Here is a 70,804-nt window from a genome sequence, read left to right as displayed (position 1 = left end):
AGGGTTTCGCTCCCTCGGTCTTGAGCACAGCGTGTCCACCACCTCTATGGCCAACACACCAATCAAGCCTGCCATGTTAAATAAGGAAACAGTGATCTGTGCTAATTGTCTTAGCTCTCAGCCAGCTGGCAGCTGTGAGTTATGGATAGGCAAAGGCAGAGTGACTGGTGTTCAGGGCCACGTTTGGCCTCAGTCCCTGCAGGACCAAAATTTTACTTCGAGCTTACAAGGACAAACTGCCCTTGAGTCAGGGCCAGGACTACCACTGGCTACTCCTTACCCTGCAGGTCTAGGACAGGCAGAAGGACAGGACCAACAGGCTTGCCTGATGTCCAAGGGCCTGAATGGAGGCTGTGGCGTGCCGTCCTCGCTGGTGCTGGGCAGGAGGCTTCCACTGGGCTCGGCTCCTGTCTTAAGGACCTCCCTAAGTAGAGCTGGGCTGGGTGGGGCTGGGCCTGAGTGCAGGGCTAGGGTTGCAGGCCATGGCAATTACCACCACTGAGTTCTCATGCTGAAAAGGTGCCCTGGCAGCAGCCATTCTGTGTTTGCAAATGTCAGCAGCACTGCCAGGTCAACAGACCTAAATGTTATCACCCTCATAGGCACCTGCCTTTCAGCCCTAGTTCTTGCCAGGGCTGTGGGTAACTGTGCTCGAGGGGGGAGCCCCAGACAGCTCCCAGAGGGCACTTCTTGCTGCCTCTTAAGGCCCTGCCCATTGTGGGCCAAGAGTAAGGCACCCCAGCTCAGTGCTACAGCTTGAGAGCTAAAGACCACAGGCAGAAAAGCCACCTCTATTTCACTACCTTTCCTAGGCCCACCGGGGCTCAGGAAAGTACAGGGGCTGGAAGGTAGAGAAGAGAGCAGTGCTGGGGCTATCAGTCGGCCATGAGGATCAGGGGAGGGAGCTGGGGTGGCTGACCCCAGGGGACCCCTCTCCCCTCTTACCCTGAGCCAGCGGGGTGACAGCTGGCACTGAAGGAGCTGCCATGATGCACAGGCAAGAGGATGCCCTGCTGTCCCTGAGTTTGGGGTCCTCCCCTCCTTCCGCTGAAGACCAAGCTGCTTGCCCTGCCCTGCCTGCAGGGGGCTCCGCATCCCCCTCGGGCCCTGCTCTGTGCCCCCCACACCTGGCTTCTGCCTGGAAGCAAAGGCAAAGGTACTTGAGGATGGGGCCCACCAGGCCTAAAAGAAAAGTGAATTATCAGAGTTCTTGGGGGAGGGTGTTCGATGGTCACCTGGGATACGGGAGGCCCATGGCCCAGGTCAGCTTTACACCACTTGAGGCCCTGACACGGATGGGGTCAGAGGCTTCAGCGTCTGGATTCCTTCCCCTCTGGCTTGGGGTTATGTGTGGAGAGCAAAAGCTCCACCCTGGAGCTCCCTGACCTGTTCTAGGGACCAGGTGCTGTCCTGTCCACTGTCACTTATTCTCTAGATTTCACAGTAACAAAGTGCCCCAGTGGCAATGACCCAGCAGCCCCACTTTTGGGTATTTATCCAAAAGACCACAAACAAAATCACAGTAATGCCATCAGCACAACAATGTTCATCGCAGCACAATTTGTCATAGCTAGAATCTGGAACCAACCCAGATGCCCCTCAGTAGACGAATGGATCAGGAAAATGTGGTACATATACACAATGGAATTTTATGCCTCTATCAGAAAGAATGACATTGCCCCATTTGTAAGGAAATGGAAGGACTTGGAAAAAATTATACTAAGTGAAGTGAGCCAGACCCAAAGAAACATGGACTCTATGGTCTCCCTTATTGGGAATAATTAGTACAGGTTTAGGCAAGCCATAGCAGAGCATCACAAGGCCCAATAGCTATACCCTTATGAACACATAAGATGATGCTAAGTGAAATGAACTCCATGTTATGGAAACGATTGTTATATCACAGTTGTAACTACTTTCAACGTCCCATCTGTATCTGTAGCTTCTATTATTGATGATGTTCTTGTATCACCTTCCAGTGGTTGTACCTATACTATCTCTGTAATCTTATCTGAGTATTTTGGAAACCGTGTATACTGGTATTAGAAGTAGGAAATTGAAAGAGAATACCAAAATCGAGAGACACAGGGTAAAAAAAGACAAACAACTACAAAAGCAATACTTGCAAAACTGTTTGGTGAAAGTGAACTGAACACCTCAGGGGGGGAAAGGGAAAGGGGGAGGAGGGAGGGGGGTATGAGGGACAGGGTAACAAACAGTACAAGAAATGTATCCAATGCCTAATGTATGAAACTGTAACCTCTCTGTATATCAGTTTGATAATAAAAATTTTTTTTTAAATGCCCCAGTGTGTCAGACCAGGGTGCCTGAGCTGCAGCCTGGCCTCTGACACAGAGCTGACAGCCTTCTGGACCAACTCAGCAGCTACTTTCGTCACAACTCAGTCTCTGCCTAGTGTGCTGGAGTGACTTATTTCTTCATTTAAATGCAGATTCTGGATGGAACCAAATCATTTTCCTCTTAAGAAAATGCCAGCACAAGTGTGCGTGCTCAGTTAGGGCAAGGTTATCCAAGTGGCCTGAAGTCACTGTCTCCATCAGCTTTCCCACCAAAGCTGAGAGTGCCCATTTGGACCCAGAAGTTCTGCCTGCCATAGAGCTGGTGGCTGACAGGCAGCTAGGGCTTCCCCTGCCCCTCCCCCATGGCCAGAAGCCGGGCAGCCTCCCAGGAGTGCTTGTCTCTGTAGAGACCGCGCTGCAGGCTGCAGGTGGTACCAAGCAGCCACAATTCAGTCAAGGCAGTCGCAGAGGGCTGCCTGAGCCCTGGAGACTGCATCGAGCCACTGCCTGAGCTGTCTAGCACTGATGAATGAAGATGTGTCTGGGGCCGGGGTGCCAGGGGAGCCACCGTGCCCCGGGAACTCAGTGCAGACACAGCTGGGACCCGGCCCTGCACAGAGCGAGGCCAGCAGGGCCCATGAGCTCTGGCATCCCTGGCTGTGGGTGGGATGCCCGTCCTGCTGAGCTCAGCAGAGGCTTCGCAGGCTCCCACGGCCGCCCACACTCACACCTGTGTCCTCAGAGCCCAGCACCCAGGAGTCAGAGGCCCAGTGTGGGTACACCATCCATGCAGGAGGAAGGGTCTGAGCTCTGAGACTGAACATCCTGTCTGAAGCCAAGGCTTCTGTAGCCTTCAAGGTGATTCAAGGTGATACATTGTCCTGTTGGCCTCGAGGTGGTCCCAGGCGAGCTGAGGGGGCCATGGCGGTCTCAGTACCAAGTCACTGAATCCATGAGAGGGCATTGGCACCCAAATCCAGCCCACAGAGTCTTTCCAAAGCACAGAACTGGCAAAGCCCCCATGGGGTACTGTGGGAGCACAGCCAGGACGGGGGTCCGCACTTGAGAATGCCCAGCACCAGTATGGGGGTGGCATCGATCTGTGTCACGTCAGAGGGTACCATAGGCCATCCTGCCTGGCCAGTACCAGACCCTGGACTGGAGTCCCGCCCACACTGAGGGCGGAGCAGTGCCTCCTGGTGGCTGAACAGTGAGTGTTCTGGCTAGTTCTTATGTGACAGATGTGTGGTCACCTGGCCACTGTCACAAGTGATGATTCCAGTGCGCCTGGGCAGGAACACATCATGCACATGTGTCTGGTGGGTCCTGGAAGCATCCAGTACCCCCAGCAGCTTCTGGTCACTGGGGCACAGTCATGCTCAACCCCAGCAAGTGTGAGTGGACAGAGAAGGGGTTGCAGAGGTGGGGGGGAGCAGCTGGGAGCTGTTGTGGTCTGGCCTAGGTGTGCTCAGAGCCACAGTCTTAGGCAGGCTAGCAGTGCAGGGTCCCAGCAATCCTGGGTCAGCATGGGTTGGCAGGACTGCCCCACAGAGAGAAGTGTGAGAGAGGAAATAGGAGGGCAGTGTCACTCAGCCAGTGAGCTGGCCACACAGGATGGGCAGGTGGATGGATCCCCCTCTACCCTCCCCTACAGACAACAGAAGAATGGTGACTTCCACGGAGAGCTGTGAGAAAGTCACCCTACAGTCTTCCCTGGGCAGGCTGAAGCCACTTGTGGGTCTTTTTTGGTGGCTAAGGTCCCAGAAGTTGTAAAAGCAGGGTGGACAAACTCCCTCAGGCTTAACCTGGGTCTGCCAGTGCCAATCACAAACCCTTCCCCTCCAGCCTCCTCAGTCTGAGGGAGCAGAAGCCATGTGGCCAAGCATGGGCCAGACCAAGCCCCTGCCCCAGGCACCTTCTTAAAGCTGGGGCTTCACAGGGAGCTCCGGACCGCATGTCCAGGAGCACAAGCCACAGGAATGAGCCACACAGAGAAGCACTGCTGTGGGAGCCACTGTCCACACAAGGGTCATATTATCACTAGCTCAGTGTCCACAAAGACCCTGGCATTCTTACTAGAGCCCACAGAACACTGGAGAACCCAGGGGGGCCCTGACATTGGTACTTGGTGCACTAGAGGGCCGCAGAGGGGCCTAGCATCGGTATACAGTGCACTAGAGGGCTGGAGAGGGCCCTGGCATTGGCACTGGGCACATTAGAGGGCTGGAGGGGGCTCTAGCATTGGGACTTGGTACACTAGAGGGCCGGAGGGGTCTAGCATCAGTATACAGTGCACTAGAGGGCTGGAGGGGGCCCTGGCATTGCCACTGGGCACACTAGAGGGCCGGAGGGGGCTCTAGCATTGGGACTTGGTACACTAGAGGGCCGGAGGGGTCTCTGTCATTGGGACTTGGTACACTAGAGGGCCGGAGGGAGCCCTGGCATTGGTACACAGTGCACTAGAGGGCTGGAGGGGGCTCTGGCATTGGGACTTGGTACACTAGAGGGCCGGAGGGGTCTCTGGCATTGGGACTTGGTACACTAGAGGGCCGGAGGGGGCTCTGGCATTGGCACTTGGCACACTAGAGGGCCAGAGGGGTCTCTGGCATTGGGACGTGGCACACTAGAGGGCCGGAGGGGGCTCTGGCATTGGGACGTGGCATACTAGAGGGCTGGAGGGGGCTCTAGAATTGGCACTTGGCACACTAGAGGGCTGGAGGGGGCTCTGGCATTGGTACACAGTGCACTAAAGGGCCGGAGGGAGCCCTGGCATTGGTACACAGTGCACTAGAGGGCTGGAGGGGGCTCTGGCATTGGGACTTGGTACACTAGAGGGCCGGAGGGGTCTCTGGCATTGGGACTTGGTACACTAGAGGGCCGGAGGGGGCTCTGGCATTGGCACTTGGCACACTAGAGGGCCAGAGGGGTCTCTGGCATTGGGACGTGGCACACTAGAGGGCCGGAGGGGGCTCTGGCATTGGGACGTGGCATACTAGAGGGCTGGAGGGGGCTCTAGAATTGGCACTTGGCACACTAGAGGGCTGGAGGGGGCTCTGGCATTGGTACACAGTGCACTAAAGGGCCGGAGGGAGCCCTGGCATTGGTACACAGTGCACTAGAGGGCTGGAGGGGGCTCTGGCATTGGGACTTGGTACACTAGAGGGCCGGAGGGGTCTCTGGCATTGGGACTTGGTACACTAGAGGGCCGGAGGGGGCTCTGGCATTGGGACTTGGTACACTAGAGGGCCAGAGGGGGCTCTGGCATTGGGACGTGGCACACTAGAGGGCCGGAGGGGGCTCTGGCATTGGGACGTGGCACACTAGAGGGCTGGAGGGGGCTCTAGAATTGGCACTTGGCACACTAGAGGGCTGGAGGGGGCTCTGGCATTGGTACACAGTGCACTAAAGGGCTGAAGGGGGCTCTGGCATTGGCACACAGTGCACTAGAGGGCCAGGAGCCTCAGGCAGTTGTACACCGTACACTAAAGGACCAGAGGGAGTCTGCAGTGCTCCCATCAATCCTGTCTGCCAGAATGTCTTCAGAACAGCACTCGGCTCAAAGCTAATTTAGAAGGAAAGAAATAAATGATATCGACCTTGCTGAAACCTTGTTCAAAATTGTTCTCCAGGCCCAGGCCCGATGAGGGAGCAGCAGCTTCAGGCATAGCCGCTCAGCCCCCATCCCCACAGGCCTGGACGACTTGAACCCTCCTCATCCCACGACTGTGGGGCCGCAGCTCGCTGTTGTTTGAGGGGATGATCAGGACGCAGGAAGGGTGTAGGGATGCATGAAGCCTGGAGGATGGGGGCCCCATCAGACATGGGCAGTCTGGGAGGGGGTGGGGGAGGGTGCTGGGACCATCTGACACGGATGGGCGGGGGCAGGGGGAAGGCTGAAGCCCATCTGACGCAGGCGGGGGATGGGGGGTAGAACAGCAACTGAAATCAGGCAGTGAAGACTCAGAGACCCTCCACAGCCCATGGCGCTGCCAGAGCCTCAAGGCCAGCATTCTGTGCTGCCCAGGATTGGCAGCCAGTGGCCGGGCCTGCTCTGAGGATTTGACACAGGTGAGAAGGGTGGGAAGGAGGGATGCTGGGGTCCTAGGTACCCCCCCCCCCACCACAGCAGAGCTCAGAGGACAGGCAGTGAGGACCAGCAGGGGATAGAGGATGCCCCCAACAGCAGGGCCACAGAGCATCCAGGAGGGCTGTGTTTCACCCCAACAGAGACGGCTGTGTCCCCCAGCTAGACAGGGATGATGGTCCCCCAGAGCAGAGGAAGCCCCAAACATCACAGACCCCTCAAACACAACGTCTCATTTATCAGCTTGACCCCCCCACTGGAAAATGGCTTCAGGGCTCTACCCTGTGGTCCTCGGGACAGTGTCAAGACTGCAGCTGGAACTTGAAACTCCCAACCCATTGACAGGACCTGCCTTGTCCTGGGCTGGGCATATGGGGGGGGCAGGGCTTGGGCTAGATGTGAGGGAGGGCTGAGGCAGACATGGGGGGACTGGGTCAGACATAGGGGGTGGTGGGTTGGGGTAGACATGGCAGGGGGCCTGGGGCAGATGGGAGGCCTGGGGCACATGTGGGGGGCTGAGGCAGACATGGTGGATTGGGCTGGAGCAGGTATGGGGGCAGATGTGGGTAGACTAGAGCAGACATGGGAGGAACTGAAGCAGATGGGGGGCTGGGGCAGATGTGGGTGGGAGAGGGCACTCTGTGTGAAGCAGAAGAGGGCCTGGCAGGTGTGGTGAGTTAGCACGGGATAAACACAAAGCCAGCGGTGTCCTCCAGAGTCTCTCAGGCTGACCACCACCTTTAGTTTCCTGTCTCCAAGGCCTGTGAAGAGCTGCACTTGGTCTACACCCATCAGAAGCTTCCCACAGACTCAGACCTGGTTCTGGGGCTCTACCTCCATCTTCCCTGTCTCCTTCCTGAGCAGCCACAGAGCTCTTCCACCTCACCTGAGGGACAGTCACCTGATGAGCTGGTCTGCCTCCCCTCAGGAGATCCCAGGATTCTGACTTAGAAGCCAGGCTGGGCCTCTGCCCTGCCTGGGAGAAGGGTTTAGACAACTTGGCCCTGCAGGCATCTCTCCAGGCTCCTCCAGTCCAGATTGTTCCTGTGGTGTCCCTGGAGCAGATGCTCCCGCCCCAGACCCCCAGTGATGCTTGTGTGCTCAGGTGAGGGTGCCCCTACCCACACCATGCGCATCTCTGTGCACTGTGTCTGCTGAATGTGGTGTGGTCGGATCCTGTGCACTGAATGCAGTGTGCGGTGGAATCTCTGTGCACTGAACACAGTGTGCGGTGGAATCTCTGTGCACTGAACGTGGTGTGCGGTGGAATCTCTGTGCACTGAACGCGGTGTGCGGTGGAATCTCTGTGCACTGAACGCGGTGTGCGGTGGAATCTCTGTGCACTGAACACGGTGTGCGGTGGAATCTCTGTGCACTGAACAAAGTGTGCGGTGGAATCTCTGTGCAGTGAACGTGGTGTGCGGTGGAATCTCTGTGCACTGGACACAGTGTGCGGTGGAATCTCTGTACACTGAATGTGGTGTGCGATGGAATCTCTGTGCACTGAACGTGGTGTGCGATGGAATCTCTGTGCACTGAACGCGGAGTGCGATGGAATCTCTGTGCACTGAACGCGGTGTGCGGTGGAATCTCTGTGCACTGAACGTGGTGTGCGGTGGAATCTCTGTGCACTGAACGTGGTGTGCGGTGGAATCTCTGTGCACTGAACGCAGTGTGCGGTGGAATCTCTGTGCACTGAACGTGGTGTGCGGTGGAATCTCTGTGCACTGAATGCGGTGTGCGGTGGAATCTCTGTGCACTGAACACAGTGTGTGGTGGAATCTCTGTGCACTGAACGCGGTGTGCAGTGGAATCTCTGTGCACTGAACGCGGTGTGCGGTGGAATCTCTGTGCACTGAATGTGCTGTGCGGTGGAATCTCTGTGCATGAACACAGTGTGTGGTGGAATCTCTGCACTGAATGTGGTGTGCGGTGGAATCTCTGTGCACTGAACGAGGTGTGCAGTGGAATCTCTGTGCACTGAACGCGGTGTGCGGTGGAATCTCTGTGCATGAACACAGTGTGTGGTGGAATCTCTGCACTGAATGTGGTGTATGGCGGAATTTCTGTGCACTGCATGTGGTGTGTGGCTAGTTCATCTTCTTCCAGGCATCTCTGACCCCACCCCTAGCTCCTCCCCTGGGCTCCTCACCTCCTGTTTCCTTCTATCACTTCATGTGTTGCTGTGTAGTTGTGATCTCATTTCACCTGTCAAGTCCTCTGAATAGCACTCTCTGTGTAGGTGGTTTGTGCAAGGGCTTTCTGTTCACACACATGGGCTCCGTGTCTGAGCCCCTAGACGGGGGCCGCTTGCCACAGGACGTGGGGTTACACCCCTCACCTTTTGCCATCTTGGGGCTGGGGTTATGGTTGGACAGTCCTGTTGCTGAGGGCGAGAATGTCTGGGCTGTGTTGGCCAGCAGTCCTGGCTTCTCCCACCCACCCCCACCCAGGGGACACTGAGTGTTAGTGTAGGACAGCTCTGACAGCTTGTCCAGATTGCTGTCTCTGCTCACCTTCATTTTGTTTCTATTTCCTTGCTTCCCATTTCTTCCCAAACACATAGTAATATTCAGAGTATTTTACCTTTTCCCTATGAGATGAGTACTCTACCTTCAAGGTCAACAAAGTAAATGGAAATACTCTGGGGAAAAGGAAGTTGGGAAGGAGTTGAAACTCTAATCGCCAGGAGACGAACAGAGAGGGCATGTCACTAGTGGAGACCTCTGGACCGCCCCAGCCACAGGGGCTCCAGGGACCTGGGGGCCCAGGCCCAGCCCCTCCTTGAGGATCCTCTGTGGCTCCCCGCAAGCCCTAGGGGCAGACAGCTGTGTTGGCCAGTCTGCTGTGCTAGGGACCCTACACTGAGGGGGTGTGCACCACAGAGTCACGGGTGAGGCTCCACCTCCCAGCTACGAGACTAGGCCACCTGCGGAGCAGCCCCGGCCCCTCCCTAACCACTCGCCCGCCTGCGGGAAAGGGGACCCGGAGGTGCAGAGACCAGCCATCCCCAGCAGAGCCCTGCGTCAGGCTGCATCAGAGCAGCCAGCCTCGAGGGAGGGAGGGGGTCTGATGCCCGGATGCACTGGCAGTATGCTTAGCACAGGGAGTTCAAGTTCCAGTACTGGACCACACCAGAGATTTCCAGGGAAAAATAAAAATGCTCTTCAGTTGTTACCACAGGCCCCTGGGAGACCACACCTGCATCCCCCACCTGAGCTGGGAGAGCCCACCTGGGCCCCCTCCAAGCCACGCGACCTCACCTGGGGGCCCCCACGCCCCAAGCTAGGAGACCAACCGCAGCCCCCTGAGCTCCTGAGCCGGCCTCCGCTCTGGGGAAGCTCCTGTGTGCATGAGCTCCAGGGCCGCCGCCACCTTCGGCCTGCCATTCCCCTGGGCAGCAGGAGTGGCCGTCACGGAAGTGCTCCCGGAGTGCCTCCGTGCCCAGTGCAGCCTGCCTCAGCCCGTGGGGTCAGGATCTCAGCCCCCACGTGCACTTGGAGGAGCGTGCATGGGGCCAGGCCAGAGTCGCCTCCTCCCACCTCATGAAGGATGTGTCCTGCTCCCTCTGGGCCTAAGCCCAGAACTGGGCACTGCCCCACCATCAGAGACCTCCTGAGGCCCCAATTACCAGCCAAGCAGCCCTGACCCCTCCTCCTCACCCATGCCCCCTCAGTCAGACCAGGCCCCCCCACCATCCCCCCAGTCCAGGGCCAGAGGGGAGCCATCCTCCTCTAAGCCTCCGCCCCATTGGGCCCACACTGACCGTCCCCACACCCACTGGCCGCTACCCTGCCCTGCACACAGAGGGGCACAATGGATACTTGATGTTTAATTTTGCCCTGTGCTGGGAGTGCACGGGAGAAGAGTGCTCGAAGACACCAAGGCTGCATCACGCTCCAGCCACACAGGCAAACGCAGCCACCCCATTAGGAGGCCAATCATTGCTAAAGGTTAAATATGATGGTGCTCGAAAATAATTCTAGCTGTTTAAATTTAGGGCAGAGAAAAAAAATTTCAGCCCAAGCATGTTCTTTGGCTGGAGGTAGGCGGCGTTCCCCTTGATGGTGAGCTGTGTGCTCTCCTCTTCCCACAGGGCCCAGAGGCACAGGCCTGGGTTCAGCTGGACGTTTCCTGACCAGGCCCTCCCCTTGTACCATAGACAACTAGTTTCAAAGGCCAGAGCTGCCTAGAAAGCCCCGGCGAGAAGGCCGAGCCTCACAAAATGCCTCTGCCTTGGCTTCTTTCCAGCCTCCGGCCTGACACCTGCTCACCCACAAAGCCATTCAGGGTGGTGCATTGTCTGGGTGTAACACAGCAGCTAGATTACCGTGTTGAGCGGTGAGTGTCAGGAGCAGGAGAGGTGCCACGGGCCTGGGGACCACCCGGCTCCCACCCAGGAAGGCCCCGGAGCCTCCCATTAGCAGGGTCCCCTCCGCCAGCGAATCGCTTGTCCAGGGTGAGAGTCCATGTGAACTCCACAGCTCAGCCATTCGGCCGCTGGCGAGCACTTAAGTGGGCTCAAGATTAGGGAGCTTAGGAAAATACTGGTGGAAACACCTTTCTTCAGAAGACAAGAGCACACATTTCTCTCAGGTTACAGTGCATTGGAAGGATGGATAGATAGATGGAGGAAGGCAGAGATGAGAGGGAGAAAGAGTCAACAGATACCTGGAGAGTGGACGGAAAGATAAAGATAAGAATACAGGATAATTTCATCTTTCACCCCCCCAAAAAAAGAGGCCAGTTGTCTCTAAGGAATGGCAGTTGCGTACAACATTTATTTTACTCCTAGAATTCACGATACCATCGTAGATGAAGACTGTGCAGACATTTATTGATCTTTGTCACACGAAAAGTTTTCTTTAAATTCAATATTGGATGAAATAGGTGGCAACAAAAATTCTATCTCAGATCCCCTAAAAAAGAACCATTGCCTCATGAGTAACCGTGAATCACAGGGATTCGATGTGAATCCTTGACTGCTTTACTCGTTGGGTGTAGATCTGGATGGAGAGGGGCCGTGGGGCTGGGAGGGAGCAGCAGATGGGCTCCGAGCCTTCATGGAGATGGCGGAGAAGGAGCGAGGCAAACCCAAGAACAAATGCTGCTTCTTCAGTAACTTTCTCTTAAACAAGATTAAGTATCATCAATAGACAAATTAGTTTTTAACAGAAGCAAGCATGTTGAGAGTTCCCCAGCTACTGGGTGAAATTATTCTGTAGGATGCAAACAAATTATAAATTTGATGTTCTTTCCAAAACCAGACCTTACCCGATTGGTACATGGAGGGTGGTGACTGCGTGATTAGAGAGACTCGCATGGCCCTGGAGCGGCTCCAGTGTGGGGTGGTGAGAGACACAGGGCGGGGGGTGGGGGAACACACAGACACCCTGCTCTGCAGTGTAGCCCCTGGCCCAGCAGGGAGCCGTGGCGAGCCACAGGCTGAGGTGGAACTATCATGGCCACTTGGTGTTCCGTCGGCCAGTGCACTGGGGAAAGCAGAGGACACACATGGCTGGATGATGAGCCGCTGTCTGTGCTGGGCGCCCCCTGCTGACCTCCTGTCTGGGGACTCAGCCTCATCCAAGCTGGCAGACTGCTCTCCTGGGCCCCGGTGTGTTGTCAGCATCCTGCTCCTAGCCTGTCTCTGTTCAGTGCTGGCCTTGGCCCCAGCCATAGGCTGGCTTGAGGACGGACCATCAGGTGGGGAGTGAGATGCAGAGGGCAGCCCTGGGTCTCACATGCTTGCCTGGCTAGTGGACTCCGGCGCTCCAGGCCTTGAACAAAGGTTTAGTCACGCTCTGCTCACCCTCCTGACTCACAGGGATTTGGGCACATCTGTGGCACATAGAGTGGAATACATTGGGCCCAGAGGGGCGTCCATCTCCTTGTCCCATTTCTAAAAGCTAGGGAAAGCTCCAGAAAGTCCTGCATTTGGGATGAACAGCTGTATCTGGGTAGACATCCAGTCCAGCTTGCATGGTCACAGCTGGGTGAGGCTTGACAGGCAAGGCTCAGACCATGTACCCTCCTGACACAGCTCAGAGAGGACTTCCCTTGTCCAGGCTTCAGCCCGAGGCCTTTGCCTGTTACATTCCCCCTGGTTTACCCACCTAGGCCTTCTCTCAAACTCCTGAGGTGCCCAGAAAACTCTCTCCCCGCCCCCCTACGGCCCTGGCTTTGACTGGACTGAGGGTTCCCAGCTGTAGATGTGGGCAGCAAGGACAGTGGCCCGTGGCTGCCAGGGCACAGCAGGCCTCCCCCGTCCTCTCCCCACCAAGTCACCTGCCCTGCCCTCCCTCGGCCCTCCCCGCAAGGAGCCCTAGGGCATCTATCACTCCACCTTCGGCTCTGATTAGAGCAGAGAGCAACGGAGTCTTCAGGGGCTCTCTCTTGCTCAAGAGGTGATTTTCTGAGGCACTTAGGGGGCAGCAATCACTTGGACATGTGACCATGGTCCTTATCAGACTTTGCAGAAGAAAAGCCACTCTAAAACCTGAGGGCTTGCCTGTGCCAGCCCTGACGGGGAGCTGTGGCCAAGATAGAGCACTCTAGATGGATCTCAGACTGCCTAGGGGGCAGGGTCAGTGTGAGGACCCTCAGAATGGCTGGTTCCTATGGGGGGAGGGGACCTCCCTGCCCCCAGGCCTTCATACACAGAAGGTACCCCAGTTCCTGTGGGGACCTCCCTGCCCCCAGTCTCTCACACAGGATACACCCCAGTTCCTGTCGGGAGACCTCCCTGCCCCTAGGCCCTCACAAGCAGGCTGTACCCCTGGAAGGCAGCCAGCATTGGGACGGGGTCTCAGACCAGGTGGTGGCCCTGGGAGGTGACCCAGGGGATGCAGGCTCAGGACATGGGCCCAGTGGAGACTAGGCTGAGTGGGAAGGGGAGTGTGGGATGGGCTTCATGCTACCAGTGTCTACATTGGCTTTGCAGAAGCCCAGGGGACACAGAGCTGCAGACAGCAGACAGCTTTGGGCATGGCTCCGATCAGCTCTGGTCAGTCCTCAGATTGGCATACATCCCAGTGCATGGCCTTGAGCTTTAGGGTCCTTATGGTGACAGAGATGGAGCACAGCTAGTCCCCAGTACCCACGCTCTGACACTGGTGGTGACCCGATTCCTTCCAGATCCGGAGCTGCGCTGTATGTTCGCCTGGCCTTGTAGGTCTCAGGAGAGCTGCCTGAACACCACGTCTGCCCCTGGGACCACAGTGCCACATGGTCCCCAGGGCAGTTCTGTGACCTCAGAATCGCAGCGACTGTGACTAGGCTTCTGTGCAGAACCTGTGGGCACCCACTATCCTGGGGTCCAGCTCAGATTTCCTCTTGCTCCTGGATGGGACCTTTGAGGAGACTGGCATGGGCAGCAGGCCATGGGGACACCTGGCCCAGGATAGGGGCTGTCTGGACATGGGTCACTGATGCTTCAGCGGGTAGTGTGGGGTCTGTGTGGGGTCTGTACCCCACATGAATCAGCTAGGCCACCTCTAGACCAAAGCGTCCCTGTGGCAACAGTGTGGTTGGGACTCAAGCAGAGTATCGCCCCCTGGGGGCAGAGAGCCCACTGCAGCACACATGAGGAAGAAGAGGTGCTGACACGGGATGGAGCTGCACACACATACAGAGTGTGAACAGACGCTGTCATGGAATGGAGCAGCACACACTAACACATTGGAACAGACGCTGTCATGGGATGGAGCAGTACACACTAACATAGTGTGAACGGACGCTGACATGGGATGGAGCAGCACACACTAACACAGTGTGAACAGAAGCCCACACGGGATGGAGCAGCACACACTGACAGTGTGAACAGATGCTGACACAGGATGGAGCAGCACACACATACAGAGTGTGAACAGACACTGTCATGGAATGGAGCAGCACACACTAACACAGTGGAACAGATGCTGACACAGGATGGAGCAGCACACACTAACACAGTGTGAACAGAAGCCCACACGGGATGGAGCAGCACACACATACAGAGTGTGAACAGATGCTGTCATGGAATGGAGCAGCACACACTAACACAGTGTGAACAGATGCTGTCATGGAATGGAGCAGCACACACTAACACAGTGTGAACAGACGCTGACATGGATGGAGCCACACACACTGACAGTGTGAACAGAAGCTGACATGGAATGGGGCAGCACACACTAACACAGTGTGAACAGAAGCCAACATGGGATGGAGCAGCGCACACTGACAGTGTGAACAGACACTGTCATGGAATGGAGCAGCGCACACTAACACAGTGTGAACAGAAGCCAACATGGGATGGAGCAGCGCACACTGACAGTGTGAACAGACACTGTCATGGAATGGAGCAGCGCACACTAACACAGTGTGAACAGAAGCCAACATGGGATGGAGCAGCACACACTGACAGTGTGAACAGACACTGTCATGGAATGGAGCAGCGCACACTAACACAGTGTGAACAGAAGCCAACATGGGATGGAGCAGCACACACTAACACAGTGTGAACAGATGCTTACAAAGGACTGAAGAAGGATCCTCTTTTCCCCCGAGGCTGAGTTGCACAATTGTGGGTGCACACACACACACACACACACACACATTTTCTGCTCATGCTATCACCCTGGAAACACCTCTGACACCCATCTACACGCTGACCCTGTGGGCCTCATGGTGAGGGGTCCTGGCCTGGTCCCCGGCCCAGCCCTAGAGGCCTGGACCTCTCCTGTGGTGTCTTGGAGGAAGTCTCGTGTCCAGTCTCATGGCCTCTGGTGCCTCAGATGCCACCCACCTTCAGCCTGGCAGCTGTGGCCATTGGAGCTCAGAGAGGCCTCCATTCTGACACCAGGATGAGTCCTGGCCCCTGGCCCACACTGGCAGCCCGAGGCCCTCATCCACACCTGCCATTGCCGCACTTCCTGGGGCTCCTGAGGCCTCTGGCACTCCATCCTTTTGATTAACGAACACTGACTCTGGCCTTCCGTCACCTCTTCTGAGATCCGGCTGGGCTCTGTGGAGACACAGAAGAGAGGCTCACCGTGAGGGCTGTGGCTTCACAGCGCTGGGGCCTGAGCAGCCAGCTTTAATTACTGCAAAACCCTTTGGTGACTTTTCTTCCGCTTCAGACAAAAACTAATAAACACATTCATGTACCTCTTAGAGACACCAGCCTGAGGCTTAGCGCAGCCCTGGAACAGATGACACTGGGGATTCTGAACCTGTCCTTCACCGATCGGAGCCAGGAAGGTCACGCCACAGACCTGACTCCAGCTCAAGCCTCTTTCCATGGCTAGAAAGATGGTATGGGGAGCTGTGGGCTGTCCTGTAGCTAGGAAGATAGTATGGGGGGCTGTGGGCTGTTCTGTGGCTGGGAAAATGATTCAGGGACCTGTGGCTCTCCTGTGGCTGGGAAGGTGGTATGGGGAATTGTGGCTGTCCCATGGCAGGGAAGTGCTGGTGCAGGGAGCTGTGGGCTGTCCTGTGGCTGGGAAGGTGGTATGGGGAGCTGTGGGCTGTCCCGTGCCTGGGAAGTGGGTGGTATGGGGAGCTGTGGGGTGTCCCGTGGCTGGGAAGTGGGTGGTATGGGGAGCTGTGGCCTGTCTTGTGGCTGGGAAGGTGGTATGGGGAGCTGTGGCCTGTCTTGTGGCTGGGAAGGTGGTATGGGGAGCTGTGGCTGTCCCATGGCTGGGAAGGTGGTATGGGGAGCTGTGGCTGTCCTGTGGCTGGGAAGGTGGTATGGGGAGCTGTGGGCTGTCCCGTGGTTGGGAAGGTGGTATGGGGAGCTGTGGGCTGTCTTGTGGCTGGGAAGGTGGTATGGGGAGTTGTGGCTGTCCTGTGGCTGGGAAGGTGGTATGGGGAGCTGTGGGCTGTCCCGTGGCTGGGAAGGTGGCATGGGGAGCTGTGGCTGTCCCGTGGCTGGGAAGGTGGTATGGGGAGCTGTGGGCTGTCTTGTGGCTGGGAAGGTGGTATGGGGAGCTGTGGCTGTCCCGTGGTTGGGAAGGTGGTATGGGGAGCTGTGGCTGTCCCGTGGCTGGGAAGGTGGTACGGGGAACTGTGGCTGTCCCGTGGCTGGGAAGGTGGTATGGGGAGCTGTGGCTGTCCCGTGGCTGGGAAGGTGGTATGGGGAGCTGTGGGCTGTCCCGTGGCTGGGAAGGTGGTATGGGGAGCTGTGGGCTGTCCCGTGGCTGGGAAGGTGGCATGGGGAGCTGTGGGCTGTCCCGTGCCTGGGAAGGTGGCATGGGGAGCTGTGGGCTGTCCCGTGGTTGGGAAGGTGGTATGGGGAGCTGTGGCTCTCCTGTGGCTGGGAAGGTGGTATGGGGAGCTGTGGGCTTTCTTGTGGCTGGGAAGGTGGTATGGGGAGCTGTGGGCTGTCCTGTGGCTGGGAAGGTGGTATGGGGAGCTGTGGGATGTCCCGTGGCTGGGAAGGTGGTATGGGGAGCTGTGGGCTGTCCCGTGGCTGGGAAGGTGGTATGGGGAGCTGTGGGCTGTCCCGTGGCTGGGAAGGTGGTACGGGGAGCTGTGGCTGTCCCGTGGCTGGGAAGGTGGTATGGGGAGCTGTGGCTGTCCCGTGGCTGGGAAGGTGCTATGGGGAGCTGTGGCTGTCCCGTGGCTGGGAAGTGGGTGGTATGGGGAGCTGTGGGCTGTCCCGTGGCTGGGAAGTGGGTGGTGCAGGGACCATTGAGAACCTGTGTACAGATGGCTCAAACCACAAGCAGAAAGGTGGGGGTGGTAGCACCTCTGACATTTCCTTTAACCACCAAGAGATGCACTCAGTGACCTGCACTGCACCGTCCAGCACAGTCAAGACAGTCCTGCTTGTCAGTGTAGGAGCAAGTGCTTCAAGGACAAGCAGAGGTTGGTATAGCATCCTCCACAGGAGACAGAGCCTCCTCCATTCTGGAGCCTCCTGCACCCTGGCTAGGCACCCAAGGCAAACAGGTTCATCTCCATATGCACAACGATTCTTTAGTGAGGGCTTGGCGGGGGCAGGGCTCAACCAGAAGGAGTCTGTTTAGGAAAGAAGGAAGGGTAGAAGAGGTAGGAAAAGGAAAGAGGACAAAGATGGATGGTTAAGAAGAAGAGAGGAAGGTGAGAGAAGAAAATGGAGGAGGGAGTGGAGTATGCAGGAGGAGGGAGAATGGAGGGGGAGGAGGAGGAGGAGGAGGAGGAGGAGGAGGAGGAGGCAGAGGAGGAGGAGGCAGAGGAAGAAGAAGAAGAAGAGGCTTGAGAACGTAGGAGGAGGTAGGAAGAAGATCATGATGGAGGGAAAATGGTGAAGGATGATCCAAATAGGAACCCCCAAACTAAGAGAGCCCCTGCCCACTCCAGAAGGATGGGGCTCCTGCAATGAATGTACCCCTGCAAGCCACTTGATGTTGAAACCCAGATGTGTTTGTTTTGATCATGTCTCTTGCTGCTGCCCACAGCTGTGGCCACCTGGCCAGCTAGCCTGCAGGGTAGGGGCGCCTGGGGACGTTTAGACAAGTAGTCCTGCAGAAGTCAGGGGCCAGACAAATGTGCCAGGTGAGTTCCACCCTGTGCTTGCTTTCCCAAGCCGCTTCCTGCTGCTGCCTCCTTTACAGCCTCCTCATCTGCGAGGGGTCTGCTACCCTCGGCTGAGAGCTGGAGGGCCTTAAGTGCCACATTTACAGTCACACATCACACCTTTCCATCTCATTTCCAATCTAATAGTACCTGTCTGGAAGTGTTTCCTCTCACACAGTCCTCTGTGCTAGGCGGGAGAGACTGGGAGCTCCTGTAGCTACACTACCTGCCCCTCCCTTTCTGGAAGTGCTTGCAGCTGCTGGAGACGTGGGCTCGTTAACCTGCCCAGGTGGCGCGGCTGGGCAGATGGAAACACAGCTGCTCGGAAACCCCACATCTTGAGTTCTCCCACCTGTCCTGGGCGTCAAATCACCAGAGCCCACTGATGTTCCTGAAGCCTGGAAACAGCCTCGCTTTTAGCTCCACCCCGTACCACCTGAGTACGCTCCTAGCCCTGTCCAGCAACACGCATATCCTGGACTGCCCCAAACGAACCCTGGCTGCCAGGCAACCAGCAAGACACCAAGGGGCAAGCCCCAAGCTTAGCCTGCGCTCTGGCAAGCTCATGGAAACTGCAGAGGCTCAGGACTCCTTCTAGGACCAGGCCTGGGGCCCGTGTCCCGTGGGGACAGCGGCTCCATGGCAGGGCCTTGGTTACCTCACCGGAGAGTGGCAGCCTGTGAAATGCATGCATATGCACACACGTGCGTACACATGTAAAAACTGTCACACGTTTGGCTCTTATCATGACGTTTTTGATCTAGTGCTGTGAGGAGAGAATGGCCTCTGACAGGTTAGCGTGGCCCCATGCTCCCCAAACACAGGCGGCTGCATCTGGGTGGCTGGGCCTTGCTCTCCTCCGCACAGACTATCCGGACACAAACCCCAGACATTTCATCATTGTCTATAAATATTCAGCATGCTAGCTGAAAGATAATGACTATTTTTTAAATATAGTAATAATGCCACTATCTAACCTCCAAAAGTCGGTGATAAAATTCCTTTATTTAATCAAATGTTAAGCCCGGGCTCTTGTTCTCTAGATTGTCATGACCTTGGCCCTGCATCTGAAGGTGACTCAGCACCCCTCACCTCGGACCCCAAGGTAGCCCGCTCAGGAGTCCTCAGTCAGGTCAGCTCCAGCAGTGGGCACGAGCAGATGCCTTGGGTGCTAAGCACACTGCTCCAAAGCATTGGCACCAGAGAGGGTTGGGCTGGGCTAGGCTGGGCTGGGTCTCCAAGGTCAAGGTCTGCTTTCTGGTCCCACTCTGCCCCGGGCTGCCCAGGAACTCAGCCAGAGCACGTGCGTTCTTCCACTGACCACTTGCCAGACACCTGCTGCCTGCACGTGGCCCTGCCTTGGTCATTTGCGAATGGAAGGTGAGGTGTGAAGCAGCAACTAGAACTCCACAAAGCAATGTGCCGGGCCCAGTCCCACTTGAGGGTCCTTCATCAGATTCTGTACGACTGAGAATTTGTCAGGCTTAGTGTGTCGGAAGTTTAGGGCAGTCAAGAGGACAGATAATGGGGTCCCAGTGACCTGTACCCCTCCCCCCTGCCCTCAACCCTCCTGGGGCAATGCACACTGGTGAGTGTGGCCAGGATGCCCGAGCAGACCGCCTCCCCAGGTCTGTGAAGTCTGTCGGTCATTCCTAGTGCCCCATCAGTAGGGTCGCTGCCAAGTTTGGGCTGCCCTGGTCACCTTCCCCAACATGCTGGATGTCTGAGGCCCATCTCCTGGTTGGGTGTCCAGTCTCCAGTCCATGGCCCCTCTGGCACCCCACAGTACGAGCTGGCAGCAGGAAGCCACCTGCCACCGCAGGGCTGTGTGGGCACGAGGCAGGGACGGCAGAGAGGTGAGGGGGCCTGAAGCTTCCTCCTCTCTCCTACCTGCCTATCAGAATTAGGATGACAAAATGAGGAGCACGGGAGAGCCCCCCACCCTTCCCTCCCCCGTCCCCACTCCCAGCCCCGTCCTTCCTGGTCTTCACCCGGGAAGCGTTCCCGGGGTCTGGGCTCATGGGATCCTGTCACCACCCCTGCCCGCCAGGCCCTGGAGACACAGAGGCAGGGGCTGTGCTGTCCCTCCAGCTCCGCTACCCGCTGCCGCACACCACACACACCCAGAGCTGCTCCTTGGCTGTCTGCACTGGCCGAGAACACTGAACACATGTCCCGGCTGGTCAAGTAGCTGGAATTTTGTAAACTGCTTTTTTTTGTTTTGTTTTGTTTTTTGGCCAGTCCTGGGGCTTGGACTCAGGGCCTGAGCACTGTCCCTGGCTTCTTTTTGCTCAAGGCTAGCACTCTGCCTCTTGAGCCACAGCGCCGCTTCTGGCCATTTTCTGTATATGTGATGCTGGGGAATCGAACCCAGGGCCTCATGTATATGAGGCAGGCACTCTTGCCACTAGGCCATATCCCCAGCCCCGTAAACCGCTTTTTTTGAAGTTAATGAGGATTTTAGCTTTTATGAAATTCTGAAATAGAAGCATTCCAACATACACACAAAGGGTGCCGGCTTGGACAGGGTGGCGGGCGAAGGTGGCAGGTGAGGACAGACTCACCTTGCCGAATCCTCCAGTGTCGGCTTCTGTCGTGTAATAAATTACCTGGGAAAATCAACGTCACGGGAAAGGACTCATCTAGGCTATGTTGCAAAAGCTTCAGTCTATGGCCACTTGGTTGCCTGACAATGCTGCATGCAGAGCGGGGGCCTCACAGGAGGCGGTGGGGGGACATTCCAGACCCAAGGCATGGCCTTCCGGCACCCTGGTTTTACACCTGCACTTACACCTGTGTGCTGGCACTGGGCACGGTTTTGCCATGTAGCCCCCTTCCCAGCAGCATGGTGCCCATGGGGTTCCGGAGAAGGCCCTGTCTCTGGGGATGTCCTCTCTGCCCTGAGGGCAGACCCACACTGTGTCCCCAGCACGGCCTTGCCATAGCTCTGTGTGCCCCAACGGCAAGCACAGGGGGTGGAGGTGCTTGTCGCTGGCACTGGCAGTGCCCCCAGAACCCTGAGCCCCCAAGCAGGAGCTCACCCTACTTCCCAGAGCCCTGCCCCCCCATCAGGCTCCAGCGGGAGCTCACCCCACTTCCCAGAGCTTGCCTGGGAGCAGGGTTGGGACCGGTCCCCAGGCTCCTGCAGCGGGCAGGACCTGTCACTCAGGGCTGGCTTTCCCCTTATTCCTGGACTTTTTGTTTGGAATTTATGTTAGTTATTTGCCTGGAGTGCTTTGTAATGTAGGCAAAGGTTGGAACAAACCAAAGAGCCACAACTAAGAAATTAATTGAAAAGAACTACATGTCATAGCTATAGAAGTTTCATTTTTATTATTTAAAATGACTGTTGAGTTTTAACAAGATAAGACATAATGAGAAAGATCATGAAAATTAGGAGCAGAAGAATGTGGTGTGTGCTCACCTTCCACCCAGCAGCATAGAGTCCACGCCTGTGAAACACTTCACCTGCACACTCAGACACTGACACCCCTTCACACCTCATGGTGTACAAACCTCCCATCCACCAGCACAGTCAGAGCTCACATCTGTGAACACTGTACTTGCACACTCAGACACCTATGCCCACCATTCACACCTCTCGACACTGACGCACCACTCATGTATTCACACAGACAACTCCATATTCACACAACCATACACATTCCTACACAACCATGCACTCATGCATTCCCATCCCATATTCACATACACATTCATATGCTACTTACACAATGACATACAGATTCACACATTCAAGCATGCAATCATACAATCACAATCACATGCTTACTCTCATCTTCACACCCTACTCACGCTCACAATTGTTGGGGATTCATCTTGGCCTTAAGGGGGGGAAGGGCGAGGAGAGTGCTCCCGAGACGCCGCCCTTCCCCCAGCCCTGGGGCAGTGTGGAAGTGAGCCACACCTATCTCCTTCTGGGTCCAGAACCAGAAGGGGTAGCTTTGAGACCATCCCCCACCTTGCGCCAGCAAGCACCGTGTGCTCCCCTTTCGTGCGCTTTGCCCAGAGGGCGGTACTATGGGAAGTGACGTTAGCCCATGAGGGAGGTCCTTGGGAGCTGCTCTTGGATGGACAAGCTCGCCAGCCTATCGCCAGCTCATGCTCAATCCTCATCATCACTACTATATTACTGTGAGCCCCTCCCGATTAAATTGGATTGCTCTCCGAAGCGTCTCCGAGATCCGTCTGCACCTGGCTTCCTTGGTGGGTAAGGAGGGAGGAAAAGGGGATGGGGTTGGGGATATGGCCTAGTGGCAAGAGTGTTTGCCTCATATACATGAAGCCCTGGGTTCGATTCTCCAGCACCACATATCTAGAAAAACGGCCAGAAGTGGCGCTGTGGCTCAAGTGGCAGAGTGCTAGCCTTGAGCAAAAAGAAGCCAGGGACAGTGCTCAGGCCCTGAGTCCAAGCCCCAGGACTGGCCAAAAAAAAAAAAACAGGAAGAAAAGGGGATCTCGTTCGGCCACGTGCACCTTAGGCTAGCCCGTGTCCCTTTGCTCCACCTTGGCCGCCTGCTGGTCGGGTGCCCAGGGGAGAGGGTGAAAAGGGGAGCACTGATAAGGGAGTACGCTGAGCATCCCCGCACCGAGGGAGGTAAATCTAGACCGGCAACAATGAGTACATTTACATACCAATACACACTCATGCACTCACATCACACACTCATACAACCTATCCTCACGTCAGTCACATTCCCATACCTACAGTCATATCCTCATATGTTACACCCACACTCACTTTCACATATTATTTACATTCACACTCACACACCTCCATTCACACCCTCATACGTTACACCCACACTCAAACACTACTCAAGCATTCAGTACATAGACACACACACACATGTTCTCACATGTACTCATGACTCATGTCACCCACATTGACACAAACACATTCACACAATCACTTTCACAATCACAACTACACATGTTTGCACACACATGCCACTTGCATATTCACATATTTATATACCACACACTCAGCCATGCACTCATGTCACACATATTCAAATTCACACATGGCCACACCATTGCCCGTTCTTACACACTAATGCTACAGCACACATTCACATGCATACACTTGCACATGCTTCCGTACATGTGCATATATAATACAGTTTGCACACATAAAACGGCATACACACCAGACCCATGCTTGCAGTACTAGCACACCTATGCACAGTTGCATGCACACAGTACTTCTCAGTGCGTGTATGAGTCGGGGCTCACACCGCAACCAGCTTGACTGGCTGACCAGTCCCCAGTGGGTGGTATATAAGTTACTTCAACCTACACCCTACTGTTAGATATTTCAGTTGTTCCATATGCCTGCTATTGACAACAGCTCAAAGCAAGAATGACTGGCTCAAAATTTATTAGAGAGAAAGAAATGTTTCAAAATGTAAAGAAGCAGGAAACTGTTCTGCTCAAAATTACTAGTACTAGAAAAACTAGTGACTTGGTAACTTTAACCAACTTTCCATCTAAAGCCACTTATGACTTTCTATCACATCTAATGTGGTAAAATTGCTCTAGCCCAAATGCCGGTGACCTTGGCAGGAGTAGCCAGCCCAGGGGGGAAGACGGGCAGCTGGCAGGGCTGGACCAGGCAAGGAGCAGCTGATTATCATCCCAGATAGGGTTTGAGCAGCCAGACTATGACGGCTCAGACGAGCGGGGCTGAGATGTTCTCATTCTAGTTGAATGAGAGCAGCTGCATGAGGGGCCGGGGCTAAGCACCAGAAATAGCTCCCAAGCCGAAGGGACTCTGGGAGAGTCTGTCCAGGCATGCTAGCCCCTGGAAGGGACTATCCAGATAGGCTAGCCTTTGGGCAGAGCCACCCAGGCAGCCTAATCCCCGGCACAGGCTACCCAGGAGGCCTGGACAAGGGAGGGGCGGTCCAGGAAGGGTGGCCCGGGGAAATTTGTCCAGGCCATTTCTCCTCAGGGTCCTGCCTATCTAGATGGCTCCTCCCAGGATCCAAGCTGACCGAGCTCTAGTGCCTTGTGGACCTCCTGACTCTCAGCCCTGCTTCCTAGCCGGAGGTGGCCAGGGAGTCAGGAGGAGGCGTGCCTGAGCCAGAGCAAGTGAAGGGTGAGAGGGAGGGAGGGGTGCCTGAGGGGGCTCCGCCCTCTGCCTGAGGAAGCAGGATTCTTAGGCCTTTAGATGTCTGTCCCTGGGCCTCCTGACTGAGCTTAAATGTAGCCCTGAGGGGTCAGGTTTGGGCCAGGGCCCTAATTTCCCCTGAGTCCCCTTTACTGCATCCACTGCCGAAGATGGCAGGCCAGAGGTGCCCTGCTGCCGAAGATGGCAGGCCAGGGGTGCCCTGACGCACATAAAGGCCCTGTGGCCATTAGCTCCCTGTGGTGAGCAAGAAGGCCACCTCTCCCGGGAAAGTCAAGTGCCACCACACCAGCCCCGTCCCACAAGGCAGAGAGGTCACTTGTTTGGGTCTAGCAGCTCGAATGGGCCCTCACATTTAGAACCATCTCATGACTGGCGTTGCCGTCTGTCCCTAGCCCACGGTGCAACAAAGACAGACAGCAGTGGGACACCGCCCTCTCTGCAGAGTCCAGCAGATCTGGCTGAAAAATTTCCTGTTTACAAAGTTCCCAAGAACCTATACCGACTCCTGAGCCCCCAAGGAACAATCTGTACGAGACGGATGTGTTTCCGTGCCTGTGCCTCTGCAAAGGAGCCCGGGTGCCTGGCCAGCCAACCGGGTGGCAGTGGCTGCAAACCAGCCCCGTGGGGCTTTGTGTTCGGCTTATCTCTCTCTGCAACGAGTCACATCAATATTCTGTGCCGCTGCGCAGGCTTCTGCAGAGTTCATGGGAAGCTTCCGGGTCCTGGGGCTGGGGCTGTGTCTGACAGCCGTGCTCCAGCCCGACAGGAATGGATGCCGGTGGGTTCTGGAGACCAATGAGCTTGCTCACCACAGCCACTGTCCCCGGCATCACACTCCTATGTGTGCTCCCCGCTAGGCACCAGTAGGTCCCCCTTGGTCTGTAGAACCCCACTTAACACACAGGGATCAGGCATCTTACCAGGGGTCAAGGAGAGCAGCCGGAAGTAAGACTGCACACTTGTGGAAGCCTTGAGACTGTAGACCAGCTGGACGGTCCTCACCATCCACGAAGGCGGCCCCACCTGTCCCTGAGCTGCCAGTGAAGCAGCCGATGCCACCGCCGGTATTGGCTCCCAAGCCCCTCACTCCTTGTGTCCTTCAAAACCAGTCAGCAGAGTGCTGGAGCTAGTGACATGTGACCCACAGGGGACTAAGGACATTGGAAGGCCATGTCCCAGAAGGCGGAGGCCTGTGGGGCTTCCAGGGAGGGCAGGGAGGGAGCTTTGAGGCACCAAGTTGCAGCATGCCCACGTTACCACGACAGCAGAGCACAAACCCAACTCACTCTGTCCGTCAGTCCGTCCGTGTCTCCCCAGGGCCTACAGGACAAAGGAGAGTTCTGAGCATGTCTAACCCTCCTCCCCTTCCAGCTCCAAATGGCATCCAGGACTTCCTCTGTTGGGTAGAATGGGCATGGTGGGTGAGGTGGCCTTCCCTGGTGTCTCCCTCCAGACTGACAGGCACAGGCAGGAGCCATAGGTGCCCGTAGCCACCCCTGGGCCCTCTGCCGCTCCATCTCAGACACCCCTCCCCAATCCCCACACAAACTCTGGGATTCTAGAAAGGGGCGGCTCTCCATCCTCTTTGAAGAGAAGGAATCTGAGGCCCAGGGTGTGCAGCTGGTGGCCTCGACCAGGCAGAGGATGAGAGATACTGCCCACCCTCCAGACGACCCCTGCCGAGCCCCAGTCCAGCACACCACCAGAGTAGGGCTCTCCTGACAATAACCTGGAATTACCAGAGCCTCTGAGCCAAGGGACACGGATGCAGACTCAAAGTAATGAGTCCATGCGTGAATACAACAGGTGCCTGGTCATTACATGGCATGGTGAGCAGGTGCATGGAACAGCCTGTGTCTCCATGAGGCCATGGTGGAGACTGGACTCCCCCAGGACTCACAGCTCCAGCAGCAAGCAGATGTGCTCATTTTATTATTTGGTTCTCGAACTATGCTTCCTTCAGGGTGAGAATGAGTTTGCTGGCATTGACTCTGCTAGGAACAGTGGGCACAAATCCAGACTGATGTCATTTGAGGAGGAGGGGGAGACATCTGGTTGCCACAGCAACCAAAAAGCCTTTTTCTTTCTACTCCACTGCCTGGACTCCACATGCAGGGAGGCCCTAGCCACCGTCCCCCTTTGCAGGCCCAGGCTGCTTCCACAGAGGCTGCCATTCCCACATCCTCTGACATTTCCACTGCTCTGAGAGTCTCAGTCCCCATGACATGGCTGAAAATAAGCAGTGGCAAAGACCTGAGAGTTCTGTGGCCAGGGGAAGCATCCCGCGGTGTCGTGTGGTCCAGGGCAGTGTTCTGTGGTTCAGGGCAGTGTCCTGTGGTTCTGGGAAGTGTCCTTGTTTGTTCAGGGCAGTGTCCTGTGGTCCAGGGCAGTGTTCTGTGGTTCAGGGCAGTGTCCTGTGGTTCTGGGAAGTGTCCTTGTTTGTTCAGGGCAGTGTCCTGTGGTCCAAGGCAGTGTCCTGTGGTTCAGGGTAGTGTCCTATAGTTCTGGGAATTGTCCTGTATGTCTAGGGCAGTGTCCTGTGGTTCTCAGCAGTGTCCTGTATGTCCAGGGCAGTGTACTGTGATCCAGGGCAGTATCCTGTGTTTCAGGGCAGTGCTCTATGGTTCTGGGCAGTGTCCTGTGGTCTTGGCAGTGTCCTATGGTTCTGGGCAGTGTCCTGTGGTCTGGGCAGTGTCCTGTGTTTCAGGGCCGTGTCCTGTATGTTCAGGACAGTGTCCTGTGGTCCAGAGCAGTGTCCTGTATGTCCAGGGAAGTGTCCTATATGTCCAGGGCAGTGTCCTGTGGTTCAGGGCAGTATCCTGTGGTTCTCAGCAGTGTCCCTATATGTTCAGGCCAGAGTCCTGTGGTTCTGGGCAGTGTTCTGTGGTTCAGGGCAGTATCCTGTGGTTCTGGGCAGTGTCGTTTTATGTTCAGGCCAGAGTCCTGTGGTTCTGGGCAGTGTTCTGTGGTTCTGGGCAGTGTTCTATGGTTCAGGGCAGTGTCCTGTGGTTCTGGGCAGTGTCCTTATATGTTCAGGCCAGAGTCCTGTGGTTCTGGGCAGTGTTCTGTATGTCCAGGGCAGTGTCCTGTGGTTCTCAGCAGTGTCCCTATATGTTCAGGCCAGAGTCCTGTGGTTCTGGGCAGTGTCCTGTGGTTCAGGGCAGTATCCTGTGGTTCTCAGCAGTGTCCCTATATGTTCAGGCCAGAGTCCTGTGGTTCTGGGCAATGTCCTGTGGTTCAGGGCAGTATCCTGTGGTTCTCAGCAGTGTCCCTATATGTTCAGGCCAGAGTCCTGTGGTTCTGGGCAGTGTCCTGTGGTTCAGGGCAGTATCCTGTGGTTCTCAGCAGTGTCCTTATATGTTCAGGCCAGAGTCCTGTGGTTCTGTGCAGTGTTCTGTGGTTCTGGGCAGTGTCCTATGGTTCAGGGCAGTGTCCTGTGGTTCTCAGCAGTGCCCTTATATGTTCAGGGCAGTGTCCTGTGGTTCAGGGCAGTGTCCTGTGATTCAGGGCAGTGTCCTGTACATCCAGGGCAGTGTCCTGTATATTCAGGGCCCTGTGGTCTGGGCATTGTCCCATGGTCCAGGCAGTGTCTTGTGGTCCAGGGAAGCCCTTACTCCTGATTCTAGAAGCCACGGGTACAGAGAGAAGCATGTCCTTCGATGGCCCAGGGCTCCATGTGTGGGACCTAGACATCACCCCTGCCTTTTTGGTCTCATGGTGGGCTCTGCCCCGCTATGTCCCAGCCTCAACCAGGCAGCACTCGCAGCCAGTACTTCTGGAGACAAGCAGATGCTCCTCGCTGTGCTCATATGGGCAGCAATGGGACCTGTGCCTTCGTGTTACATAGAGCAGCTTTTCCCTTGAGGAGAGCTTTCCTAACCAAACTCAAGGACCAAGACCCCAGGGCCTCAGAGTCACTGTCCAGCCTACGTGACAGCAAGTGATGCCCTGAGTGGACATCCAGGAGACTGCGCTTGTTGGAAGGCAGAACCCGAAGCACAGAGAGGCCAGACGCCCTCCTGAAGCAATGAGAGGCCGTGATGGAGGAGTGATGCAAGTGTCCGGAAGGCCTCTGCTCACCTCCATGTGGGTTCCTGCAGGCCTTTCCTGAGGAGTGCCGTCCCGCAGCAGGCTGGGGAGACGATGTCCAATGTAACCGTCGCCGGTCACACGCGCCTATAAAGGAAACAATCTTGTGTATGTGTGTGGGGACGGGGGCTTGAATTCAGGGGCTCTTCCTCTCACTTAGCTTTATTTTCTCTCCCACCGCTAGCATGCTACCTCTTGAGCCACTCCTCCTGTCCTGGCTTTTTGGAGATAAGAATCTCCAAGTGGAATTGGCTAATTGGAGATAAGAATCTCTCAACTTTGTCTGCTTGGGCTGGCTTAGAACTCAGCATTGCAGCTCATCATGTGACTTGGCCCTGGGCTTCAGGCTGCTTCCTGTGTGGCGTCACCCTCTCCTGTGCTTTCCTCTTTGGCCAGTTGGGTGGGGTGTTGCAGACATGAGTCTCCAGTCACAGCACCGTACGTGAGATGCACTGACAACCTGGACTCACCACAAACATCATCCAGGCACTGCCCAAGGACACAGTCCTCCCAGATCCGAGACGTCAGGTATTCTTTGTGTTGAGGGAAAGAACATCTGAGACTTAAGCCACAAAGACAGGTCATCCTACTTGCACAAAACTTCCAGAAAGCCAGCTGCACTCCCAGTGGTCTGGGAGTCAGGACTAGAAGCCCTGGAGCAGATGTGAGTGGTAGGATGGGTAAGTGAAAAAGAGCCTGACTGCTCCATGCCTCAGTTTCCCCTTCCTACAGACAATCTGCTCCAGGCAGAGCATAGGCCACCACGTGAGGCTTGAAGATGCCCAGCCCTCAGCACCACCCAGCTGTGTCTGAAGCAGATGCCTGCTGCAGGCAGCTCTCGGAGATGGGCGCTGAGTCACAGAGGGTGACCAGTAGTCAAGGGTGCCAGATGAGGATTAGGAGACTGTAGAAAGACTAGTCACCCTGCTAGAAGAACATGACCAGCCCTCGTTCTGTATCCTCCAAGAAGAGCCTAAGGGCCCTCACAACCAGAGACAAGCCACCCAGACTTCCTTTACTCCTGCCCTGAGTCACCTTGCGATGGGCCGGGAGCCCTGAGAGGACACGGGACCTGTGTCCACCTTTGCCCTCCACACCTATGGTCGACTTTGTGAAAGTCATCAAGGAACAGACAGACAGACACACACACACACACACACACACACACACACACTTATCCAGAACCATTGCCCAGGGCCCATCACGGGGAGAGCCTGAGCCCTCCTGCCTTCCCTGAGGAGCTGTCCAAGGAAGCCGGGAAGCCTGCAGATCTCCAAAAAGCTTTCTGAGTAAGCCTGATGGCCTACAGGTCATCTGGCCGCCTGGGCCTCTATGAGCAGACAAATCTCCTCCCCAGCAACCCCCCTTCAGCTGTAGTTCAGGGCTCAGTGGCACAGGAGAGCCAACCACACCCCATTCAGAAGCAAAGCTGGGGCTGGGGATATGGCCTAGTGGCAAGAATGCTTGCCTCCAATACATGAAGCCCTGGGTTCGATTCCCCAGCACCACATATACAGAAAAAAGTCCAGAAGTGGCGCGGTGGCTCAAGTGGCAGAGTGCTAGCCTTGAGCAAAAAGAAGCCAGGGACAGTGCTCAGGCCCTGAGTCCAAGCCCAGGACTGGCAAAAAAAAAAAAAAAAAAAAAAAAGAATATCTGCTTGCATCCTGCCTCCAGAAACAAAGCTAGCCTGTAGTGTCCTGGGTTGAATTCTGCCTTTGTGATTTTTAATAACCCCCCCAGGAGTTTGAGCGGCAGATCCCTCGAGACCCAGAAAGCTGGGTGCTGGGGCTGCCCTGGAACTTGTGTCAACCTCCCAGTAAAGTATCCATGTCAGGCTGCTGGCCAAGGTAGGGAGAGAGAGGCCCCCAATCAAAGGCTTCCAGTCTTCATTGCAGAACTGGGCCCTGGCTGGCACTGCCCAGGAATTAGCCTTGTGAAGAATCCACAGCTGACCCAGACCTGTCTTCTGGACAGCCAGCCAGCCTGGGCCTGGTCACCCCACTGTAGGTGGGCCCATTCCCTCCCTCCCCACTCCCTCCCGAGTGGGGGGGGGGTGAGTGGGACGGGTTCAGGGGGAGGGGCATCCTGGGTGGGATGGGAGGGGCACTTCTACCAGTCTGGATCCATCCCTGCTGACTCACAGGAGTGCTTGGTTCAGCTTCACCTCAGATTGGGCATATTTGGATTTGAGAATATTTACATATGAGGACTATAAAAATTCTTCCAAAATCAATTTCCTTTTCCCATTTCTGTTCTTAGAGCCCTCAATAGACAGGGATTTCCTTTTTTAAAAAATGTAATCTCATCCTCCTTTCGGGGACATGCTTTCATGTGAGTTGTCTGAATCTATTGGAAGATAGCAGCAAAGCCTGGTCGGTTGTCTCTTTAAATCGGCTCTGCAGTGTGACGGGCAGGCGGGCAGGCGGGCAGCCGGCAGGGCTGGCTGGGAAGAACCATTCCTGCTCTGCGGCAGGGAGCCGGCCAGCACCCGCCATCGCGCCTCCCCCGGTCCCCATGGTTACGGCGGCTGCTTCCCGGCCGGTCCCCTGTCCCTGGCTGCTGCTGCTGCTGCTGCTGCAGAAGACGTGGAAGATGCGGGCACAGTCGTCCCCAGCCCAGAGCTGCCTGCTGAGATCATACCGAATGCCTGCTCCGTGTCTCTGACTCATTCTTCACCACCACCACCACCGCCGCCGCCACTACCACCACCGCCGCGCACTGGCCACCTCCGGCCCCCAGCTGCAGCCCTGCAATCTGTTGATAACTCCACTTGCAAGCTCCAGCCCGATGCTCTTTGAGATGGAAAGCCAGTCCCTGACTTGGGGAACCTGCCACATTGCACCTGCAGCAAGAACGAGAACCTCGGGACCTGAACCTCCACAGCGGTTTTCACCAAAATAGGTAAGAAGTTGAACTGTGTCGTCCCGGGGTCTGAGCAGCAGAGGGGCCTTCGGAGCCAGGCTGCCCGCCGCTGTGGTGGCTGCTTACAAGGGCCTGTCTCAGGCAAAAACACGTCCTGTGAGACAGCCCCCCTACTGGGAAAGCAGGAAGTTTGGGCAAAGCTGGAGCAGGCCCTCCCGGAGACCAGGCAGCTCTGGGCAGTGGCAAGAGCGTCCCTCCAGGAAGATGCCAGCCCACAAGGTGCAGCTACAGCCCACAGCCAGAGTCTGCCTGCCGGCTCTGGCTGAATACTAAGAGATTAATCCAGGCTTATTTGTTCTCGTGTTTGAAACTGACAGACATGTTTGTCTGGCTTTGTGTAGCCTGAAATGATCCAGTTCAGCTCTTGTGTTGGGATGGTGAGCAGAGGTTGATTTTTCAGGCAGGAAGAAGAGTGTGAGGGGCGAGGGGCCGTGTCCGGCAGCTGACAGCTTCTCCAAGGGACCCCCGAGGCTCAGGAGGCCGGGTGTCATCCAGCTCCTCACAGCCCCTGGGGGCTCGGGTCAGAGGCTCCTGCAGGCCAAGAGGGGGGTCGAGGAGGAGCTGGCTACTTCTGAGGGTAGTTGCAGGGGTGGGGGAGGGCAGGTGGGAAAGACTCTCCGCCGGGGCTCTAACCCAGCTCTGTCTTCGCAGGTGGGTGCGGCCTGCAGCCCCTCAGCAGCCCCACCGTAGTCGCCCAGCGGCATCCTGCCCCGGAGCCCGACTGGCCCGGTGGCTGCTTCTCGGGACGCTGACCTTCTGGATGGCCATGGAGGCTGGAGGGGAGGAGGGTGCGACATAGTTGTCTCTGCCAACAGCACCACTCTACCTGCGCCGGTGCCTTCGTAACTCCACAGGGCCCATGGTGAGTACCCACCCCCGAGGTCAATAGCTCAATGCAGCCCTGCCGGCCTGGGGGTCAGGCTAAGGGCCGCTGCCCTTGCCTCCAGTGGCCAGCAAGAAAGTACGCTGTGGAGTAATTAGTCAGTTAATGCACTCTGGCGTGCGCCTAGTCCCGGGCTGGGGAGCTCGCTGAGGGTGGCGGAGACCCACAGGAGCTGGCCGCGTCTGGGTCTCCAGCCACACCCGGGTCCCCAGCTGCCTGGCCAGGTTCTGCGTCTGCTCACTGCTTTGCTCGGTGCTCTTCATGCTGATTAGCCGCAGGCACATGGCAATGTCAAATCATTTAATCAACAGAATGGCTCCATCCCGAGGGGACCCTACCCGAGGAACCCTGCCTGGCTCTAGGATGGGGCCCTTCCCATTCAGGACCCCTGACCATCAGAAAACCAGCAGGCTGTGATGGGGAGAGGAAGGGGTGTTTCTCTCACCAGAAAGGGGTAAGCACGGTCAGCTGGCTACCACTGAGGCCAGAACCCAGGGGGCCCACCCCGAAAGCTCCTGCACGCTTTTATTGAGGCTGCCGCCAGTCTGGACTCCGGGAAGGTTGGTGCTGAGTAAATAATGCATTGTGTGTGTTCGTAAGGGACAGCTGACGGGGCTCTGGGGCCAGTGCACGTGCAGAGAATGCCAACAGCCCTCGGGACAGCACACCCACGGCCCAGGCGTGGTGTGAGTGCCTCCTTGCAGACCTGGGCATCCGCTTGTGAGGAGCGTTCTGTCTGTGTGAGTCACAGCCTCGTTTTCCTCTTGTTCGATTCAAAATGTCCAAACGACAGAGATGTGCTCTGCCAAAATTCAGCCTCATCTCAGTGCTGCTGTTGAGGCTGAAGGTTGTGACCACGCTCCCTTCCACCTATCCAGCAAGGTGACCTATGCAGGGCTCCAGAGGCTGTCAGAGGACAGCAGGCTGGACCCCGGCCCCAGCACTTCTGACCCAGTCACTTGCTGTCCCCTAGGTGCCACACCCAACATGGCTGTCAACCATTGGCATTATTCATAGCTTTGGACCTCAGATTTAAGATGTTTGCAAAATGTAAATGTGTCCTTGGTGGATGAAAGGTGGACTGGCTGGACTTCAGGAGGCAGGTGTGATTTCAGCACTTCCCTAGGTGACGTGCTGACAAGACGTAGCTGTCCAGCTAGGCTGCCCTGTCACCCTCCTCTCGAGGCCCCCGGCCCCCCCTGCACATGTGCAGCCTCCCCATCAAAGAGGCACGCACTCACCACTGCCTCCCGTCCACATGTGGGACCCCGCAGCACTAGCGGAACTCCGTTGCCTGCACTTGTGCTGCTATTTAAATCCAGCAAACACCAAGCCACATATGATTTTGCTCTCTGTCACCATGTGATGTTCACACTTAGTGCCACAAAGGCATCCTTTTAGAACAAAATGACATCTGTGAGTGACTTTAAGAAGTGTGCAGCCCTTTGTGTTCTGTCTGCCCACTTCTTGAGACACCAGAAGTGTCTCATGTGCACAGGTCTGGTTTCCCAGCAATGCTGCTCCCAAAGCCTGAAACTACAAGGAGGATTGCTGTGGCGGATGTGTTACTGCATGGCAGGGGACAGAGTGGTGTGGAACAGCAGGACTGTGTAGTACAGTATGAGGCATTGTAGAATAGCCTGGTGTGGTATGGGGTGTCTGTCACTGGGTGATATAGCAAGGGTGTTGTGAGGTCAAGGTATAGGAAGGTGCTGTAGGATGAAGCAATGTAGCATGAGGTATTATTGGGTGGTCTTGATTGGGGTGGTGTCTAGAGTAAGCCTGTGTGGTGTGATATAGTAACATAGCATGGCTCGGGACAGAACTGGTGGAATGGTGTCCAATGGCACAGTGTGGAGTTAGAAGTAGGGTGTAGGAAGGAAACGTGTATGGTATAGAGTGGCATGGATGGAACAGAATGGAATGCAGTGGTGCAGGATGGCATCGTAAGCGATAGCCTGGCATAGGGGGATTGCAGTGGGATGTCATAAGTTGGGATGGCATGGACGGAACGGCATGGAATGGAATAGTACAGGACCGGGGTGTAGGATGGAGTGGTGTTGATGATGTGGTATTGATGGCACAGGTGGTAATGATAGTATAGTATGAACTGTCATGGTGTAAATGGTGTGATGTTGGTAACAGGTATGGGATGGTGTGGTGTTGATGGTATAGTGTTGATGATGTGCTATAGATGGTATGATAGGGTACTGATCATGTAGATAGGATGATGGGGTGCTGATGGTGTGGTGTTGATGATATGGTATAGACGGCATGATGGGGTGTTGATGGTATAGATGGGATGGTGTGGTATTGATGGAGTGATGTTGGTCACATGGTGTAGATGGTGTGATAGAGTATCGATGGTATAGATAAGATGATTTGGTTTTGATGGTGTGGTGTTCATGCATGGCATGGAATGAAATGGTATTGATGGTATGGTGTGGGATGATGTGGTGTACATGGCATGATGGGTTATTGATGGTGTAGATTGGATGGTGTGTTGATGGCATGGTGTAGATGCTATGGTGGGGTATTGATGGCATAGACGGGATGATGTGTTGATGGTGTGGTGTAGATGGGGTATTGATGCTGTAATAGGATGATTTGTTGATGGTGCGCTGCGGGATGAAGTACTATTGATGATATGGTGTTGATGCGATGATGGTATGATGTAGAAAGGATAGTGAGTTAATGGTGTGGTGTTGATGGCATGGTGTAAATGCTATGATGGGGTATTGATGGTGTAGTGGGATGGTGTGGTGATGGTGTGGTGATGATGTGATATAGATGGCGTGATGGGATATTGATGGTGTAGATGAGATGATGTTTGGTGGTGTGGTGTGGGATAAAGTGGTAGTGATGATGTGGTGTTGGTGACATGGTATAAATGGCACGATGAGGTATTGATGGTGTAGATGGGATGATGTGTTGATGGTGTGGTGTAGAGTGATGTGGTGTTGATGGCACGATGAGGTATTGATGGTGTAGATGGGATGATGTGTTGATGGTGTGGTGTTGATGGTGTGATGGACTACTGATGTAGATGGGATGATGTATTGATGGTGTGCTGTGGGATGATATGGTGTAGATGGCATCATGGGGTGTTGATGGTGTCGATAGGATGGTGTGTTTATGTGTATTGGCGGGATGGTGTGGTGGTGATGATATGGTGTGGGATGAAGTGGTATTGGTGATGTGGTACTGATGGTGTGGCACTAATGGCCTGGTGCAGGCTGTCCTGGTGTGGCTGGCATGGTGAGGATGGCATGGTAAGGGTTGGCATTGTGTGTGATGGCATGGTGTGGGGTGGCATGGTGTTAATGGCATGCTGCACGAGGCCATGGGGTGACGGGGGTGGTGTTAATGGCAAGGAGTAATGGCATGGCGTGGGATGGTGTGGTCTAGATGGCAAGGTGTGGAGTGGAATCCAGTGGGGTGGAGTGGGATGATATAAAGTGAGACAATGTGAGGGGGATGGTGTGGGATGGTGCAGAGCAGGAAAGCATAGTGTGGGATGATCTGGATGGTGAGGATAGTGTGGAGTGGATGGCATGAAATGGAATGGTCTGCAGTAGGACAGCATGGAGTGCGATGACGTGGTGCGGGTTGGTGTAGAGTAGGGAAACATGGTGTAGTGTTGGTGGTGTGGTACTGGTGTTGTGGTGTGAGGTGGCCTGATGCGGATGACATGGAGTGAGCTGGTGTGGTATGGATGGCCTGGTGTCCATTGGCACACTGTGGGGGGGCGTGGTGTGTGTTTGCTCCTGGCTCCCCATAGTTGTGCATTTCCATGGAGCTGATTGGATGAACGCCTCCTCTCTGGGGAACATGACCGTGTTGTGCACAGTATCTGCCCTCCACGGCATCACTGTGGCATACCCACTGATGATGGCCAGCTGCAGCAGTAGCAGGACCTGGGGGCCACACAGAGGAGTCATCCCTACTTACTCTGGAGTCAGAGCTGACCTAACTACCACTGCGATGGTCTTTGTCAAGCTCTGCAGGGGACTCAAGGACAGGATAAGGCAGGACAAACCTGGCCCAGCCCCTGTTTGAGATGGAGGGCCTCACTATGTGGTGGAAGAACATCCCTTGGCTGTCCTCTTCCTTTCCACATAACTGCCCACATTCAAGAAGACATGCTGGGATTAAAAACTCAAAGGCCTCAGTCAGGTGGAGAGGGGATGGAGCCCTGGGACACGGGGCCACTGCTTGTGGAACGCTTCTCTCAGGATGCCGCCCTGGAAGGTGAGCCTTGGAGGCCAGGAGCCCGAGAGGCTCTCAGGTGCTACTGGAGGCTCCAGCCATGCAGATCAGCTCAGGAAGAGCCAGGACCAGAAACTGGACCAAAATCCAAAACGGGTATTAGGACGTCAAAGCTCCACGTGTGAAGAGTGTGTAATGCCCCTCCCACCCCCACCCTGCCATGGCTCTGGCCACACTCGAGCACAGAAGGTAGGAGGTGGCCGGGACACCTCCTCTAGTGCAGAGTAGAAGTTAGTTTGTCATATTTATAAACATTGCATAGCTTTAGTAAATTGTTTTCAAATTGTTCCTTTTGTTCAGCCCCATGTCTAAATTACTGAAAGCTTCTAAAATCCGCCTTTCTTGCACAGATGGAGCCTTTGCCATCCCACCTAACAGTCCCCTTGGATTACAGACTTTAAACAAGAAACTACCAATATGTAAGGAAGTCTCCATGGTACTTCCCAATGTGTTCTTTCTCTAAATAGGTTCATAATTTCACAGTCCTATGTATCCCTCCAAAAGGAAGGCTATAGCCAACTATATTCACATAATGTCCAAATGGGTATCTCTTGTTTTCTGTGAGAATATTTCTTATTTTTTTCATTCTGCCTTTCCCTGAAAGTATTTCCATGAAAAGCTAATAAGTAAATAAGAAGCCATTCACATGAAAACAGAGACAAGAATAATAACCGATTTATTTACATGGACATGGAACTAGGGGACTTGGAGTTGTGGCTCACCTGGTAGAGCACCAGCCAATGAGCAAAGCATCAAGTACCAAGTTCAAGTCCTGGTCTCACAACAAAAGAAAAACAAAAAGAAAATGAAACTAGGAGACTTCAGGATATGAGAAGGATGGGATTGATGGGGTAGGGGATGATAGAATGGATGCTACTAATCAAGATGCATTGCACACATAAATGAACATGTAAATTGCACCACTATTAGAAGATAACGATAAAAAAGGAGTGGGAGAAAAACAAGAGAACACGTCAATCTCTAATTAAATCTATTTGCATTCGTGCAAACCCAAGAAGAAAAACTGGGGGGGGGGGGGAATGGAATATGAACCAGGAAGCCAAAAAGATGGACCAAGAAGAATAAGAAGAGGAGTCAGGAAAAACCAGAAGAGAACCAGTTCCTCCCTTAGTTGGAACCTGCAGTGCTCTCCTCTGCAGGAGCAAAGTGCCTTTGACGGTGGTATGGGACTGAGGGGGTCACTGCTCAGTCACAAAAGGCTACATTTTGATCAGAGTTGACACGTAACTCGACTGGCCTCTCTCTTCCCATCTTGCCTCCTCTGACCCTATCCTTATTAACAGCCTGATTCATTCAATTTGCAGAACACATCAAAAGGTACACGTCCCCATTTTTAAAAAAAAAAAGGTGAAAACAAAAAAGGAAGTCATGACTCTAGGGAGATACAACCCAAGTGAGCACAAGTCACACTGTGTGTTGGGGAAGGGTGCTGGGGGGCCTGGCGGCTGCAGCCAGAGGAGGCTGCCTGCCTCCACGTGCCTGCCGCAGCACCTCTGTCTGCAGACACAGATGCAAGAGGCATGCCCGGCCTCTCCTCGAAGCCCAGAAGGCTGGGCGCTGCCTCCATTCCTCCCTCTGCCCCCTGGGAGTTCTCCAGGCTTTTCCCCAGCCCTCTTGTCACTGAACCTGCAAGTTCTTTTCCTTCTCAGCACTGATTGCAAATAAAGAGTTCTGGGAGACAGAAGAATACTGTATTATCTGGCCAGTGAATGGAAAAGGGAGATGGAGCCATTAAGTGGTCTTCTCCAGGGCAGGTCTGGGGTCTAGGTTTTCACTAGGACTGGCTCTGAGGATGCAGCCTGCACGCATCCTCTCAGCTTGTCATGGAGAAGGGAGGGGACTTTGAGGAGTCCTCCTCTCTTTTTCCCTAACCAGGCCTGGGATGGTGCTGGAGCTTTCCTCAGTGTAATGAGATTAGATCGTACCCAGCACCTTCTGCAGAATCAACATCCAAGCCAGACTATGGGGGCCTGGAGTTCCCCAGACACGGGTGTAACTCCGTGGTCGGGAGTGTGTGAACATCAGCACCAGAGGGTGAGCCTTTGCAAGCCAGCCATCCTGATGACAGGACAATCGGATGTGACAATCGCCGGCTTTGGTGTGGGGGCACTGTCCATACGATCCGCTGACGGGGGCTCTGTCCCACCAGCAGGAATCATGGGTAGGTGAGGAGGCCTTCTTCCAGTTACCTGCCCTTGGCTGGGTGGGCAGGGCTCCGAGGGCAGTGGCAGCACAAATGAGGAATGGTGGGTGGTGCCCTCATGTCCTGGCTCCTGTGCAGAGCCTGCATGCTAAAGCCCTTCGTCCTGCAGCAGCAAGCAGGATGCCTGCAGGGCCTGGGTTAGGGATACACCAGGGCTACAGTGCTCTTCCTGTGACCACGGACCACAGTCCCACTTCTTTCTGCTCCCTGGCACCATCACCCCAGCCTCTGCTGGTGCTGCCCCTCATGGCTCCTCCCTGCCTTGACCACCATCTGGTTATCTATGTCATCACGATGATGGTGGCCAGGGCAGGCTCCCGTCTGCCACCCCAGAGGCTGTCTCTGTTCATGCTCTGCCATCACCCTGTCCTCCACCATCACAACGGCCACTGCCAGTCCCACTAGTGCACCTGCTGCTCCTGTACTGCTGTGTCTGCCCTGCAGGGGCCAGGCCACCTCTGTCACATCTGTCACAACCGCTTCTCTTTTCTTCACTACCAGCTTGGCCACTCTACTAATGATGGAAATCAAAAGTAGGCAAGAAAGAACACTCGCAAGCAGACCCTGTGGGGCAGATGCCACAAGACCAGAGGTCATCACAGAGGGTGTTCTGCTACCTGGCTCCAAAAGTGAGCCAGACAGCCTCCAATGCAGCCAGAAAGGAGGGGGGGTACACATCTGCCAAGGCACCCAGGTCACCCGTCCTAACAGCCTCTCCGCAAATGAAGTGTTACAGCTCAGCACCCACCAGTGGTTTGGCTTCTTTGGAGCCTGACAGCGAGAGGACCGTGATCTGAGGGCAGCCTGGGCAGAAAAGCTCAGAAGATCCCCACCCCACCCCCAACCCAACCCAAGGCCGCCATCCCAAGCTACCTGAGAGGCTGAGATTAGGACTGTGATACAGGCCAGCTTGAGCAGAAAAGCTCAGCAGAGTCCATCTCCACAAGGGAAGCAGTGGCACGTGCCTGTGACCCCAGCAACTACAGGAAGCTTAGTAGGCAGATCACATTTTAGGCATAAGCCTGGGTGGGAGGCATGATCCTATCCTAAAAGGAGCCAGTGAAAACAGGACTGGAGGTGTGGCTCAAATGGTAGAGCACTAGCCTAGAAAGTGTGAGGCCCTGAGTTCATAGTACTGCCACACATGCACACACACACGTGTATGCACACACACACAAGAAAGACCGTTTACACCAGTCATAGGTTGTCTTCCATGCCCCTGGGAGACACGCCCCTCACCCGGGTGGCAGCATCTCCTCAAGCTCCTGGAGCTCACTAGCACTGTGCGGACACCCACCAGGGCAAGCCACCTGCTGGGGCCGCCCCCTCAGGAGCCAGAGCTGGGCTGCTTCTGCCGGGAGCCCGGGGAGGACTCAAGGCAGTTGTGGCGGCATGGGGCAGTCTGCCTGACTGCTCAGCGAATGATGGCCTTTCACTGGAGGCAGCTGGGCCCCAGAACGGGTCTACCCGCTGTCAAGGGGTCAAATCACCACCCCCCCCAACATCCTAGTTTATTTAAAGGAAAAAGTGAACATTAAAAAGGATGCTTATCATACCATTAACTAACACTAACAGTGATTAATAGTGCTCTGGCCGTGCTTAGCCTGTGGCTCCATGCATCAGGGGCAGGGGGTCCCTCTAGCAGCCTCACTGACCTGAGACTCGGCTCCCTCCTCTGTCACTGATCAGAAGTGTGTGCGGTGTGTCCCAGGCACGCAGGAAATGACCTCCTGCTTGAGACTGCTGGGTTCTGTCTAGCCACACAGAAGATCACCAGTTCTTCCCTAAGGAATGTGGGCACAGTACACTCTTCTGTGGAACTTGCCCATGTATGAACTTTAAAATATAAAATACATCTCTGTTTTGCATTGCCTACTTTGAATTTTAAATGTCACCTCTAAAAATGCAGAGAGACGCTGCTGATCACTGATTTTGAAGACAAAAACAGGAAATGAATCCAAACCCATGTTTCCTACGAAGCTCACTGTCATCTGTCCCCAGTGGCAGACCATCCTCATTCAGGTGACACCCTCGGGCCCCAGCCTCCAGGTTCACAGCGGTGCTCGGGGGTAGGCGGGGCCCTGAGCCCGTGCTGACCCCACATGGCGTGATGCTGACTGGACCCCCAGCCCGGTGCTGACCCCAGGTGGTGTCAGGCTGAGTGAACCCCCAGCCTGGTGATGACCCCAGGTGGCGTGATACTGGTTGTGTCCCCAGCCCGGTGCCGACCCCAGGTTTGGTGATGCTGGCTGTGTCCCCAGCCTGGTGCTGACCCCTGGTTTGGTGATGCTGTGTCCCCAGCCCGGTGCTGACCCCTGGTTTGGTGATGCTGGCTAGGCCCCCAGCCCGGTGCTGACCCCTGGTTTGGTGATGCTGGCTGTGTCCCCAGCCCGGTGCTGACCCCTGGTTTGGTGATGCTGGCTGTGTCCCCAGCCCGGTGCTGACCCCTGGTTTGGTGATGCTGGCTAGGCCCCCAGCCCGGTGCTGACCCCTGGTTTGGTGATGCTGGCTAGGCCCCCAGCCCGGTGCTGACCCCAGGTTTGGTGATGCTCTCTGTGTCCCCAGCCTGGTGCTGACCCCTGGTTTGGTGATGCTGGCTGTGTCCCCAGCCCGGTGCTGACCCCTGGTTTGGTGATGCTGGCTAGGCCCCCAGCCCGGTGCTGACCCCTGGTTTGGTGATGCTCTCTGTGTCCCCAGCCCGGTGCTGACCCCTGGTTTGGTGATGCTGTGTCCCCAGCCCGGTGCTGACCCCTGGTTTGGTGATGCTCTCTGTGTCCCCAGCCCGGTGCTGACCCCTGGTTTGGTGATGCTGGCTGTGTCCCCAGCTCGGTGCTGACCCCTGGTTTGGTGATGCTGGCTGTCCCCCCAGCCCGGTGCTGACCCCTGGTTTGGTGATGCTCTCTGTGTCCCCAGCCCGGTGCTGACCCCTGGTTTGGTGATGCAGGCTGCGTCCCCAGCCTGGTGCTGACCCCTGGTTTGGTGATGCTGGCTGTGTCCCCAGCCCGGTGCCGACCCCAGGTTTGGTGATGCTGGCTGTGTCCCCAGCCTGGTGCTGACCCCTGGTTTGGTGATGCTGGCTGTGTCCCCAGCCCGGTGCTGACCCCTGGTTTGGTGATGCTGGCTAGGCCCCCAGCCCGGTGCTGACCCCTGGTTTGGTGATGTAGGCTGCGTCCCCAGCCCGGTGCTGACCCCTGGTTTGGTGATGCAGGCTGTGTCCCCAGCCCGGTGCTGACCCCAGGTTTGGCGATGCTTGCTAGACCCCCAGACTGGTGCTGACCCCTGGTTTGGTGATGCAGGCTGTGTCCCCAGCCCGGTGCTGAGCCCTGGTTTGGTGATGCTGGCTAGGCCCCCAGCCCGGTGCTGACCCCAGGTTTGGTGATGCTGGCTGCGTCCCCAGCCCGGTGCCGACCTCAGGTTTGGTGATGCTGGCTGTGTCCCCAGCCCGGTGCTGACCCCTGGTTTGGTGATGCAGGCTGTGTCCCCAGCCCGGTGCTGACCCCTGGTTTGGCGATGCTTGCTAGACCCCCAGACCGGTGCTGACCCCTGGTTTGGTGATGCTGGCTGTGTCCCCAGCCCGGTGCTGACCCCCGGTTTGGTGATGCTGGCTGTGTCCCCAGCCCGGTGCTGACCCCTGGTTTGGTGATGCTGGCTAGGCCCCCAGCCCGGTGCTGACCCCTGGTTTGGTGATGCTGGCTGTGTCCCCAGCCCGGTGCTGACCCCTGGTTTGGTGATGCTGGCTGTGTCCCCAGCCCGGTGCTGACCCCTGGTTTGGTGATGCTGGCTAGGCCCCCAGCCCAGTGCTGACCCCTGGTTTGGTGATGTAGGCTGCGTCCCCAGCCCGGTGCTGACCCCTGGTTTGGTGATGCAGGCTGTGTCCCCAGCCCGGTGCTGACCCCTGGTTTGGCGATGCTTGCTAGACCCCCAGACCGGTGCTGACCCCTGGTTTGGTGATGCTGGCTGTGTCCCCAGCCCGGTGCTGACCCCCGGTTTGGTGATGCTGGCTGTGTCCCCAGCCCGGTGCTGACCCCTGGTTTGGTGATGCTGGCTAGGCCCCCAGCCCGGTGCTGACCCCTGGTTTGGTGATGCTGGCTGTGTCCCCAGCCCGGTGCTGACCCCTGGTTTGGTGATGCTGGCTGTGTCCCCAGCCCGGTGCTGACCCCTGGTTTGGTGATGCTGGCTAGGCCCCCAGCCCAGTGCTGACCCCTGGTTTGGTGATGTAGGCTGCGTCCCCAGCCCGGTGCTGACCCCTGGTTTGGTGATGCAGGCTGTGTCCCCAGCCCGGTGCTGACCCCTGGTTTGGCGATGCTTGCTAGACCCCCAGACCGGTGCTGACCCCTGGTTTGGTGATGCTGGCTGTGTCCCCAGCCCGGTGCTGACCCCCGGTTTGGTGATGCTGGCTGTGTCCCCAGCCCGGTGCTGACCCCTGGTTTGGTGATGCTGGCTAGGCCCCCAGCCCGGTGCTGACCCCTGGTTTGGTGATGCTGGCTAGGCCCCCAGCCCGGTGCTGACCCCTGGTTTGGTGATGCTGGCTGTGTCCCCAGCCCGGTGCTGACCCCTGGTTTGGTGATGCTGGCTAGGCCCCCAGCCCGGTGCTGACCCCTGGTTTGGTGATGCTGGCTGTGTCCCCAGCCCGGTGCTGACCCCTGGTTTGGTGATGCTGGCTAGGCCCCCAGCCCAGTGCTGACCCCTGGTTTGGTGATGTAGGCTGCGTCCCCAGCCCGGTGCTGACCCCTGGTTTGGTGATGCTGGCTAGGCCCCCAGCCCGGTGCTGACCCCAGGTTTGGTGATGCTCTCTGTGTCCCCAGCCCGGTGCTGACCCCAGGTTTGGTGATGCTCTCTGTGTCCCCAGCCCGGTGCTGACCCCTGGTTTGGTGATGCAGGCTGCGTCCCCAGCCTGGTGCTGACCCCAGGTTTGGTGATGCTGGCTGTGTCCCCAGCCCGGTGCTGACCTCAGGTTTGGTGATGCTGGCTGTGTCCCCAGCCTGGTGCTGACCCCAGGTTTGGTGATGCTGGCTGGCCCCAGCCTGGTGCTGACCCCTGGTTTGGTGATGCTGGCTGTGTCCCCAGTCTGGTGCTGACCTCAGGTTTGGTGATGCTGGCTGTGTCCCCAGCCCGGTGCTGACCTCAGGTTTGGTGATGCTGGCTAGGCCCCCAGCCCGGTGCTGACCCCAGGTTTGGTGATCCTGGCTAGGCCCCCAGCCCGGTGCTGAACCCAGGTTTGGTGATGATCACTGTGCCCCCAGCCCAGTGCTGACCCCAGGTGGCATGATGCTGGCTGTGTCCCCAGCCCGGTGCTGACCCCAGGTTTGGTAATGCTGGCTAGGCAGCATCCTGTGACACCTGACACTGTGATCTAGAGATTTGGTAGCTCTGCCTGTGGCACAAACACAGTGCTGATTTCTAATGTAGCCTCACATGAGAGACTCGTTGCACGGATAAAACCTGTAGATAGGTGTGTCCAAACTCAAGGTCCACTTAGGCCCCAGGAATGCCTGTGACAGAACGCAGGCCTCAACTCAGCACCAGTGACGCTGAGGTCATGGCTCTGGATGCCTATGCTGAGCACTCTAATGGCCACCCCAGCCCCCTACCAGCAGAGCAAGACCCTGAACCCAGCAGGAAGCTAGGCCATAGCTGTTCTCACACATGACAGTGGCCCAGGGGGCCATGTGGAGGACCTCTAAGCTTCAGTGGAAAGTCCTATGTCCAGGGGCCATCAAGAAATTGTTCTGATACAGCAAAAAGAGGAGGAGAACATGGGTTACGATAGATAGTGTTGGACTTCTGTCTCTGTCAACCACTGTCTCTCTCTGTCTCAGTCTCTGTCTCTTACACACACACACACACACACACACACACACACACACAGGACCTGAAGCCAGTAGTAGTGGTGAGGTGGCCAAGAACTGACTCCTGAGGAAAGGCTGGTACACTAAGGTCCTGGGGACACTGCTCAGGCCCAGTTTTTCCAGCCTCATGGGCATTCGCTAGATCAGTACCTCTATGGAAGTGGATCAATGGAATCAATGGATCACCAGCTATTGGGATGTCACCAAGGAGCATGCTTTCCCATGAATTCCAGAGTTGTTTCTGTGGAAACGTGCTGAGCCCATGACACAAGGGCGCAGTCTGAGCAGCTAGAAGAACATGTGGGCTCCCCAGAAAGCTGGGTGTCCCAAGGAGGCCCCATGCACTCTGCAGGCATCTTCCAGAAAACCCTCAGGAACAAGCTTCAAGTGCACCCCAGAGCTGAGTTCAGCCACAGAGCGGGGGGCTCAGTGTCTAAGAAGCAGGTGACAGACATAGCCTGAGGACACAAAGCATCCTGCAGTGCCCCCTCAGAGAGCCCACAGCACCCCCCGACCCGGTCCTGGCCCAGGCCCACGGGCTGCCTTCTAGGCATGGCCAGATTCGAGGAGACCTACTGGCGCTGGTGCACAGGTCAGGTTTGGCTAACCGAGGGGCCTTCCTTGGTGAGCTAGGGTGGGGGTCCTGACCATGGAGCACCTCTGAGGGCTTTGGGCACTGTGGGCCATGTTCTGGCCAGGTGGAGGGAGCCTGGAGTCTCCATGGGGTGCTGTGGTCTTATCCTGCATGCACCCTAGACGGCTCTAGTGTCCACCTCATCCCCGTACCCTAAATGGCTCTCTAGTGCCAGACCCCCCCATGTGACCACTGGGCCACCTGGGGGGTGGGTCACTGCAGATCTACTCCCCCCATGCATGACCACTAAGCAGAGTTCTCATTCACTAGCCTCACCTGTCCTAAGAGACCTGAAAATTGCCATTCAAATGAGGAAATCTCTTGAAGCACCCTCAGGAAGTCCTGGCTGCATTTTTAGACTCCTGTCCACACCAGCCACACAGGTCTCCTCTGCTTCCTTTCTAGGATTTAAAGACTGTCCTCTCCCTGCCCCAGTACCCAGGGGAGTTCCTGCACCCCGTGGTGTATGCCTGCACTGCGGTCATGCTACTGTGCCTCCTCGCCTCCATCATCACCTACATCGTGCACCAGAGGTAAGGCTGCCATGGCCCAGGCCTCCCTGCAGGTCACTCTCTCAGGACGAGGGCCCAGGCCTCCCTGCAGGTCACTCTCTCGGGACGAGGGCCCAGGCCTCCCTGCCGGTCACTCTCAGGACGAGGGCCCAGGCCTCCCTGCAGGTCAGTCTCTCAGGACGAGGGCCCAGGCCTCCCTGCAGGTCACTCTCTCAGGACGAGGGCCCAGGCCTCCCTGCAGGTCACTCTCTCGGGACGAGGGCCCAGGCCTCCCTGCAGGTCACTGCCAGGATTAGGGCTGAGACCTCACTCTTAGGATGAGGCCTCCCACTCTAGATAGCAGAGAGTAGTAGCTCGAGGGTATTCCACATGCCACCCAGAACCTCCCACAGAAGCAGCAGTAAGCACACCCTCCATTCGCGGCCTGTGTTAGGCTGTCTCAAGAGAGACAGTGTTCTCATCAAACTGGGTGAAATAAATCACACATTGGCACAGGTGCCCCAAGGGCCCACGTCCTGAAGAACACCAGCACTGCCTTTTATACAGGAAGAGGAGTCCAGGCCTTTTATACTTCAGGCCTTTTATACTTGGTCACCTTTGTCTGAGAGCCATGGTGACAGCTGTGTGTCTGCATGTCCCTTGGAAATGCACTGGAAACTATGAAGAGGGGTCCTGGCCATGGTCATGGCCAAACTTACAATCAGAAACTCATGGGCAGTGCTTAGGCCTCAGCCTCACAAGCAGAGCTTGGAAGGGACCTGAGCTCATCAAGGTCGTGATTAGGGTCACAGCTGGGTGAATCTGTTGTCTGAATCTTTGGGCCACCGCAACAAATGGCTAGAGCATGGGTAGCTAATAGCAACAGTCTAGCATATTAATTGGTTCATCACTGTCCCAGAAGCTAAAAGTCCAGATTCAAGGCACCTGCAAATTCAGTGTCTGGTGGGGACTTGATCTCATTCATATAAGGCAGCTTCCATGTCCTCCCACACTGGAAGGAACAGGAATCCCACTCCCAAAGGCTCTGTCCTGTGATGATTAGGTTCCAGCAGAGGAGGTGGGTGGGGTGAGGAAGGAGAACATGCCTTCAGACCACAGCCGCTAGGGTCAGGGGGAGGCTGCACTATGTTCAAGGCCTGACAGAATCCAAGTCCTAAGCTAAGCAATACTAGTGCCAACGACAGCCGGGTGGGCAGAGGCAATGCCCAGGCGAGGCCACCAGCATAGCTACGGCTGAGATCTGCCCGTCCGGGAACCAGGGATATGATTTCCATTTGGAAGGCGGTAGACAAGTCACAGCTTGGGCCTCAAGACCTCCACTTGCCAAACAGCTTCAAGCTGTTTCCATGCAGTGCCCTCCTCCGAGGGATCCACAACCACGGAGGAGACCCAGCCCACCATCCGCCCCCCCTACCCCCGCCCCGGGTCAGAGGGAGACTTTCAGACGACTGCTCCGGTCTCCACACGTTTCCCTGCCCTCCGGTTCTCACACAGCCTCTCCATTCGCCCACAGCACCATCCGCATCAGCCGGAAAGGCAGGCACGCGCTGCTGAACTTCTGCTTCCACACTGCCGTGACCTTTGCCGTGTTTGCGGGCGGCATCAACCGCACCAAATACCCCATCCTGTGCCAGGCGGTGAGTTCTGTGACAAAAACGGAAGTGTGCTCCTCAGCCTCTTACCAAGGGGGAAATGTGTGAGTTCTCTTATGAAATAATATTCCACTGTTTGCTCGACTGCCACGCGTGAAGGGGATGGTTCCCTACTCTATCCTCCCTCCCTTGGAGCCCATCTGCGTTGGCCAACGTTGGATAATAGCAGATTATTCATTTTCCAGCTTGCTGGGCCAGCTTGCTCCGAGGCTGTGGGGCTGATCTAGGCGATACTGTCCAGCAAACAGTGGACTCAGGTCACACGTCTCCCAGAGACCTGGAGACCCTCCAGGAGCCGACTCCTGGAGGACCCCTGCCCCTGTGCGGCTGCCTAGTTGTCCAGGCTGTGGCAGCCCCAGCAGAACCCCCGTTGTCAGCTCTGTGCTCTCCACGAGCGAGGGCCCCCAGCACTGACAAAAACGAGAGTTAAAGTGACTGCCACTGCATGTGTGCCCTGTGCTTGCTTTGATTTGGAAGGGTGTTGATATTAGTAACCTCCAGCCCCTGTCAGGAACCCCAGAGACAACCTTTCCACCCGGCCCACGCCTGCGCCTGCACTCTGGGCCAAGGAGTCGGGTCCAGGCAATTTGTGCACACCAGCTCTCAGGCCCTACAAATTCAGCAAATGTCCATTGATGGGCCTCGAGGCAACACTGGGAGCCCATGGCCCCCACAAAGGACAATGGTCATCAGCCGGGCTGACCTCTCCCCCGGCCTGTCCACCACGCAGGGAGCACAGACGAGTGGTTTTAGGATTAGGCTGTCCCCAAGGGACACTCAGAGTGAGCTGGTGGCAAGCGCACTGACATTTTCTCTTCTCCCAGGCTTCAGGCCTGCCTGGCTCAGGCCACATGGCTTCACTTTCTTTCCCAGCACAACTCAAATCCAGCTGTTTTGTGAGCAAGACGTTCACACCTGGGATACAGAGCCCATGCCCCAGATCCCTGTGCTCCAGGAGATAGCCCCAACACATCAAGGACCAAATGACACAGCCCCCGAAAGCCAGGCCCCCTGCCTCAGCTGGAGCTGGAAGAGCGATCTGGCAGCGTAGGTCTGAGTGAGGGGAGACGAGGGGAGACAGCCTCCTCCATCACTGCCTCTCCACAAGCTGGAACAACTACAGCCCAGCGAGGGCCAGGAAATCCCATTCTCTCCTGCTGTAAACGCCTGCCTGGAGCCATTGGAAAAGCAATCAAATGGATTGTTATCTTTATGTCTGTACTTTACCACCAAGTGCTCCATGAGTGGGGCCCACCAGCCACAGAACGCACCAGAACCACTTCCCCAGTGCCTGTGGGGAGGCTGTCACCATCTCCAGACCCAGGAGGGTGGATCTGTAGCATTGCCTGCCATTCAAGGCCAGTGTCGGCCCGGCAGAGTGTTCGGAGGCGGGGCAGAGCAGGTCTAGGAGGATTCCAAGTGTTGAGAGCACCCTCTGTGAGAAATGCTTACTCCCTGCTGACAACCCCAGGAGTCTGGACAGCGGGCAGGCCCAGGTGATACAATAAGGAAGGTGGTGGCCACCAGACACCTCTCAGTCCCAGGTTACCTTTTCAGGAGAGGCAGCCCTCCCCACTCACCCACCCCTCACTCAGAAAACACACCTGCCAGGCACAGGCCCATCTACCAGCTACCACAGCTGGGCCAGCCAGAAGTCTACCCACTGAGCTTGCTTTAGAAAGCCTCCATGTGAGGCAGTGTGACAGCAAACAAATGCAGCAGGAGGTGGCCAGCAGGCACCAGGAGATGCTGCGCTCCTGGGGAAAGGAGCAGGGAAATGGAGGCAACCACTCTGCCGGTAACACGTGCCTGGCACTCAACTGCTCCCTGCCTATGGCAGCTGCTCTGTCCATGAGAAACTCTGCACCTAGCTGCTTCCTGCCTGTGCACGCGAGCTCAGTGTCAGGCACCACCGAGGTCTCCCTCAGCCAGAGCCCAGGCTGGTTCTGGTCAGCAGCCTAGTGGGTGAGAGGGAAGTGGTTCAGCTCAGCCAGCCCAGCCACACTCTGCCCCACCTGCTGTAAGGGAGACACCTGAGGCGGAGCAGGTTAAAATCCAGTCCACTGGAAACGACATGTGCCCCACCTTGACCAGCCGCCCATGATGCCTTCCCAGCGGCTCAACACAGGACTCCCTGTCCTCTTCTCAAATGCAAATTCAACATCACGACAGCACCTCCAGGAGAAGTGGTCCAGAGAGCTGAATGAATGGAGAGAAGAGACAGTTGTCATGGAAACAGGAAGAGAGCCATGAGCCTCATTTAAGTACTAAGTGACATCATAAACAAAAGTAGACAACTGCCATTAGTCCCTCATCATGAGTGTGCATCAGGACTGACCCTGAAGCAAGAGACGGTGCCCTGCCCTGCCTCCTCTCCCTGGCAGAGGGCTGTCAGGAAGCCAAGATGCCCCCCCCCCAGAGCCTCCCTGTGTGTCCAGCCAAGCCAGTGTTTGAGACACAGCCTTCCTGAAGACGTCTTGAGTACAACTTCTGTGACCCTCCCCCCAAAGGCTTGCCAGCCCTCCCCATGCCTTTCCTCCTGGCCATCCTTGTCGCTCCTTGAGACCCTGGGTCAGTGTCCCAAGGATGAGGCTCAGGAGCCCTGCGGAGAGTCTCTGAGTTGTTTGTGCGGGAGGACCTCGCTGCAGACCTTGCTTCATGCCAGGGCTGGGCTGCCCTTTCCCCCACGGTCTTGGATGCAGAATTCTCTCGGGGCGTTTTCAGCGCCTTACGCTCTCAGCCAGGCAGGGTGAGGCCTGCAGACTGGAGATGTGCACCCCATACCCCTTCACACCCAAGAGCCGGGAAGGTGGGAAAAAGGCTGACTTGCCTGCTGTCCCCAGAGACCCTATACGAAACCATGAGCAACTCTTAACCTTCCACATCCCTCAAAGTGCTCATCAACTATTTCAGAGTTTGCTCATAAGTAAAAATTGAACCTTGGATTTGGTAAATCATTATAATGGTGTGCGTTAGCTTTGTTCAAGGAATTTCTGTATTCCTTAAACATCAATGTCCTCTCCAATTATAGCAATATTTTACTTGTCATTTCAAGATGCCAGCCTATTACCTCAAAGGTAGCCTCACTTTATGGAGTCAGATGGAGATGAAGGAGCTCAGAATACACAATTAGCTGGCCAGCACGTGCTGTGGATGGGCCACAGCTCCAGCTGCCGTCTCCATAGTAATGAGTCACTGACACGCACGGGCGGGGTCTGAACCCCATCCCATGGTGCAATGCCACCGTGACAGCTTGGGGTAGTCCCCGCGGCATGGCTGCATCCCCTCCCACCTGGGGCCCCTGGGTGGCAGCACTCCCTCCAAAGGAGGCCACTCCTTGCTGGCCCCCCCTTGTCCTCCCCCTGATCTCGGCAAGGCTCGGCCCCTTGCAGCCGAGGAAGGCTGTGCAGGGGCCTGCGGCTGGGGGAGGCGCGGGCGACTGAGGGGGCGGCTACCTGACATTCTCCCCTCCCAGGTGGGCATTGCGCTGCACTATTCCACACTATCCACCATGCTGTGGATCGGAGTCACCGCCAGGAACATCTACAAGCAAGTGACCAAGAAGGCCCCTCTGTGCCCTGGTACAGACCAGCCACCGTACCCCAAGCAGCCCCTGCTCAGGTATTCCAGTACGCTCATGGGCCCCTCTGCCACCTGGTCCTAGCTACCCCTGACCGTGGACATGCCTCCATGGATGTCATCCAGGAGAGCAAACGTCCTCCCCAGGAACTCAGCCTGAGGATATCCCCCCACATAGGCTGCCCAGAGGCTGCGTGGGGTGGGCAGGGTCCTGGGACAGAGGTTGAGACCTGTGGTGTCACAGGGGTCGGGGTGGGGAAGGGTCCTGCCCAGAGGCAGCATGTGGAGACTGGCAGCAGCATGGCAGGGATGGGACTCTGCCCTCAGAATCTGCCGCTGGATGCTGGCTAGCCTTGCCACGTGTGCCCTGTGCCAGGCGGCCCTCTGAGCATCTCTGTTGCTGGCAGGAAGCCCTCGATGTCTCCTAGAATGGCCATGCATGGAGAGAGGGTGGCTGTGGCTTTGGTTCACTTCCTGGTCTTAGTGAAGTGAGGACACCTCCTCTTAGGGGGTAACAGGAATAACAAATCCTTTACATCTTCAGCACTGGTCCCATGGCATCATGGCCTGGCCTGGTGAAATGCCGTGGATTGGCAAAGAGGCCCTGGCCCAGCTGAGAGTCCTGTGCCCTTCTCAGGGGGACCATGGAGGCCCTGGGGGAGCCCTAGGTATAGCAAGAGTGCAGAAACAACCCAAACGCAGATCCAGGGAGAGGCCCTGGGACCACACCATCACAAACCTCAGTAGAGCCACCTTGCCCAGGATGCTGGATGCCCTTTGGAGAAGACAGGCTGCAGAAAACCTGTGCCACAGACATCAGCCACAGGAGGCCGACAGCTTCACTGCTTGCACTCCTGAATCAAAACTGAACCATGAATAGCATATCTCAGTGGAACCCCTTTGTATAAGCAATGAGATCTGCTTTTTTTTTTTGGCCAGTCCTGGGCTTAGACTCAGGGCCTGAGCACTGTCCCTGGCTTCTTTTTGCTCAAGGCTACTGCTCTGCCGCTTGAGTCACAGCGCCACTTCTGGCCATTTTCCATATATGTGGTGCTGGGGAATTGAACCCAGAGCTTCATGTATACGAGGCGAGCACTCTTGCCACTGGGCCATATTCCCAGCCCGAGATCTGCTTTTTAAGAAGGGGACCCCAAACACTGCAGATGGCAAAAGCTGGGCACAGGCACCAACCTGGGCAAAGCGGGTCTGGATCGAGGTAAGGCTGGCCGCATGGGCACACAGATTCAGAAGGCAGAGCTTACATCCTGGGGCAAGTCCTCAAGGCCTGGTGCCCAAGGGGAAGAAGCAGGTCCAGCGCCCCTCACTGCCCCGGGCCGAAGGCCGCCGGCCCAGGCCTCAGCTGCAGCCTGTCAGGACCATGCTGGTGTGGCCTGCTGTCCACAGGCACCCTCATCTCTCCGTCCACTGTAGTCTCTCATCTCTCCCAGCAATGTCGTGTCGTTTGAAGCACACAAACCTTGGGCTTTCTTGGTCTCAAGTTTTCTGTTAGAGTAAATTAGACTTGGCCAGAAAACCATGCAGACATCCAGGTACAAAGAAAAGGTTTAGGACCAGCAAGACCTCTTCTCACAAGAGAGAAGTGCCGGCTATTGTGTCTGGTGACCTTTATAAGCTGCTGGGGCTAGGAGCGGCTCGAAGGCTCAGACCCCGGTGTGGATGTGTAGACCAGGAGCTTCATCATGGTGGACTAGGATTTATGGCTGCTGCCCAATTAGTAGAGAAGGAGTCCTGCAGCTGCCTAGACCTGAATATCACTCTAAGGAGATCTTGCTGCCTTATATGGTTGTAGCTGCCCCAAAGGAGTACCATCTCCAGGTAAAGGGAGGTGGAGGCTGATTATTTACTGCCCTTACTAAATGGGCCTAGTATTGCCTAGGAAAGGAGAATGCCAAGCTATGAGAGGGGAGACTATTGGGACAACATTTCCCCTGTTTTTTTTTCTCTTTTTAATTTGCTCTAAGTAGGATTGTTATATTAATATTTATTTTCAAACATCCATTGCTTGTGTGTAGAAACAGCTGATTAATATGTCATATATCAATCCTATATCCTGTCAATCATATGTCCATCACATATATCCTGTAGCTTTGCTGAGTTCTGTTATTAAGTCCAAGAGTGTCCCTGCTTCTTAAGATTTCTGTGTATTTGATGATCTATCATCTTTGCCTAAGGAGAGGTGACAGCTTCCATGCCAGCTTTGCACTTCCGCTTCTGGCTCAACTACACTGGCAGATGCCTCAAGAGCAGCATTAGTCTCCTCTCTTCCTTCTGGTCTGCCAGTGTTGTTGACCTTTCTAAAGAAACAATCTTTGGCTTATCTAGTTTCTCTATTTTTCTGTTCTCTATTTCATTATCTCTGCTGTGGTTTTTATGGTCGATTCCCTTTCTTCTGCTCACATTGGGTTTAGTTTGTATTTCCTTTTCTTGGTTTCTTGTGGTCTGAAACTAGACTGTAGACCTGAGATCCCTCTTCTTTAGTGAAGATGTTCTGCGCTGGGAGTTTCCCTTAGAGCTGCATTGCTGTGTCCTGAGCAGCTTGCTTCTCTTGTACTCCATCCCAGTAGTTCCTGGTTTCCCTTGCCTTTGGTACTTATTGTTTAAGTTTTGTTTCTTATTCTTAATGTAATGTGATATACAGAGGGGTTATAGCTATCTAAGTCAGGTAAAGAGTACATTACTGTTTGGACAGTGTCACCCCCTCCCCTTACTCCTTCCCAGTTTTCCCCTCCCATCCCCAGGCCTTTGGTACTATTCTCAAAGACAAGCAGGTATCTATGGAGAAGAAGAAGAAAAGATGTCTCTAGAAGTATGCTGAGACTTAGCCATGATCAAAATGGAGCAGTCCTGGGCTCAATTGCAGGGCATCATGGCTGCATCTAGCCAGTCTCTGTGGAGGTCATAATTGCTACAGTGATGAGACACGTATCTTTGTCATTCCCTGTGCTTGTAGAGAGTAGGTGATAGCAAGAACCCTGCCTTTTGAGGGTGTGAAGAATGGAGCAGGGTGTGGAACTGTGAGCACACACTTCTAGAGTAGCAGGGCATGAGGCCCTGGCCTGACCAGGCTTCAACCAGGCAGCCCCAGAGAGGACACAGAGCCTGGCTGGGTACCTTGGGCCCCATGGCTGTACATTCAGCATGACTTGAGTCCTGGACTTCAGTCTGTGTAGGCCTCTATAGGTAAGATGGCATCTGGACCCACGCTCGAGCCTCAGATGACACAGTGCTGTCCTCAACATGGCAGGGTGGGGTCTGGGAAGGGACATCCCAGGGCCTCCACTGAGGATGGGTGACATCAGAGGACAGTCTCCCTGAGGATGGGTGACATCAGAGGACAGTCTTCCTGAGGATGGGTGACATCACAGGACAGTCTCCCCTGAGGATGGGTGACATCAGAGGAGGACAGACTCCCCTGAGGATGGGTGACAACAGAGGAGGACAGACTCCCCTGAGGATGGGTGACATCAGAGGAGGACAGACTCCCCTGAGGATGGGTGACATCAAAGGAGGACAGACTCCCCTGAGGATGGGTGACAACAGAGGAGGATAGACTCCGCTGAGGATGGGTGACAACAGAGGAGGACAGACTCTGCTGAGGATGGGTGACAACAGAGGAGGACAGACTCCGCTGAGGATGGGTGACAACAGAGGAGGACAGACTCCCCTGAGGATGGGTGACAACAGAGGAGGACAGACTCCCCTGAGGATGGGTGACATCAGAGGACAGTCTTCCTGAGGATGGGTGACATCAGAGGAGGACAGACTCCGCTGAGGATGGGTGACATCAGAGGAGGACAGACTCCGCTGAGGATGGGTGACATCAGTGGAGGACAGACTCTGCTGAGGATGGGTGACAACAGAGGACAGTCTTCCTGAGGATGGGTGACATCACAGGAGAACAGTCTTCCTGAGGATGGGTGACATCAGAGGACAGTCTCCCTGAGGATGGGTGACATCAGAGGACAGTCTTCCTGAGGATGGGTGACATCACAGGACAGTCTCCCCTGAGGATGGGTGACATCAGAGGAGGACAGACTCCCTGAGGATGGGTGACAACAGAGGAGGACAGACTCCTCTGAGGATGGGTGACATCAGAGGAGGACAGACTCCCCTGAGGATGGGTGACATCAGAGGAGGACAGACTCCCCTGAGGATGGGTGACAACAGAGGAGGACAGACTCCGCTGAGGATGGGTGACAACAGAGGAGGACAGACTCTGCTGAGGATGGGTGACAACAGAGGAGGACAGACTCCGCTGAGGATGGGTGACATCAGAGGAGGACAGACTCCGCTGAGGATGGGTGACATCAGTGGAGGACAGACTCTGCTGAGGATGGGTGACAACAGAGGAGGACAGACTCCCCTGAGGATGGGTGACAACAGAGGAGGACAGACTCCGCTGAGGATGGGTGACATCAGAGTGGAGGACAGACTCCGCTGAGGATGGGTGACATCAGTGGAGGACAGACTCTGCTGAGGATGGGTGACAACAGAGGACAGTCTTCCTGAGGATGGGTGACATCACAGGAGAACAGTCTTCCTGAGGATGGGTGACATCAGAGGACAGTCTCCCTGAGGATGGGTGACATCAGATGACAGTCTTCCTGAGGATGGGTGACATCACAGGACAGTCTCCCCTGAGGATGGGTGACATCAGAGGAGGACAGACTCCCCTGAGGATGGGTGACATCAGAGGAGGACAGACTCCCCTGAGGATGGGTGACATCAGAGGAGGACAGACTCCCCTGAGGATGGGTGACAACAGAGGAGGACAGACTCCTCTGAGGATGAGTGACATCACAGGGGAACAGTCTTCCTGAGGATGGGTGACATCAGAGAAGGACAGTCTAGCTCTAAAAAGGGGGAGAAGGTGACCTCAGGCAAGACAAGAAAGTGGGTAGAATGGGACACCAGAAGGCAAGAGGCAGCCCAGGAGGCAGCACCTAGTAACAGTGAGCACTGGGCACACTCATCTATCACATTGCAGGTGAGGCCTCCCCGAGTCCTCACTCCCACCCCAGGCCTCCCCGAGTCCTCACCCCCACCCCAGGCCTCCCCCGAGTCCTCACTCCCACCCCAGGCCTCCCCCGAGTCCTCACTCCCCACCCCAGGCCTCCCCAAGTCCTCACTCCCACCCCAGGCCTCCCCAAGTCCTCACTCCCACCCCAGGCCTCCCTGAGTCCTCACTCCCCACCCCAGGTCTCCCCCAAGTCCTCACTCCCACCCTAGGCTTCCCCTGGTTCCAGGACACCTCTTCTGCATCTGTCGTGGTGGCTACCTGCCCAATATACACAGCAGGTCCATGAGGCCATGACAGGCTCATTGCAGTCAAGATCAGGACACATAACTCCCACCACCTAAAGAGATTTGTGCCAATACTCTACCAGATAGTTCAACTGTGCCTGCAAAGGACTAAGACACATGGAACCAGAAACTCACCTCCCAGATTACACATAGAACCAGCACCTCCCTTACAAGAACCCACATAGAACCAGAACCATAGCCCAGGGTCTCCTGAACCCCAGGACCACCTGTAGCCCAGGGTCTCCTGACCCCCAGGACCACCCATAGCCCGGTGTCTCCTGACCCCCAGGACCACCCATAGCCCAGGGTTCTCATGACTCCCAGGACCACCCATAGCGTGGGGTCTCCTGACCCCCAGGACCACCCATAGCCCGGCGTCTCCTGACCCCCAGGACCACCTGTAGCCCAGTGTCTCCTGACCCCCAAGACCACCCGTATCCCAGGATCTCCTGACCCCCAGGACCATCTGTAGCCTGGGATCTCCTGACCCCCAGGACCACCCATAGCCCAGGGTTCTCATGACTCCTAGTACCACCCATAGCCCAGGATCTCCTGACCCCCAGGACCACCCATAGCCCGGCGTCTCCTGACCCCCAGGACCACCTGTAGCCCAGTGTCTCCTGACCCCCAAGACCACCCGTATCCCAGGATCTCCTGACCCCCAGGACCATCTGTAGCCCGGGATCTCCTGACCCCCAGGACCACCCGTAGCCCAGGATCTCCTGACTCCCAGGACCATCTGTAGCCCGGGATCTCCTGACCCCCAGGACCATCTGTAGCCCGGGATCTCCTGACCCCCAGGACCACCCGTAGCCCAGGATCTCCTGACCCCCAGGACCACCCGTAGCCCAGGATCTCCTGACTCCCAGGACCATCTGTAGCCTGGGATCTCCTGACCCCCAGGAACACAACACACCATACACATCCCACCTAGACAGCTGGCTAGCAGGCTCAGGGTCCCACGCAAAGCCTCTGTGAGCTGACCACACCAGGAACACAGACTGCATCTGAGTGCAATTGCAGGAGTCGGCCCTCCCTGTCCACCATCAGGCCTGAGACTAAGACCGTCTTGCAGGAGAGCTGCGTGCCTCTGCATCTCTACCTAGTATCATTCAGAGATCTGTGCTGACGCACCAAGAAGACGGGAGTTCAGTGCAACACAAGTGATATGGGCGTGTGCATGGGCGTGTGTGTAGTATGTGCAATACATGCATGTGTGTTGTACATGCACAGGCTATGTGTATTACTGTGCATATGAGAACAGTGTGGGTGCATGCAAGAGCACAGACACATGACTATGTGTGTGGTACTGACATGTATGTACATGCAAGTGTGCATCGTATTCTGTGATGTCTGTGAGTGTTCAAGGGTATGCAACTGAGACAGTTCATGGGCAGGGTCAGCTGAGTGCAGGCTGCTGGTTGCTTCCTCTGGCCAATGTCACCAGGGGCCAGTGTCACGAGAGGCCAATGTGACAGGGGCTGAGTCCATCAGCACTGACGCGCTCCGAAGACAGACACTTCCCTGAGGTTGGTTTGGTGTGGCATAAAGCGATATGTGAGTGGCCGTGGCGGTGGCACCGGCGGGGCTCCGGGGAGGAAGCCCTGGGGGCTCCCCTGCTGAGAACCCCATCCCAGCACAGAGGCCCAGCCCACCACTGCCAAGATCTGCTGGCCAACAGCTGAGGACAGGTGGGCTTGCACGCAGGGTTCAGAGCCCCTCGGCAGCTCCTGGACAGGACGGGTAGGGCTCTGACCTGATGGGCACCCAGCCACAAGAAAAGTGGCAAGGGATGGGGAAGGCGCCTGCAGCGGCCTCCAGCGCCCTCTGCCGACGGAATGTGTCCCTGCACGTAAATAGGGGAGAAATTGGAAGAGGACTCAGGACCTTCCAGAGCTGGGGGCTTACAGCTAGAACCACGCAGGGAGGGTGGCCTCCCTGGCCACTGGCTGGCCGATGGCTGTGGTGCTGAAGGAGCCACAGGTGTGAGAGAAAATCTGCAGCCACAGGGAAGGCAAGAGTGGCCAGCGCTGAGCAGCCCAGATGGGAGCATAGCAGGGTCTCCAGGTCAGGCTGTCCATCGAGGGACCACAGGCTCTCTCCATCTTTCCTGGGACACCAGATGTCTCCCCTTGGTCCTGAGACCATGGTCAGCAGCATAGCTGGTCTTGAGTAGAGCAAGCCCCACACCGTGCTGTGGCGCTGCTGCCAGGCACCTGCAGGGACGGGAGGGGCCTGTGACGTGGCAAAGGCCTGGGAGGCGTGGCCTCTGAAGGTTAGGAGTGGGGCCTGACTTTCTCCATCACAGAAGCAGCACCCCAGGCTCTCTACCAAGGACAGGAGGGAACAGGAGAGCCCCGCAGGCGATTCAGCCAAGCCCCAGAAGGAAGCACCCAGCTTCCCAACAGCAGGTGGCTCCTGACCACAGCTCACCTGCAAAAATTCCTTCACCCATCATAATCATGACAGCTTCCTGCCACCTTGTCCCTTCTCCTGCTGGTGTGTGCGGCCAGCATCTCCCCACACCACCCAGGCATCGCAGCCACCCACTCCCCTTTACACGCCTAGAGGTGTCTGTCGTGGGGCACACCTCCTTATGTCTGGCCCCAGTTTGGCCCCTCACCCCGCCAATGGCAAGACTTTCTGCGACAATGTCTCCTGGCAAATCAACTCCTCCCTTCCTCATGAGTGGTGGTGTGAGGTAGGGGTCACATGACACCAAGACCCCATGGCAAGTCCCAGGCTTCTCCATGCTCCCAATTTCACTAGAAAAAAAATGACCAGGATCCCCTTAGGACAGAGATTAGTCACCTCCCTTCAGTTCACTGAGCACTGGCATGTGGCTGCTGACACATGACCCTGGACAGGGCCGCTGAGGCCCCCCTCCATGGGGAGACTGAGAGATGACAGGAAGGTGGCACCCAGTATCAGTATGCAGGGCCATGACGTGTGCAAAGCGGCATGGGGGGGTGGGGGAGGGCAGGAAGAGGCCAGGCAGAGCAAAGTGCACAGCTGCTGGAGGAGTGGCAGGTGAAGAAGACACATCTGGCCCATGGCACGACCTGGAGGTGCCAGCCAGCGGCCTCTGTGGTCCTTGTCACTAGGATGACACTGTGGCCTCTTGATTAGGGGTTTCCTAGTTTCCAAAGTCACACTGATGAGAGTCCCGTCCTGGCCCCTCCCCAGGGGAAACATGGCCTCCACAAGTAGACTTTCTGTGTGCAGGGATCAGAGGGCTGGGCCCGTGCAGGACAGGGGCAGGGGTGTAAGGCAGAGGTGGGAACCTGTGAGCGTGGAGCCACCCAGTCAGAGGTGCCGTGGGCAGACAGGCGGGGCAGAGGCCAGGAGAAAGCACTGTTCCTTGTCAGGCTGCAACTCGAGAATCTCAGCAGAACCCAGGCAGGGTCCGATGGGTGCACCAGGGGCCTGTGGGGGAAAATGGGTCCCAAACAAGAGAAGAAAAGCTGGAGGCACAGATGATACAGGCTCCAGAGCTCAAGGCAAGTCAGAACGAGGAGTCCAACCTGAACCATAACCCAGGGAACATGGGTTCTTACAGATGCCCTCCCGACTACAAGGACGACAAGAGCCAGGAGGGACGTGGCACCCTACAGCCGGGGGTGGGGCGGAGAGACATTGGTGAGTCCAGGGAAGGGGGAAGGGGCTGAGCCTCCTCCCCTGCCATGGCCCACGCCAGGACATATGAGAAGCTTGGTGATGGAGCCCAGCCCCATCCAGACCCCCACAGCCCTCCAAGCCCACAGAGCTCTGTCCTGAGGTGCCTGCCCTGCTGCTCCAGCTTCACACTGGGCCCTGCGCAAAGGCCGGTCCCGCTGTCTGGGTGTGCTCTGCCTCCTCTGAGGAAGGAGCCTCCCAGAAGACCTGCTTCCGCTGAGGCCGCAGCGTTCTCTCCACCTCAGCATCGCAGCATGAAAATGTTCTCATGCACACAGAGCTGAAAGCCAAGAACCTCCCACAGTTCCACCATTCACCAGTTGCAGGCCACCCTGCCTGCCCACCGCCTCTCACAGTCCATCTGCCCTCTACCCTCCTCTCCTCCCTCTGCCTGTCCAGCCACCCCACCTATCCGTAATTCTCCATCTGTCCATCCATCTGCCTTATTTCTTTGCTTTTCAAGGTAAGACACACACACACACACACACACGCACGCACGCACGCACGCACCCTGCACCGCACAGCAAGCCAGAGTTCAGTGTTTACAGGGCTTTTCCCCATGATGTAAATTTTATTTACAGTGAGAGGCACAGTGCTCATAAGTACGCATGGAGCTGTAGCAGATGCCCGATAAAGAACTTGGCTGCGAACCTAAGCAGCAGTCAGGAGATTCTCTGGCCATTTTGTCCATCAAGGGCTGTGAGAATGTTCACGCAGAAGGGGGCGAGGGGTGACGCCAGACATTCTGCAATCATCCTGGGCTACAGGATCCATGGGCGGCACTGCCTGAGGCTGAGCCAGGCGTGGTCTGTGAGGCCTGGAGGTCCTGGGCAGGCTATGGTCCTGGCAGTCTTCTGTGAGGGTGGCTGTAACCAGGAGCATACGAGACCTTCTTGTCTCCATCCATCACCATCAACTGAAAGCATCTCTTGGGCCTGCCCCAGGCATACACATGTGCATGTACACACATGCACCTGCACACACACACATACGCATGCACACACACTCAACTCTGTGCTTCCTTCCCATCACTTGGTGGCACTTCCTGGCTTAAAGCTTTGTGTAGAGAAGACCACTCATGGGCTCAGGAGATGGAGGGAAGCCCTGCAGCCCAGCACTGGAAACAGGGAGAAAACACTGCAGTGTGAGACACACCCTTTCCTGTGGGCCATCTCCACTGGGAATGGGGGAGGGGCTGTCACACCTGGGCCATCTTCACTTGGACTGCAGGGGGTGTACGGTTCGTCGGAAAGGAAACCCACCGCATGGTTTAGGCAGAAAGGAGTTTATTGGGGGGAAGCACACTGCCAGTCTGCACAAGATGGAGGTATGAGGGGAAGGAAAAAGAGCAAAGGAGAAAAAAAGAGCAAAAGAGAAAAGGAAAGCAGGGACTCATGCTGAGCCAGATGATACAGGGAAAAGTGGGTGATCTGGCCAGGTGGATTGGATGTGACCTCAGGGAAGGGGGAGATAACTGCCTCCAGGTGTGTCAGTTACCTAGGTACTGCAGGTACTGGGTGCAGACTTAACCAAGTCGGGGGCATCTGCATGGAGCACTCCGGGAATGGACCTAACAGGGGTGCCAGGAACTTCTGGAGTCTGGCTGTGTCCTGTTACAGCTGCACACAGAGGACTTCCATGAACTTTGTGGCTCCAATCCCCGGAGCATGCTTCAGCTTCTCTTGCATAAATATCTATGGTGAGCATTTGGTGGCACTGGAGTCTGCATTTTGCTGCTGCCCCCTGCCCATGCGCTAGGAGAGCCCAGCCACCCCACGCCCTGCCCATGCGCTAGGATAGCCTAGCCACCCCATACCCTGCCCATGAGTGAGGACAACCCAGCCACCCCACGCCCTGCCCTGGAGTGAGGAGAGCCCAGCCACCCCACGCCCTGCACAGGAGTGAGGACAACCCAGCCACCCCACACTCTGCCCTGGAGTGAGGAGAGCCCAGCCACCCCATGCCCTGCCCTGGACTGAGGAGAGCCCAGCCACCCCACGCCCTGCCCTGAAGTGAGGAGAGTCCAGCCACCCCACGCCCTGCCCATGCACTAGGAGAGCCCAGCCACCCCACGCTCTTGCCAACATCTAGACGACTCTTCCTCTTCTAGCACCTCTGGTCTGTGAAGTGGCATCCTCTCCCGAAGACCATGCTTTTGCCTCGGTGGCCCTGAAGCCCTGACCTTGAGCATGCTCTGTGCATTGCTGTTTGGGTATGTTGCTCTTTTTTGTTAGGTTTTTTTAAACCTGCAGGGAATTCTGTGTATATGAAGAGCGTCTCTCCTCCTTCAGAACCCTCTAGGAGTGACTTCTAACTTCTGGCCTGTGTGTTCTCCCTGCAGTGCTCTGGGTGGAAAAAGCTGGTAGATGTTTTGCTTTCATTTGTCACGCCACCCTTGTGCACAGCGCCAAAGGCAATGTCTGTCATTACACCAAGGTGAAGTCTGCTGTTTCCCTGCAGGTCCTTGTGGTTTGCATCTTCAAGGTCTACTTGACGTGGATGGGTAAAGACAGGGCCCACCACCCCACCCATGCTAAGCCGGCCCTCGGCCACAGATCCCCACCCTGAGGGATGGGTTTGTATTCAGTGTAGATAAACCAAGTTTCCAAGTGGAATTTCTGGGCTCCTACTACCAAAGGAAATGTCCTTCTCTACTTCCTTGTTTGATGGGCTCAAAATCATTCCACTATGCCACTATGGGCCTAACCTGGACCTCTCCTGTGTCTAAGGCTAAACCTGGACCTAAACCGTGTCTGTGGGCCTAACCTGGACCTCTCCTCTCCTGTGTAGCTGTGGGTCTATCCTGGGTCACTCCTGTGTGGCTCTGTGTCTTTGCTCTGCTTTTGTCAATTATTAAGTCCTTACCCGAGGACATAGGGACTTGATAATATGTGTCCTTGAAGATGGCTGTAAATAGTCCAAGTCATTTATATTCCAATGTCAATTTTAGAATAAATTTCTCAATTTTTTGGTCAGTCCTGGGGCTTGAACTCAGGGCCTGAGCACTGACTGTCCCTGGCTTCTTTTTGCTTAAGGCTAGCACTCTACCACTTGAGCCATGGCGCCACTGCTGAAGAATCAAACCCAGGGCTGAATGCAAGGCAAGCACTCTACCACTAAGCCAAGACCTTCCCAGCCTGTGATTATTTCTTATATACACATACACTTCTTCCAGTGTCCATGGTGCATCATCTTTTTTTTACTCTCAATTCTTAATTCATCTCTTTCTGACTAGATATTGATAGTTGTTGGGTTGTTTTTCCATCCTCTGGTTACTTTGAATCTACTTTGATCTTCTGTTTGTCTACATCGTTAAGGTAAAATCTTCAGTCGTTGAATTTTAGATCTTTCTTTTTTTCTAATATAAGCCTTTAAATCTGCAAATGCCCCTCTAAATCCTGCTTTACCTACATACTAGAAATTTGGGTATGTGGTATTCTCCTCATTATTCTATTTTTTTGCAGTTTCTTCCTTGGCCCATGGATTGTTTACAAGTGTGTTTTAGGTCTGTAAAGATTTGTGGCTTTCATAATTATCTTATTGCTATTAATTTCTCATTTCATTGTGGCTAGCGGAGACTCCGTATCTGGTTTCCAGACCTTGGAATCTTTAGAGACTCACTTCATGGCCTCCCCTACCATCTGTCATGTGAAGAGGCCTCATGCACTGGAGGAGAAGTGGGCCAGGACCTCTGCTGTTAGGGTGTGCCAGAGAGCAATCAGTCAGCCAGTCAGTCAGCTAACACTTATTCTCACCCTCTTTACTGAGTTCTGGATCTACCACTTGCTAAGAAGAGGGGTCTTAAAATCATCAACTACGATTTCAGAATTGGCTATGGCAAATGCCGAAAGCATTGGGAAAACTCTCTTTTTTTTCTTATTTATTGTCAAAGTGATGTTCAGAGAGGTTACAGTTTCATATGTTAGGTCTTGGGTACATTTCTTGTACTGTTTGTTCCCTCTTTTCTCTGTTCAAAAGCCTGCTTGATCTGCCAGTACTGGGCCAAGCCTGAGTTCAGAGGTAGACGTTGATTAACATCTTTTACCATCCAGCCATCTGCTCTCCACACCCTTTGCTGAGCATTAAAAATAATACTGTCCTAGGGCTGGGATATGGCCTAGTGGCAAGAGTGCTTGCCTCCTATACATGAGGCCCTGGGTCCGATTCCCCAACCCCACATATACAGAGAATGGCCAGAAGGGGCGCTGTGGCTCAAGTGGCAGAGTGCTATCCTTGAGCAAAAAAGAAGCCAAGGACAGTGCTCAGGCCCTGAGTCCAAGCCCCAGGACTGGCCAATAATAATAATAATAATAATAATAATAATAATAATAATAATAATACTGTCCTATACCACACAAGCTGGGTCTTACTTTTTATCAGGGTTTGAACTCAGAACCTAAGCCTGTTGGGCTTGCTCAGGGCTTGCAGGCTTGCTTGCTAAGCTGATCCTCTACCACTTGAACCATACCTCCAACCCTGCTTTTTGCTGAGCATTTTGGAAATTGAATCCCACAGATTTTTCTGCCCTAGCTGGCTTCAAACTGTGATTCTCTAGATCTGTTTCCTGGATCGCTGGAATTACAAGTGTGAACCACCAGCACTCAGCTTTAGTCTTGCTTATATCAATGCAGACACTCTCTGCATTGAACTGGGATGTGTATTAATAGGCTAATTTAATTTTGGTTTGGTTGTATTAAGTCTCTGTTTTACTGATTTTTCCTTCTACCTCTCTTGTTGTGTTGTTTTGGTTTGGCTTCTGTTCTCTCATTCCTCTTTTTTATGTCTCTTTCAATGTACTTATCGGCTTCTTTCTAATTAATTTCTGGTGATTGCTGAACATCTGTTGACAAACTATGTGGAATGTAATTGTGCTATTCTGCCTGAAATGCACAGAGAAGGGCAGCCCCGGATGCCCCAGCAGCCTTCACCCCACAGATGTCACAGGCTCTTCCCGACAGACATGACAAGCTCTACAATATGACAGCTGAAAAAAAGAAAGAAAGAAACAACTCTGGCTGAATGCCCATGGCTCAGGAGGCTGAGATCTAAGGCTTGCAGTTCCAAGCCAACCCATACAGAAACATCCTTGAAACTCTTATCTCCAATAAACTACTCAGAAAAAGCTGGAAGTGGTGCTGTGGCTCAACTGGTAGAGCACTAGTCTTGAGCAAAAGAGGCTCAGGGACAGCACCCAGGCCCAGAGTTCAGGCTCCAGGACCAAAACAAAACAAAGCAACAACAACAACAACAAAAAAAAGTCTTTTTACTAGTCATGGGAGGCTGGAGGCATGGCTCAGTGTTAAAAGCATTTGTCTAGCTATACTGGGATCTGAGCTCAATCTTCAATACTGTCAGGAAAAAAAAAAAGGGAAAGTATTTTGAAGAAAGCAAAAGGAAACAAACTTCCAGGTGGCTTCCTCAATGACTAATACTCTCAGTGACTTGATTCCCTCAGGACTATCTTCCTAATAAATGGTATTGCTAGTCAATGTCCGTAACAGCTAGATTCCTGATGCCCAGTGTCCCACATTCTGATGGCTAGTATTTTCAATGGCTAGGTGTCCTGACATTCTGATGGCTAGTATTCTCAATGACTAGTATGCTGACATTCCTGATGGCTAGTATTCTCAATGGCTAGTATCCTGACATTCCTGATGGCTAGTATTTTCTTTTTTTTATTTGTTTATTAATTGAGCACAAATTTTTTGACAAGGTGTTGTGCAAAAAGGGTACAGTTATATAGTAGGGCAGTGTGTACATTTCTTGTGATATCTTACGTCCTGTTTTTCTATCTCTTCTCTAGGTCAGGTAGACATATATACTATATAGAATGTATCAAGAACATATACAGTAGCCACGTGGCCACACCCAAGAAAGTTCGCCTAGGGCTTTAATTGTAATGTCGATATTAGACCATATGTCGACAGCAGTCTTATATGAACGTACATACCTAGCTTTTGAGCTATTGTATTCCCCTGAGAGGTCAATTTTTGACCTTTATATGTTGAGTAATTGTTTGGTTTTAGTTACATACTGTTGGGTTGCTGCCCCATTCCTGTGGGGAATACTATTTGACAAGCAGTTTTTGGTTTCACAGACTTGGTCTCTACTGTCTCTCCGTCTCCCTTTGTTAACAGTCATATCAGGGAGATCATGCCCCTTTGTTTTCTGTGTTCTAGGCTTGTCTCTCTCAACATTATTTGTTCGAGTTCTGACCATTTCCCTGCGAATAACAATATTTCACCATTCCTAATCGCTATGTAGTATTCCATTGTGTATAAGTACCATATTTTTTTTATCCATTTGTCTGTGGAGGGGCATCTGGGTTGTTTCCATATTTTGGCTATTGTGAATTGTGCCGCGATAAACATGGAAGTACAAATGCCTTTTTGATATCTTGGGATTTGCTGTTTAAGATAGATGCCTAGGAGTGGTATGGCTGGGTCATAGGGTAGGTCTATATTGAGCTTTTTGAGAAACCTCCATACTGTTCTCCAAAGTGGTTGTACTGATTTGCACTCCCACCAACAATGGAGAAGGGTTCCTCTTTCCCCGCACCCCCTCCAGCATTTGTTGTTGCCTGAGTTCAGAGTATAGGTGATGGCTAGTATTTTCAATGGCTAGGTATCCTGACATTCCGATGGCTAGTATACTCAATGGCTAGTGTGCTGACATTCCGATGGCTAGTATTCTCAATGGCTAGTATCCTGACATTCCAATGGCTAGTATTCTCAATGGCTCGTATCATGACATTCCTGATGGCTAGTATTCTCAATGGCTAGTGTGCTGACATTCCAATGGCTAGTATTCTCAATGGCTCGTATCATGACATTCCTGATGGCTAGTATTCTCAATGGCCAGTATCCTGTATTCCCCCATGCTAGTTTCCCTAACAGCTAGCATACCTTATGTTCCTACTGCTCCTCATTCTTTCCTGATGTCCAGGCTTCCCTCTGGTGCAATATCCTTAAGAATTTCCTGAAGCATAGTAGGCTTGAGACAAATTATCAGTTACATTGTTATAGGAAGGCATATTTATCATACCTTCTGACTTTATCTTACAGCCCTCCTGCCTCAACCTCCTAAATCCTGGGATTGTTACGGTGTGCCATGAATGTTGTTCTCTTTGGAGACAACACTGTGAGAGGCCAAGATTACTTAGAGGCCCATCCAGTCCCACCCCTTGGAAAGGGGACCCAGCGACTCTGTTTGCGGGGACACGGCACCGTGCTGCTCATTGGCAGAACAGGGAGCTCTCAGTCTGTCACAGCCCAAAGCCAGGGCACACAACAACCTATTTTTGGGCTGTGTTTGATCCTCCTCTGTGGAGCTTAGTTAAGGCCCAACCAAGGGGAGGTTAGCCTGGGCCATGGCCAGCTCTTGCTAGGGTGAGCAGAGGATGTCTCAAGAAGTGAGCACCACTCCAGCAGGTCCAGAGGGCTGGGTGGGCCTCAGCCCCTCATCCTAGGCTGAATAGGGCTGTAAAACCTTCCCACTATGGTCACTGGACCACTGACTGACGCAGAGGCGGAAGGGGAAGGGTATGGCCTGGGCTCTGGCTGAGGACAAGTCCAGAGGGCTCCAACGGAAGACTCCAGACCTGAGTGTGGGTGCTGGGCACCTGCCAGGCAGGTGCTCGCCCCTGGCCCCGGGGGCATGCTGACTCCACCTCTTGGTGCCTGTCCTGATTCTACCCAGGTTGAGTAAAGTCTGGCTGAATCTCTGGCAAATCAGATTCACCATGCCCTCTGGAGCCACAGGCCAGGCAAGAGAGTGACTAGGTGGCTCAGCCAGGCCTGGGCTCCAAGAGGCTGCTTGGTCCACCCCAGCCACCTCTCCTTTGCCCCACCCTTGCGGATTCAGCCCCTCTGTCCCCTGGCAGGTTCTACCTCATCAGCGGAGGGGTTCCCTTCATCATCTGCGGGGTCACTGCCGCCACAAACATCAGCAATTATGGGAGGGAGGACGAGGATGCTGCGTAGTGAGTACTGGTTCCCACAGGGGGGAGTAGGGAAGGCAGAGCATGTGGGCACCCACACTCAGAGGAGGGGAGAGGGGGAGACACAGCCAAGGGATGTGCAGCAGTCTCCCCCTTCACGTAGCCCCGCCACAGCTCCCACAGTGAGGGGATCCCCCGAAACAAGCCATGAGTCCTGGGGCCTGGCCTCTGAGAGGCACCTGAGCTGTGCCTGCCCGCCCTCTTCCCCTGACAGGAAAATAGCCCCTTCCCCATTGCCCATAGCCCCTTCCCCATTGCCCATAACCCCTTCCCCTGACCCCATAACCCCTTCCCCTGACCACATAACCCCTTCCCCTGACCACATAACCCCTTCCCCTGACCCCATAACCCCTTCCCCTGACCACATAACCCCTTCTCCTGACCCCATAGCCCCTTCCCCTGACCATATAACCCCTTCCCCTGACCACATAACCCCTTCCCCATTGCCCATAGCCCCTTCCCCATTGCCCATAGCCCCTTCCCCATTGCCCATAGCCCCTTCCCCATTGCCCATAGCCCCTTCCCCTGACCCCATAACCCCTTCCCCTGACCCCATAACCCCTTCCCTTGACCACATAACCCCATCCTAACCACGTAGCCCCTTCCCCTGACCACATAGCCCCTTCCCCTGACCCCATAGCCCTTTCCCCATTGCCCATAGCCCCTTCCCCTGACCACATAACCCCTTCCCCTGACCCCATAACCCCTTCCCCTGACCACTTAGCCCCTTCCCCTGACCACATAACCCCTTCTCCTGACCCCATAGCCCCTTCCCCTGACCACTTAGCCCCTTCTCCTGACCCCATAGCCCCTTCCCCTGACCCCATAGCCCCTTCCCCTGACCACTTAGCCCCTTCCCCTGACCACACAGCCCCTTCCCCTGACCCCATAGCCCCTTCCCTGACCACTTAGCCCCTTCCCCTGACCACTTAGCCCCTTCCCCTGACCACGTAGGCCTCCCTTCCCCTGACCACGTAGGCCTCCCTTCCCTGACCACATAGGCCTCCCTCCTCCTGACAGGCCTCCCTCCTCCAACAGGCTCCATGTCTGCTCACTCCTTTCCTATGGACACCAAGGCGTGACTTTCTTAGATAGGAAGGGCCTGGGCACAGATGAGGACTCAGCAGCCCACACAGATTGGGACTAAACACCCATCTGGAATAGGGATGGCCCAGTCTCACCCCTGCAGTGCCGTCACCCTGGGGGCATCCCCCTCACTCTCAGAACCCCAGCTCTTCTTGTGCCCTTTCCCCACCTGCCCCACCCAGCCTGAGGTTCTGCCCCATTGTCTGGTGGCTGCACTTCATTCCTGCCCTGCTTCAAAGTCCTGGCTTCCCCCCTGCTATTTCCTTATCAAAAATCCAGCCACGCCCCCTTCGGGAGCCTCCCTTGGTCCCGTGGGCTGGGGAGGTGCACGGCCAGCACGGCCAGCCCGGCCAGCTCTGACCTGCCTCTCCCGCAGCTGCTGGATGGCCTGGGAGCCCAGCTTGGGGGCGTTCTACGGGCCGGCGGCCTTCATCACGCTGGTCACCTGCGTGTACTTCCTCGGCACCTACATCCAGCTGCGGCGCTACCCTGAGCGCCGGTATGAACTGCGAGAACGCACGGAGGAGCAGCAGCGGCTGGCCCTGCCCGAGGGGGGCCACTGCCACGGGGCCCGGCCCGGCACCCCCCCTGCCTGCGAGGCCCTGGCCGCCTCGCAGCTGCAGAACGAGCACTCCTTCAAGGCCCAGCTGAGGGCCACGGCCTGCACGCTGTTCCTGTTCACGGCCACGTGGACCTTTGGGGCCTTGGCCGTGTCCCAAGGCCACCTTCTGGACATGGTCTTCAGCTGTCTGTATGGAGCCTTCTGCGTGACGCTGGGGCTCTTTGTGCTCATCCACCACTGTGCCAAGCGGGAGGACGTGTGGCAGTGCTGGTGGTCCTGCTGCCCCTCCCAGGGGGACACTGCCACCTCCAAGCCCGGCGCCCATCCCGCACTCAGCGCCAATGGGGATGCGCTGGGGCACTCCACCTGTCTGCAGGACTCGCCCTGCGCCACCAGGGGGTTCGGCCACCCGCCTGTCGGCCACTGTAAGATGACCAACCTGCAGGCTGCTCAGGGCCATGTCAGCTGCCTGTCGCCAGCCACCCCCTGCTGTGCCAAGATGCACTGTGAGCAGCTGATGGAGGAGGAGGCCCACGTGCACATGGCTGAGGACGACGGCTTCCCGCACGACCCTCACCTACACAGATGTCTCGAGAGCAGAACTAACCTTCACTACTTCAGCCCGCACCAGGCTGCAGCTCACCAGGGCTACGCCTACCACATCCCCTCCAGCCTGGACGGCAGTGCCCACAGCTCACACACAGACAGCCCCCCCAGCTCGCTCGAGGGCCCCATGGGGATGCACGCCCTGGCCTGCTGTGCCCAGGCCAGCCCGTTCCCCATGGCAGGCCAGCCTGAGGACAGTGATGCCAGCCCCGGGCTCTACGGCTGCCCCCCGCGGCTGCCTCCGGGCCCAGCCCACTTGGAGATGCTCCGCAGGACGCCGTCCCTGCCCTTCAGCGGCCCGGGCCCGGATGGGCTTCTCCAGGGCGGTGTCCCGGAAGGCCTGCCGTTTGGCACCGATTGCACTGGAAACATCCGAACAGGACCCTGGAAAAATGAGACTACAGTATAGCTGGGGCAGGAGCGTGTCCCCCGCCAGGTGCCACCTGCCCCTGGTGGAGCTTCAAAGGGGCTCATTTGCCACATGAGGTCGGCGCAGGGGATGCCCAAGTGACAGCACTCACACCCTCAGCCGCGACCCTTTTGGTGGAGGACCCCAGTGGGAAAACACTTCGGGTCAGGCCAGCCGCGACCACCCAAGGCGGGATGTGGCCATGCCACCCGCTTTCTATTGCACATCCATTCCCAGGGCCGCCTGGAGCTGAGGGCGGCCTCTCCAGCCCAGCAGGGCCCCGTGTCCTTCCTGTGCCCCTGAGGACGGCCCAGGTGCTCTCAGCGGAGGGTCTGTCCAGTATGCCCCACCCTCGGTGTGGGTGTTAGAGTTTTCTCTGGGAGATTCCACAGCCTCTCTGCCCTCCTTCTGTCACCCCACCCCCTCATCCTCACCGGACCCCTCTGCCTGTCA

The 70,804-nt window shown here is 55.7% G+C and overlaps 1 protein-coding gene across 1 annotated transcript; it reads left to right on the top strand.

Annotated features, from left to right (window-relative positions):
* Positions 1–36,771: 36,771 nt before the first annotated feature.
* Adgra1 (adhesion G protein-coupled receptor A1) lies at positions 36,772–70,351 on the top strand. The gene is made up of 6 exons (XM_048334752.1): positions 36,772–36,783; positions 45,352–45,479; positions 46,972–47,095; positions 50,586–50,731; positions 67,572–67,670; positions 69,151–70,351. The coding sequence occupies exons 1-6, from the start codon at positions 36,772–36,774 to the stop codon at positions 70,349–70,351; spliced, it is 1,710 nt and encodes a 569-aa protein (XP_048190709.1).
* The last annotated feature ends 453 nt before the right edge of the window (positions 70,352–70,804 follow it).

This window comes from Perognathus longimembris, chromosome 2 (genome assembly GCF_023159225.1).
Source record: "Perognathus longimembris pacificus isolate PPM17 chromosome 2, ASM2315922v1, whole genome shotgun sequence".
In the NCBI taxonomy this organism is placed as follows: Eukaryota; Metazoa; Chordata; class Mammalia; order Rodentia; family Heteromyidae; genus Perognathus; species Perognathus longimembris.
Note: the sequence above shows the minus strand (reverse complement) of the source record. Positions and strands in the feature narration are given on the sequence as shown.

Bases quoted from the DNA above. Each gene is read 5' to 3' on its own strand.
- Adgra1 (XM_048334752.1), top strand. The intron at 45,480-46,971 runs GTAAGGCTGCCA...ATTCGCCCACAG, and splicing joins ACCTACATCGTGCACCAGAG to CACCATCCGCATCAGCCGGA. The intron at 67,671-69,150 runs GTGAGTACTGGT...CCTCTCCCGCAG, and splicing joins GAGGACGAGGATGCTGCGTA to CTGCTGGATGGCCTGGGAGC.